Source organism: Dipteris shenzhenensis, chromosome 22, assembly GCF_047967505.1.
Source record: "Dipteris shenzhenensis isolate YYH24624 ecotype China chromosome 22, Dip_SZ_1.0, whole genome shotgun sequence".
NCBI classification, from domain to species: domain Eukaryota; kingdom Viridiplantae; phylum Streptophyta; class Polypodiopsida; order Gleicheniales; family Dipteridaceae; genus Dipteris; species Dipteris shenzhenensis.
Genome location: NC_141617.1, coordinates 3,155,571 through 3,227,659, shown reverse-complemented (window position 1 = coordinate 3,227,659; position 72,089 = coordinate 3,155,571). Strand labels below are relative to the sequence as shown.

The 72,089-nt window shown below is 42.1% G+C and overlaps 1 protein-coding gene across 1 annotated transcript; it reads right to left on the bottom strand.

Annotated features, from left to right (window-relative positions):
• Positions 1-23,786: 23,786 nt before the first annotated feature.
• LOC147887623 (omega-hydroxypalmitate O-feruloyl transferase-like) lies at positions 23,787-62,849 on the bottom strand. Its single transcript, XM_087393069.1, has 4 exons — positions 62,541-62,849; positions 61,719-62,434; positions 24,294-24,381; positions 23,787-24,137 (listed from the first exon to the last, which is right to left on the bottom strand). The coding sequence occupies exons 1-4, from the start codon at positions 62,847-62,849 to the stop codon at positions 23,787-23,789; spliced, it is 1,464 nt and encodes a 487-aa protein (XP_087249195.1).
• Between the last annotated feature and the right edge of the window lie 9,240 nt (positions 62,850-72,089).

Sequence of the window (72,089 nt, the reverse complement as noted above, 5' to 3'; positions counted from 1 at the left end):
AGCAATTTTGCAAGACTTCATACATGAAAATGCTTTGCCTCAACCCCATATATCTACCAAACTCCCTAACGGTGACGCGATCACTGAAATGCACCTTCCAATGGGCTTGACAAAGCTCGAAGTATTTGACTCTATTGCAGAAAAGCAAAGGCAAAGAGGGGATGCCGTAGCTTCTTCTCATACTTTGTATACTCTTTGGAAGAAGAACTTTGGATATGTTAAAATCCCAAGGAGGCAAAAAATGTCAAAGTGCAATGTCTGTGATGATTTAAAGCGAGCGATTGAGAGTGCAACATGTCCAAATCAAAGGGAATTATACAAAAAAAACCGAAAATCTCATCATGACCTTATTCGACATTCCAGACAAAAATATGCATTTTGGAAGGAGCAAGCTATTTCGCATCCTGATGACTACATGTGCCTTATTATAGATGGCATGGATCAGAATACAACAACATTGCCTCATTTTGTTGCCACTCCACCTAAATTACAAGGAAAGCACTTTCTAAAGACACATCTATGTGGAGTGTTAGTGCATGGAATTAAGTTCTTTGCAGATATATGGATTGATTCCTTGCATCTACATGATAGCAATCAAGTTGTAACATCTATTATGAAGGCAATTCGCAATGTACATGCAGAAAAAGGTCGCCTGCCACCGACTTTGAGAATACAAGCTGATAATTGCTGGCGAGAAAATAAGAATGTACTCATGTTTGCCTTCTGCTCCATGCTAGTTGCTCATCGAATCTTCAATGAGGTCGAATGTGGATTTTTGTATGTTGGGCATACACATGAGGATATCGATCAGGTTTTTAGCACAGTCTCAAGGGAGCTTAAATGCAAGGATGTGGAGACAATAAATGACTTGGTAAGAAGATGTGGCAGGAAAGTTGGTGGTCGTAAGGAAAGTATAGTATGTGAGAGGCTCGAAAGAATGTATGATTGGAAGAGCTTCATTCTACCTTTCATACAAACGGGTGGTGATGCATTGACAGGTCATACCAATCCACACTACTTTCGTTTTTTTTTTAAAGATGAAAAACCCGTAATGCAATGGCAACAATATTCTCATGATACAAAATGGGAACCTGAAGAACCTTACAGTCTCTTAACTTCAATTCCCAGCAAGGAAAGGTATCCAACATGGGCTCCTATACAAGAATTTAATGAGAGGTCTAATTGTGAAATAGATGGATTAAAAGCATTTATTACATACAAAGAGGAAATGCTCCGGAGATATCCTGATTCAAAGCCTACTTGGAGAGAACACACTACCACTGTAATTAACAAGACACGAAATTTAATAAAGGACCTTGAGAGAATGCGAGGCTCAAAGGATGTCAAGGAAGAATGCAATATGTTTTGGCCAAATGTTCATAACGATTTGCACCCAGCTCCAGTCTTTGAAAATGATTTTGTATCATTACTCCCACGTCCATATTGTGGACCGAAGAAGAGAGAGTTTATGCCACAAGTAGATATAGAGGTTGATTGTTTTGTTGTGGTTCGGCCATCGGATGATGAATATGAGAATGTGAAGTTTTGGGTTGCAAAAGTAGTTGATGTGCAAAGAGATGACCAAGGGAGAGCTACAACATTTACAGCGGTATGGTATGAGCCAAAGGGCAGGAAGGAGAATATGGATAACAACACATTATATACTAATTGTATAATGAAGGAGTGGGTCCCAAATGATGAAGCAATCTCTCAAGTTTCGACGGAGACAATCATAGTGTCTTGGCATTCAAGGGCAAAGAAATCAAAGAAGCACATGGGATATGAGGTAGAAGGAAAAATAAAAATACCACAGCAAACTATTTTGCATATACACGAATTTTTAAGGATGCTCGCCATGGAGGAAGTAGAAGGAGATAGCGCAAATGAAGAATGTCCATGATTAAAGCTTTGTATTGAAGTCCATTGATTCAGAAGGATTTTATTTGGGTACTAGGCAAGGAGCCAATCCAAGACAATTATAATCAGAGTCATCACCTCGTATGTCAAATGAGAGTCAAAATATGCACTGGATGTCACCCAAGGGTCAAGGCTTGCCAAGACAATAGGGAGTTAATGCAGATGGCACCTGGCAAGCGACTATCACATTGAGCAATAAGACAATGGGGAGTCAATGCACCCAAGGGGCAAGGCTTGGCAAGATAACTTGTGGGAGTTAATGTAGATGGCACCTGTATTTTGCACTGGATGTCACCCAAGGGTCAAGGCTTGGCAAGACAACAGGGAGTTAATGCAGATGGCACCTGGCAAGGGACTATCGCATTGAGCAATAAGACAATGGGGAGTCAATGCACCCAAGGGGCAAGGCTTGGCAAGACAAGCCTAGGTCAAATTATGCAGATGGCAACTGGCAAGGGACTGTCGTGACATTGAGCAATAAGACAATGGGGTGTCAAATTATGCAGATGGCATGAATTGAGGCTCTTTAAGAGCAACAATTTAAATTGTAAACATATGTTCAATCTATATCATTTTGGATATAAAGACTCTAGCTAAGAGCAACGTCTCTCAATGTAATCATATACATAAAGCTACAATTGCTATTATCCCTCTTTGGTCTTATGGCATCATGTCTTCTTTCTATTTATTAAAAGTTTTGTTAAATTTTGTGCATATTGCCGAGTGACAATGTTATTTTCATGAAATATTTAAGTCTCCTTTCATGGATTTATAAATTTATCACGTCAATGAAAAACGTCAAGGAAAAATATTTAAAATAATTAAATTAACAAATAACTTAGATATAGCTAGAATTTCTAATATAGGATTATTTCAAATTCTTGCATGTTGGTGCAAAAGTATAGATTGAAAAAACAATATTTGTATGTGAATATGATAGAGCCACAAAGTGAACTTTTGATTTGGGAAGGAAAAACGTCAAGGAAAAATATTAAAAATAATTAAATTAACAAATAACTTAGATATAGCTAGAATTTCTAATATAGGATTATTTCAAATTCTTGCATGTTGGTGCAAAAGTATAGATTGAAAAAATAATATTTTTATGTGAATATGACAGTGCCACAAAGTGAACTTTTGATTTGGGAAGAAACTTTTTAGAAAGTAAAATTTTGATTTGGAAAGGATATTTTCATAAAGTAAAGTTTTCATTTGGGAAGGATTTTTGGGCTCGGGGGGGTCACTATGTATAAACCCTCTATACCACGTGCATTCAAGGCATATTTCTAAAATCCCTTATCTGTAAATTTTTCATTAATAAAATGTACCCCTTTTCTATACAAATCTGTAAATTTTTTCCAAAACTATTTGAAATAGTCCCTTATGTATATTTATTTTTGTAAATTTTAGAAATAAAAAATATCCTTCTGTTGAACTCACGTGATAGGGTTACATATGATGAGTGACCCCCCCGAGTTTTTGGGCTTCATCCAAAAACAACACAAAAAGTCCAAAATTAATGAAATAGGTGTTAACAATGAATAGCTCCCTCTCTCCTCCCTCTTAAGGAATCAAAGTGTGCCATCTCTGAATAACTTTATATTCACGCAAGGTTTTTAGGATAGTGGCACAACATACAGCACAGTGGGAGCCTTCAACAACGTTTTTTGCACACTATGGGTCCTTATAATATTGATGGCCTTCCCACAGTTCCTCCTACAATCGATCCATCTTCCAAATGAGAATCTTGGGTTGACATTATGGGAACACTAAGTTTCTCCTCTAAGCAATCACTCTCATTTACAACAAACCTTGGGTCACCGAGGGACCCATTGCAAAATGGCTTCATCTTCCATAGGACAATATGCTAAAGAAATGTCATTGCTATCATGGCTTTCCATCTTTGTTCCTTTGCTATTCCTTCACTAGTTCTATTGAAGATCATGTAACTTTCAAGGAGCTTTGTACAACATCACTTTGAGAGCACTTTGATCACTTTGGAAATATTTTTAATGTTGGATTTATATAGACATATATATATATGTAGATATTCAGAATCTTCATCTGACATTACTTTCCTTGGCCTATCAAAGGACACGAGCATTCTCTTGCTGCACTAAGTCTGCTGTCATCATAGTGACATCTCTTCCTCTCTCATTAGCATTATCCAACTACTTTAATTCAAATCTTCAACTCATTAGATTCGAAATATTTCGTCTCACATTATGGTTCTTGGCATATCAAAGGACACTATCTAGTCACATAGCTGAGAAAACATCACTTCAATCACTTTGGAAACATTTAAATATTGGATATATATATATATATATATACACACACACACATATGTTATTATATGTATATATATATATATACATATGTTATTATATGTATATATATATATATATATGTATGTATATATATCTTAACAATTGCACTTACATTGAGAAATATTTTACAATGCCAATCCTCTCTACACAGCTAGCTGGTGGATACTAGTTCAAAACTATGTATACAAAATTTTCACCAAATTCCATTTCAAAATTAAATGGAGTAGGAGGTGGTATCCACACTCGTGGAGGAGGGGTACCCAATCAGGAGGAGGGGCATTGTCTAGGCGAGTCTAGATTTTGTTGATATCATCAACACATTGTTCTCTGAACAAAGTTCCACATTTAGGTCAGAGTAGCCGTTTAATCATGGAAGCTACATGAAATGCAAAATACAAAGTAAGAGCCTATAGAATAAGAAATGAAAGTTATTACATCATTAAAACACTTCATATATATATTTTCCGATGGCAAACTAAAATTGTGTGTAATAAAAATTCAGCATTCAGGGCTGAGTCTCTAGCCACTGCAACTGTAGCCATCTTGTTGAAGTGGACTAAAATCGAAAAAATGGGTCAAATACACGTTTTTTCCTATTTAAAACGGAGCACCTGTAGGCACATCTTGTCTGCCACGTCAGTAGGGTCGGCCCTACTAACACTACACCAAACACATCATCTGGCCACATCTGTAGCACCGAGTCCCCACAGTGCCACATCACTTAATCTGCCACATTAGCTATCAATTTGCCACATCATCAGGTTGACTAGTCAAAGTGACACATGGTAGCTCCCTGCACATCATGCACATACACATGTTGAATTAAAAATACAGGAACCTATTGGTTGTTTGACATGTATCCCTCTACCTCTATGAACCTCTGCAATAAGTTTTGTGCTAATGTCTTATGTCTCAAGTCTTAGAGCTCTGGTTGCAAATACATATTTCTAGCAATCCGAGAATGAAGAAACAACATATTTTGCACAAACTTGGTTGGGCATAGCTTCACGACTTCTCAGAGTCTCCCATCATTTTCTCATTATCGAAGGGGCCCATAGAAAACACTCCTAGGCTCTTCTTTCTCTCTACTCTCGCAATATAGCTTGTGCCTCCTCGTGATTCAGCTGCTCACCTAGGTCTGCCTCTTCATGCCCAAAACCTACCGAGACATCTAGGGGGGGTTTGGCACGTTGAGGTGGGGGTTCTCATCCATGAAAATAGGGTATCCCTCGGCGCTCATTATGTAGCCTAAAAATATGTGACTTAGGATGTAAACCTAGGATGTAATACAAGTAAGCATTTGAGATGGAAACATATTAATACAAATTTTAAACATACTAAAATTTAAAATGCAAACACATTGATTAACAAATGGAATCATAAACATTAAGATTACATCAAAGAGTTCACAAGTTCTTTCAATCGTAAATAATTGCATTAAATCATAAAGTTGCATCAAATTGTAAATGGTGCAGTATATTGTAGACTTGCATTAAACCGTAAACACTTGAATCCCTAGTTCATGTTTGCTTTAAATCATAAATCACATGATAGTTTCACGTTTGAAAGAAATATAAATGCTCATTACATAGTCATCTTGAAAAAAACTAAAGTTACAAATATATGTAAATAGAGTCATGTTTGAAACTTGTACATGGCCGCAATGTGATGGTATACAACAAATATTTATTTGTTCATAGGCCTAAGTCTTGCATTTGGCATGAGAGCCAATACCAACCTTAGGTAAAAAATAAACATTAAAATCAAAGCGAAGACTACAACACACAACTCTCGTAAACATGCACACATGAATAGTGAAACCAAGATTGAACACACAACTCTCATAAGAGGTATGAGTGCTAATCTCGAACATGGAAGATAAGTTTAGCTATGCGAGAGCAAAACTGGTGCACTGGTAGGGAGGTGGGGCACTAGTAGGAAGGTAGGCAAGAAGCAAATGATGGAGTATTCATCTGAATACATGTTACAATTGAAGGTATATATAATCTTGGGATGGAAGTGGTAGAAGGATAACTTTGGCTGACATGGCATTCACCAAGTTATTGATGATATGGCAAGGGATTAGGTGCCATGTGTTGAATCTGCATGGAGACACATCTATCAAAATCTATAAGATTCTATTTCGATGCGATGGAATCTGGAGAGATGCCTTGAAATTTGAAGATATGCCCCGAAATCTTTGAAAGATTTTGTTATCTTCTTATGTGTGTGTCGATCGTCATCGTAGGAGGCACGAGAAGGCTCGTTTGGCTGTGGTGGTCGTTGAAGCCATCATGGGCTCCTACTCGTGCTGTCTGGTGGGCTGAGCACCGTGCAAGCATGGGAGCCATGTGAGAATCTCTGTGAGCTATGGCAAGGTTCTGGCCATCTCGATCATAGAGTCACAGTCATGGATAGAGACATGCACTCACTCCGCATCCTTAGTTACAGATTTGACAAAACTTGTGACCCTATGGCTTTACTGGATCTGAAGATGCAAGGTATACTCACGCTACCTCCTGTGAGGCGTATCCAAGTTATAATCACTTAACTACCTCCAGACATTGTGCATTCTCAAGAAACACAGTTTAAGGCACCAAGGATGGTAGTTTAGGAGTCAACCAAAAGGCCACCAGGGGATCTTGAAGTTGAGATGGAAGTCAAAGCAGAGATGAAACGAAGCAGAGATGAAAGCCACAAGAAGAGCTACTGAGCAAGCCAGTACAGCTAACCTCTCGGCAAGAAGATTTGAGTGGCTGTGCATAATTCAAAAGAAAGACACCATAAGGGAAATGCGGCAATCAAATAAGTATGCTTTATCCTTTCTTACTCGTTCTTTCAATGTACATATAAGGTTAAGAGGCAGGCCATATTAATTTCCATTTAGTGAGGATGACATTCAAGTTCTTTCAAATGTACATAGAGACATTCAAGATACAGTCATCAACCCTTTGCTTAGGTTTGTTTCATCATTATTTTTCCTTCCAATTGCTTCTTTCTTACCAAAATAAACAAAATAAATGATGTGATGCAATTTTCATATGTAGTATAGTAGTGTCAAGACTTCCAAAGGAGATTCAAGAGTGGGTTTATGTTTTGGACTCTCTTATTTCCCAGTTGCTATCTTGAGATGATACTACATTCCTTGATGTTGCTCCATGGCTCGAGCAACTGAACTATGACTTGGATGTCCTTAGAATAATTTTTTTGGCCTACCAGGAGGAGTAAGTATTGTGACATATCATTACTATATGCATATAAAGTGTTTTCCAATTCACATAATCAAAGATTGTTTTTGTAGTGGGCAGTGAAGTTTGCTCGCATTGGATATTGAAAGTAGACATTATTACCTAGCAAATTCAGCTCAAGGTGACCATGGCCACATAAGAGAGTAAGTCCAAATAATGTATGAGAGAGAGAGAGAGAGAGAGAGATAATGAAACTTATAAGTGCTTTAGAGTGTGTCACCCAAAAGACAGATAATATTTTTTAGAACACCATGACAATCAAAGTAAAAAATTGAATGAATTAATGCAACTTAAATCTTGCTATGAGTATGATGTTTTGTATGGAAAGATGAGCTACATGGGATCCTTGAATAATATTTGATCTACTAGGAGAGATTAAAGAATTAATAGGAGGTAAGTGTTTAAAACCCTTAATGCAAAATTTGAAAGGTCTTGGCATTGAGATGGTTGTTGAGCCCTAAATGCTCCAGTGAAAGTGTCAGAGGATAGGTTCATTGTTGTTTGGTTTGTCTATTGGGGTTTGCCGTGTAGTATTTGAGATGGAATTTAATTTTAAGAAAATTATATTTGTAATATTTGAAGTGGGTTTTAGCTTTAAGGTACTTATGTTTGGTCACTGCTCTTAATGTGTAGCTTGCTTTTCTTTTCTATCTCCATTTAAAGGAGATGTTGGAAAGAGGAAACAATTTTGTGTCCAAGGTCCTTTTCTTAGAGAGGTGAGAGATAGGTCTCTTAAATGTATGACAAGAGATCCACTCTGGATTACAAGGGTCTCCACTCCTCATGATTTTGTACACCTTCAAGTCCCATGTTCTACTAGTTTCCCTTTTCTCACTCTTTCCGCATCTCTCACTTTTCACTTTGCCTCTTTTCCACATCACTCTCTTTTTCTTATTTTCCCTCTTTCCATATATCCACACTTGATCCTCACTAGCCAATTATTTCTACTCACTATAGTGCTCCCTTGCTTGCTATTTCTTCCTTATGGGACTTTGGTCTTGTATTCCCCTCTAAGAATTTTTTATATATAGCACTTACGTCATTATATTGTATCCCTCTTTAAAGGCATCTTTGTAATACATGATGATTATGGTTTTGTAGCATTCTAATTGGGTGCACTCCATTCCCCACAAGATCTTTTGATATATACACAATGTTGGTACTAGGTGACGTGTATACCAACATTAACTTTGCTAGAAACAGCGTCGATGGCAATGTTGCCATATTATTTACAATTCTTTTACTCATGTATATGCCAATGGTTTTACACTTTTTTAAAATTCAAATTATTCACAAATTCTCTCAAAATATGTGAAAAAAATGGGCAATATCATTGCCTTATCGCTACATTGTTTACATTACCTTCCTTTGATTAAAAGATTTCTAGATGATCACATGTTGGTACCACTCTACAAATATATGTAGCTATTTTCCTAGCAATCAACCTGATCTCCTTTATTGATTTGCTCCCTTATATAAAGTCACACTTTGTCTCCTCACATAAGTAGAAAATCACATTTAGCAAAAGCTGAAAACATTCACTAGTTGCAAAAAGTCTTAGTAGCCACTGCTTATCCAAATAAATTTTGTTGATCCAAAAGTGCATTCCTGTACAAATAAGGTCCTAGATATTCCACTTGATCTCCACTTGACTTCTACATTGTCCGTTATTGACAATGTATATATATGCACCACCATTAAGAAGGAGACTATCATACACATGGTAATGTCCTACAAGGAGCTCTCCTGAACAATCCCTCACCCTTGCAGGCCTTGCTCTTATGCTTGCATCATGTAGGCCTCGCGCTCATCCTCATTAATACATGGGGGTAAAAAAGAAAAAACTTCTTAAGTAGGCTAACATTTTTCAATATGAAAGTAGCTTGGTTAGGAAGCAATGGTTGGAAGAATTACCTCATGCATTTCTTCCCAATTAAGTGGTATTCCCTTTTACTCTAGCTTTCCTAAAAGGCTTTGCATGTGTTATAAGACCATACTATATGCTCCTCCTTGGTTGGAAAATGGCCAACACATGATGCTAGAATCAAGAAAGGTTATTCATCATATATTGTCATACTAAGAATTAAAAAAATAAGACCAAATGCATAGATTGATTTTTTATAATAATAAAGACACTTACAATGTGGGATGTGAAGGGACTTTTAATGCCACCACTTCCAATGTGAGGAGTATAGAAAATTAGAGGGAAATTTCTTGCTAAAGTCCAACTTCCCAGAGCAAAAGAATTAGCTAAGAATCACATGTCACGTGTATGAAACACAACTCAACTCTATGTCTTGGATAGACAAAGGACTCGACCGTGTGCCCAAGAGCCTTTTGGGGAATTTGGATCATGCACGATCACCCCTAAATGAATCAAAACATGATGGGTTGCAAGATTTTTGATGCTCATGCTATAATACCATACCATGCAACATCTTTTCAATCACGCTCGTGAATGTAGATGCCAAACTAACAAACAATGCATCCCATGGGGCATTTGTGATAAACATGACAAATCTTGCTCTCGATTGCCATGCCATAGGACTCTTAATCAAAGTTCATATAAGATCCTGACAGTGAAATATCATGTAGTTCATCAAAGAAGAATGCACAAGGGTTCTCCCAAGATTCACTACCCATTGCCATCAATCTTTAAGTATTGCCTCCCTTGACAATAACATAGTTTTAATTATCCTCTGACAAACCAATATTGGAAAACAATGAGAAATACTTGTTAAGGACTTGAAGATGCATTTTGTTTTTGAAATTTATATCTGCATACATAATCTTTATGTAGACAGACATCTTTGCTCAAACATCCTTTGTTGGTGCCACCACATCACTATCCCACGATTCCATCAACTACATGGCCCAATTCTTGTCAACCATTTTTCCTAGCTCCTACATGCTTTTAAGCTTGCCCACCTGATACTCTTAATCCACCAACATTTCATCTGGCTAAAGCAAAAAATTTAATGTCCCATATGGCGCTTCAACCTTTACTACATGTTTGACCATTTCTTCAATGCTTCCCCACTTGTTCTTCTTACTAGAAAAGCATTCATCATTTAATAACTTTTGGAAAGCCACCTTTACTATCTTATCAGTCCAGTATCTCAGTGACCTCCACCAGTTAATTGACATGACCCTTATGACTTTCTTTTGCTTACTTACCTTGTGTTTAGGTGACTCAAACAATACCATACCAAATTTTTGTGCAATGCATACATCTACAATACATCGAAAGTCTGGTTCAGCACAAAAGACGATGGATGTGTAATCCCTATATTTCATAATGGATCCTTTTAGATCTTGAAGCCTTAGCTGAACATCATTTATGACAACTATTAAGCACCTACAAATCTCTTCTGCCTTCCTAAGAACTTTGTAGTGCATCTCCTACCCTTTGCAAGTTGTGGCTTCCTACACCTAAACCATAATTCCCTTGCTTTAGTGAGAACCTTAGAAGATTTGACTTCTTCTTCTGTTGAAAAGGTTCATCATTGAGCGTGATGGATTCCAATATATACTTCAAGCCATCTTTAAAGAAACAAAGATAAGCTATGACTCTTGCAAACTTTTGCATATACTCATTTGATTGGTAAGTTTCCTCTTTTGGTTTCCTGGCATGTGAAAGCATGCTTCACAGAAGTGTTGCCCATCAGTGGGCTCAAACCTGCACCTTTCAAGGAATTTATTTCTAGAGACCATGTAGTTCTTTTTATTGTTGTCCTTGTATCTACTCTCATAAGGTGCCACTTCACAGATAATGTCAATCCGTCTATTAAACTCTTCAAATGTTGTGAAGAAGTTTGCACGCTTTCAAAAAGTCACATCACCCAATGTTGGATCATCACTTACAAATCGACATTGGACATAGGGTAATACTACTGGTGGGAACTAGTGTTTTGGCTTGCTTGGTGTCCTCGTATAACATTTTTGTCAAGCTTTCTTTGATTGGTAAACAAAGGAGTATGCACATTTTTAGAAAGTCACATCGCACAATGCTAGATCATCACTTACAAGCCTCCTACATGACATTGGTCATTCAGTTATACTACTGGGAGCTAGTGTTTTGGCTCACCTTGCATCCTCGTATAACCTTTGGGCAAACTCGTCATCAAGATTTCTTTGATTGGTAAACAAAGAAGCTCGATTGATATGTAATGACTACACTGAATACTGAGCAGTTTCCCATATCTACCCCTCATCAATTTTAGAGTGTAGATCTGTGGCTATAAATGTATCTGCCTAAAGTGATTTTGTAGGCTTGTCTTTTGCAGCTTCTTCATCTTCACTATTATTTCATCATCATTCAAACCCTCTCACCTTGTTGTAATTGGGTTAATTTTTTATGAGCTCTTTCAACTTAAGGTCTTTTTTCTCCTCTTCAAGGTACAATTGTAGCTTCCACACAAGCATCAAACTTAGATGGCATCTTTCTCTTTTCCTTGCTCATTGCAATTTGCATCTGTAGTTGGACAATTGGGGCCAAAGTTGAAGGTTGTACAAAACATTCAGAAGATCCAAGTGCACCACCATCCTAAATATCTAGAAATGCATCCCATATAGCCTTCAAAGAACACAAGGCATCACCTATATAATAATACTTTGCGGAATTTGTCAGCCCTGCCACAAGCAATACTTCTTGGAATTTGTCCACAACTTTATTACACATTGGCCCTTCATGTTATCATTATATATGGCTACCATGTAGTCCCCATGTGGAAGTAAATCCAACCTCAAGACTTCCAACTATTTGGGTAGGAAATTTTGGACTTGTCACTTTTCTCGAAATGATAACGAGGTGACAACTCTTCGGCTTCTCCATCATATACCAAGCATGATCAATGTATATCTCATGAATGGGCACGGCCATTGCAAAGTCATGAAATTGTAAAAAGTATTACGTAAGGGACCTTAAGCTTTTGTAGACTCCTCTTCTTAATTGAAACATATAATTAATAAAAGGCCATTACAAATAGCATATCTAATAAATACTCAAATTTAGATTTATAAAATCATATCAAACTACCGAGACATTGCATAGTGTAAACTCTTTTACTTCTACAAGGTGTTCTCTATAATATTTGTAACACTAACGAGGGATTTTCTATGATATTTCAAATTAGATAATATACTAATTATTAAATTTACTTTAAATATACTTATCATTTACACCTTAGGTTTTTAAATGATATAACTTATTAATGTAGCTCTAATATAATTTATATCAATTTAATATATTTTAGATTTACTTATATATATTATTTTAATTTAAATAAATATGTACTTTATGTTTTTTTCAGAAAAAAGTCTTCTATTAAGAATGAACAAACCTGTGAGAGCAAAACCTATATACTTTATATTTTTTTTCAAAACAAATACTTCTATTAAGTATGAACAAACCCTGTAAGAGCAAAGGCTCAACCTATAAACTTTATATTTTATTTCAAAACAAATACTTGTATTACGTATGAACAAAACCCATGAGAGCAAAGGCCCAATGTGGAAATATCTCATGTAGTGCAAGAAAAAACACTCCTTAGAAGGAGTTAGAAAACAACCAAGGTTGAGACTGAAAATGTCATCTCAACCCTGTAGTAGTCTCAGAGAAGAAAGGGGAGCCCCTTCATTCTCTAAAACACATAGTTCTCCTAGTAGAAGCTACACGTGATGACCCCTTCATGGTCACCCAAACGGCCATCCGTGTATGTATAGTATCCATTCGTATATTGGCCAAGGTATGAGAGGGGTGGACCTAGGATCCATCCAATGCCTCTGTGCATCTAGCTCTCCAAATATGTCACCTTGCAATACTCGCCAATATCTCCCAAGAAAAGTCAACAGATGCATGTACAGCTCTAAAGGATGAAGGAGGAACATCACCCAGAGAGCATGGCTCAAGTAAGTGGCATTGAATCATAAAGTGCAAGAAGAGTCATGTTTCTCATAGAAGACCTGGGGCCCCAAGAGAGGGAGGCAAGAAACTAAACCCCAAGTCATGAAGAAGCAATAAAGGTCCTAAAAGTCCTTTCTATCCCCTTCCAAATAATCATGGCCTATCTACAATCCCATAGGCAATGCTGAACTGACTCCATAGCACAAAGGAAGTTGAAGAGGACAAGTATGGTGAGCCCCAAGCCTACTGGATCTCCCTAGGTTCACTACAGTCTTGCCATGAATAGAAAGCCAAAAGGATAGAGTGATTTTTCTATTCTTGTGAGATTTCCACACTCTCCCTCCAAAAGTTCTTTTGTTTGTCGATTCAAATCTCATAACTCTCCCAATGGCATGCTCTAGAGGGCTTCCAAGATCTATAGCTCAACTAGACTCTTAGCAGTACTAACAATATATTTTAAATTAATATACCCTATATTAATTTAAATCTAACTTATAAATGTATTAATATTAGGTTAGCACACCAAATTATAATAAACAAAAAAGTTTTTATTTAAATATATATAAGTGATATACCTTATATTAATTTATTACACTTTAGATTTACTTACATATCTTGTATTAATTTAAATAAATATTGTAGAATTGTATTTTCAATTAATATAGTATTAATTTTAATCTAGTTTATAAATAAAATATCTTAAATTAATTTTATATTAATGATATTTTAAATTAATATAACTTAAATAAATTTAAATCTAATTTATAAATATGTAATATTCATTAAATACAAATGTATTATAAAAATAAAAAAACATATGCTTCTATATAGCTTTAAATAATAAAAATTTAAATATTTATACATTTTTACAGATATATTTATAAAACAAACTACCTAAGTAACCTAATTTAAAATCAATCTTACTAACCCCTAACCTAACCTAAGCCCTATAACCACGACATGTGCCGCACGCAGACCCCTACATGCCACATCTAGCCTTGGCAACATGTGGCACTCACCACATGTGGGTTCTTGTCCTCGTCACATCATCGTGGCCCCCAACCACCACCTCCACACCATGCCCAACTGCCACCTTGCTAATCACCCACAACCCCCTCTTGTAACATTGGGCCACCACCAGTCCTCCTCCCCCCTCGGTCCCACCTCTAATGGCCACACCTCTGGGCTCCTCTACTAGCCCTACCCTCGCTACGCCAACCCTAGCATTCTACTCAACTTTCCACCACCTCCACAACAAGACAAAGCACCTACAGACGTGCACACAGACGCGTTTACTCAACTAAGAAAAAAACTTACGGGCGTGTCTATTTGCATGTCTATTTGCACGTCTACAGACCCGTGTCTAAAGGTGCATCTATATAGCAAACAGACGTGCCTATAGATGCGCATATAAATGCGTAAATAGATGCTCTGGTAGAAAATTTTAAAAATAGACAAATGCGTTTATAGACGCATTTATAGATGCATTTATAGACGCGTTTTTAAACGCGTTTATAGACGTGCCTATAAATGCTTGTCGAACAAACAGACGCATATGCATTATAGATGCCTTGATAGATGCGCTACATAATATTTTTACATTTTGTGTGCTTGAATAGAATGATGTGTATGTTGTGTATGCTATGTAGTTACAGGAATCCCATTTCCACATTGTGTAATTCAATTCTTACAGCCAATCGCATTTTAATTAGCATTCTTACAAGCACGTCTATAGCCGACAATTACAATTCCAAATAAAACATTACAACTCCAAAACGTTTAGTTCACAAGGCATTAATTGATAGAACATTGCACAAGAAAATTAAAAGCCAAAAAAATAAAAAGAGTGTATATTAATGCATGGCTCAAAAAGTGCTTGTATGTACATATAGCACCAAGCTAAGCCACGTTCTGTGGCTTCAAGTACCAAAAATAAGAGGAGTGTATATACAAGAGGCACGAAGCCAAGCCAGTGGCTTTAAGTACAAAAAAGAGTAGCTAGCACTACTTCTACAACTAATCTAAGTTCTCCACGTCCTCACTCCCTTCTGTGCTCCCTTCTCTGCCTCCTTCTTCCTCGTCTTCTTCCTCATCTTCTTGTGTAAGGTCCTGTAAACAAGGGACAACATATATCAATGTATGAAAAATCAAATCTTTACTTATAATATTGACATTATTTAATTACTTTCAAATACCTCGGGGGGCGCTCGAGTAGCCTGGATATATTGCTCCTCAGTAATCAACCCGTCATTATAGAAGTGCCTCCATGTATCTCCTCTGTGATGGTGGCAGTGGTAGGCTGTCTCGACTGGAGTAGGGTACCTCCCCATGATATCAAGCTATAAGATGACACAATTTGTGGAGGGGTTAGTACAAAGAAACAACCTCCTAATAAACTACATAAATAATATAATTTGAGATTGATACTTACAAATTGGGCCTCCCATGATTCAACACCCCCTGCTCCAAAATGCACGCTTCCATATTGCTCCATTTGGATCCTTCGTGCCTCCACGTGCTGCAGACTGGGTTCCTCCTTCGTTGACTTCATTGCTTTCTTCCACTCACGCTTGTGAGCCATGTGGGGCAGGTTTCTTGGTGGTTGACCTCCCTCGAGCCTGGCAAGCTCCGCTAGTGCCTACCTCTTAAGCGAAGATCTTTTATTGCCAAGTATCGTAACATCTTTGACTTGGCCCATTTATCTATGAATTGAACATTGGGGGGGTTAGGATACCTAGAGCAAACAGCAGCGAGGATCTCATCAGCCAACCTCTTTGGATGGTCTTTGTAGTGAATAAAGCAATCTCTGTAATTGTTAGCAATTACAGAGTGCATGAAGGCCATGATGTCCTTCCCCCGTGCATCCATCAAGATGCCTCTTGTCTGAGTGATGTCATAGTAGATCGTACCGTCACCCAGAGGCATGTCTAAATCATCTGAATCATCCTCGTCCCCACCACCACCCCTCCCAAAGCACTGTTCCATGCATCCCCCACCGCTCTCCCTGCTACTACGCCTGCTACTGTGTTGTGTTGAACTAGTACGCTGGCCACTCGTAGCTGGAGAAGCGACTCTCGACTGCATGGGACTATGTGGACCACTTGTAGCTAGAGAATTGAGTCTCGACTGCATGGGAGTACGCCGATGGCTCTGCGAGGTAGAAGGACCTCTTGACGGCATGGGGGAAGGGACATAGGATGGCATGGGGGAAGGGACTCGGCTGTGTAGCTGGCTGGGTTGTGTTAACTCCACTGGGGTAACACAACAAGACAAAGCACCCATAGACATGTGCACATATGCGTTTCATGAACTAAATAAAAAGCTTATGGGCGCGTCTATTTGCGCGTCTATTTTCGCGTCTGGAGACCTGCGTCTAATTGCGCATCTATATTTCAGACACACACGCAATTAGACGCATAAATATATGTGCTTATAAACGCGTTTATAGATGCACATATAGACGCAAGTCGAACAGACAGACGCGTATATAAATGCGTTTTTAAACGCACTGATAGACGCGCTTTATTTTTATTTTTTTAATTTTACAGAATGCTGTGTATGTTGTGTATGCTATATAGTTACAAGAATCCCATATCCACATTGTGTAATTCAATTCTTATAGCCAACTGCATTTTAATTACAATTCCAAATAAAACATTACAACTCCAAAACGCAATAAAATTGAAAGCTCAAAAAGTGCTTGTATATACATATAGCACGAAGCTAAGCCATGTCATGTGGCTTCAAGTACAAAAAATAAGAGGAGTGTATATACAAGAGGCACAAAGCCAAGCCAGTGGCTTTAAGTACAAAAAAGAGTAGCTAGCACTACTTGTATGACTAATCTATGTTCTCCAGGTCCTCGCTTCCTTCCACGCTCCCTTCTGCGCTCCCTTCTACGCCTCCTTCCTCCTCTTCCTCGTCTTGTGCACGGGCCTGTAAACAAGGGACAACATATATCAATGTATGAAAAATCAAATCTTTACTTAAAATTTTGGCATTATTTAATTACTTTCAAATACCTGGGGGGCCGCTCCAGTAGCTCGGGTATACTGCTCCTTAGTAATCAACCCGTCATCATAGAAGTGCCTCCATGTATCTCCTCTGCGATGGTGGCAGTGGTAGGCTATCTCCACAGGAGTAGGGTATCTGCCCGCGATCTCAAGCTGCATGACCGCGACACACTTTGCGGAGGGATTAGTACAAAGAAACAACCTCCTAATAAACTACATAAGCAATATAATTTGAGATCGATACTTACAAATTGGGCCTCCCATGATTCAACACCCCCTGCTCCAAAATGCGTGCTTCCATATTCCTCCATCTGGATCCTCCGTGCCTCCACGTGCTGCAGACTGGGGTCCTCCCTCGCTGACTTCATTGCCTTCTTCCACTCATGCTTGTGAGCGGTGTGGGCCCCTTGGTGGTTGACCTGCCTCAAGCCTGGCAAGCTCCGCTAGTGCCTGCCTCTTAAGCGAAGATCTTTTATTGCTAAGTATCATAACAATCTTTGACTTCACCCATTTATCTGTGAACTGGCGATTGGGGGGGTTAGGATACCTAGAGCGAAGAGTAGCGAGGGTCTCATCAGCCAACCTCTTTGGGTGGTCTTTGTAGTGGATAAAGCAATCTCTGTAATTGTTAGCAATTACAGAGCGCATGAAGGCCATGATGTCCTTCCCCCGTGCATCCATCAAGATGCCTCCTATCTGAGTGATGTCATAATAAATCGTACCATCACCCAGAGGCAAGTCTAAATCATCGGAATCATCATCCTTCCCACCGCCACATGGCCCAAAGCATTGTGCCATGCATCCCCCACCGCTCTCCCTACTACTATGCCTGCTACCTTGTCGTGTCGAGCTCGTACGCTGGCCACTCATAGCTGGAGACTGCACGGGACTACGCTGACCACTCGTAGCTGGAGAATCGAGTCTCGATGGCATAGGAGTACGTCGACGGCTCTGCGAGACAGAAGGACCTCCTGACGGCATGGGGGAAGGGGCATAAGATGGTACGGGGGAAGGGGCATAAGAAGGGGCATAAGACGGCTGTGCTGACTCCGCTGGGGTGATCTCAGGCGGTGTGGGGTGGCTTGGAGTCTGTAGTGCCGACTCCTGGGGAGTGTTTAGAGTACCCGTCATATACCCATATAACTCCGCAGAACTAGGAGGGTGCCCTAAAAGGTTATATAAGTCCTTCCAAATAGATTCCCGGGGATCAGGTGAGCTGGAAGCGCTTCCTGGCCACATGTTGAACTAGAAAAAAGGAAAAAAATCTATTACTGTTGAGATGAGAAGAAAGGGGAAGAAAAGAGAGGCTTACTGTTAGAGCGCGTCTATAGACGCATCTGATTTGCGCGTCTATAGATGCGTCTAATAGAGCGTCTAACAGCTCGTCTAATAGGGCGTCTAACAGAGCGTTTAGCAGAGCGTCTAATAGAGCGTCTAACAGAGCATCTAACACAGCGTCTATCGATGCGTCTGTCTGTGTCTGCAAACAAGCCAGATGCACGTTTAGACACACCTGTAGATGCGCTTTTAGATGCGCTCTGAGACGCGCCTATAGACGCGCTCTACTAGATGGGATTTCTAAAAAGTAGAAAAGGACATTGCGCCCGACACAAAAACATGACACTGATACCCAGATCATGCGCTTCTTGGATACGAGAAAGTACAAATCTAGAGAGAGCAAACTTCCAAACAAGATCAACTGCAAAAAGACTTACTTGGATAGAGGTATGGAAGGTTCTTCTTTCTTTTTCAAAGTTGCTTCTCCTCCTTGTTCGTCCTCCTCTCCTTTAAGCTTAGAAGTAAGTGTGGGTGCCTTTCTCTTGAGTGTAAGCTTGGAAGTAAGTATGGGAGCCTTCCTCTTAAGTGTCGAAACTATGGATCTGCTAATAAGGAAGGAAGCAAGCCGCATAAAGTATAAGTAATGTGAAGAAAAGCAAAGCGAGCGGCGCGCTAAAAAGCCGGTTTAAAAGTCGCATCTATAGTCGCATCTATAGGCGCCTCTAAATACACAAAGTAGACGCGCTTTTAGACGCGCCTTTAGATGCGCCATAGAGTTTAAATTAAACATTTGAAGAAGAGCAAATTTGGTGGGTTGTTTGTTTGTAGGATGTCTTCATCTTCAACAAGTAGCTCCAGTGAGGATGAATCTCTCTGTATCCACCATCGCGAAATATGGTTGGAGCAAAAAATCAAATGTCTGTGTGATCGATGTCGAGGAAACATGTATCATGCACGCAGGATTACACTCAATCATATCTCAAAGTATGGAGAATGGGATGTGGCCGTAAACAGGGTAAGGGTTTGTAAGTTAAGGTTGATTGAGATACCTATGGGTATTCATATGTTTGAGTTATGATCCCATTTTAATTTGATACAGGATGCAGTGCCACACCCGCATATGTTACCCTATGCTCGTCGTGAGGAGGCGAAGCATCGGTGATATGAGGTGGGATCTTCAGGAGGGACCGTTACGGATGCATGGAGTGATGGTGATAGTAGCCCTCCACCATTACCTCATGAAGCCGTGGAGGAGGAGGTGTTTGATGATATGGTGCGGGATTTATATGTCCATCAAGGGAGGGATAATAGCATGGAGCAGGATGATCTTTTTACTGCAGCATCGACTCCACTGTTTGAGGGGTGCACATTCTCTGCTCTACATGCCTCCCTTGAGTTACTAAACTTGCAAACCATCTATGGATGGAGCAATGCAAGTTTGAATGCATTACTCAAGTAAGCTTTAAAGTCGATTTTGCAAACATGGTGAATTATGCTAGTGGGTCAATTACTCGAATGCTTTTCCTCATTTATGGTCTTCACGTGCAGGCTATTGTGTAAAATGCTTCCAAGGGAGAATAAACTACCGACCTCAAGAGATATGGCAAGGCAACATGTGACCTCTCTTGGAGGATTAGATTACAAGCGCATCCATGCATGTATCAACGATTGCGTTTTGTTTCGTGGACTACATAAGGATGCAAGAGAGTGTCCTACTTGTGGAGAGGCAAGATATAGAGCAGATCTCAAAACCTTGGACGTGCCTCGTAAGGTATTGCGACATTTTCCCATAATCCCTCGCATCCAACATATGTTCAAGTGCAAATCTATTGCAGAGCTCATGTCATGGCATTCCTCCCATCGATCAACCGATGGCAAGTGGAGAACTTCCGTGGACTCTCCTACGTGGAAGCATATTGAAGACACATGGCCAAGCTTCAAGGAAGAACCTAGGAGCTTGAGACTTGGATTGGGTATGGACGGTGTGAACCCATTTGGTCTCAAAAGCACGTCTTACAGTGTATGGCCAGTGGTATTGGTGAATTACAATCTTCCACCCTCTATGGCTATTAAGAAAGGACATGTCATGCTGTCCCTTCTAATTCTAGGGAAACATAAAGTCAAAAACCCTGATGTTTATTTGGAGCCTTTGATTTATGAGCTAGAGATACTTTGGAGAGGTATCGAGGTGCATGATGTGAGCAGGCCTCCCTCGTCACGAGACTTCAACTGCAAAGCAGTCTTGATGTGGACGATGCATGACTTCCCAGGCTATGGCGAGTGTTCAGGTAAGCATTGCATTTTTAATTATGAATAGGCAAAGGATGTGGCACCCTAAACCCACCTTCCACTCTTAATTGCATCTATTGTTCAGGTCTCACTACATCGGGTTACCATGCATGTCCTATTTGTGGTCCTTCACTAGTTGCCTCATGGGCAGACGCATTGAATAAGGTCATCTATGAGAATCACCATCGATTTCTCCCACCTGATCATCCTAGATATGTTGCCCCTTGGAATGAAGTCCTCCCACAATCACTCACCACGGGAGATTGGATGAGAATTTGGGACGGTTCCACGACTCCTCCACCACTTGGCATGAGTCGATAAGGGTTTGTAACTATTGGTTGGAAGTAAAGATTGCATGCTAACACTTTATTCTGTTTAGATACTCCATATTTTATCGTTTACCATATTGGTCCCACCTCAAGATCAATCACTTGCTTGATCCCATGCATATCTTCAAGAATGTGGCATCTACCATTTGGGAGCATTTGAATGGGACATGAGATTCGGCAAGCATAAGGGAGGATCTACGTACCACAGGGAGGATGCATGAAGCTTGGCCTCAAGAGAGACCAAATGGGTGTGTTTTTTTACCTCGTGCACCATGGATGTTATCAAAGCTAGAGATGGCGATGGTGAAGCGTGCTATTACTACAATTCGTACTCCCACTGGATGCATGAGGTGTTTGAAGGGAGCCTTTACAAGGAGCAAGAAAAGAGGTGTAGAGCAATCATATGGCTTGAAATCTCATGATTGGCACAAGATGCTCCAAGTAAGTATTTTATGTGCATATTATCTTTTTCCTTTCAAATTTGTGAGTGAATAGCTATAAGCAACTAATCAACCACCTCCTCGCGGGTTCAGTTCATACTACCTACTAGCATTTCACGTAGTGCATCGAAGGACGTGAAAGATTGTATTTACAAGATGGGCGAGCTTGTGAGGTATGTGAGCTCAAAGGAAATAGATCCCACCACGCTTGAGAATGCTCGAGTTATGTCAGTGGAGGCGGTTTGTTTAGTGGAGGAGACATTTCCACGTTCTATTCTCACAAGCCAACTACATCTCATAGTGCATTTGGTGGATGAGATTGCTATATGCGGTACTATACATGCACGATGGTTGTCCTTTCTGGAGCACTTCATGAAGACCTTGAAGGGCTTCATGAGACAAAATGCAAGACCCAAAGGTAGCATGGCCGAGGGTTGGTTGGTACAAGAGTCACTTGTATATATTTCTGAGTTTCTTGTTGATGTGGATAGCTCTCTCCCACGACTATGGAGAGATGATGAAGACCTAAGGATGACCTCTATTGTGCCTCAAGGGAAAGGACGGAACAAAGTAATAGACACGGAGTTGCATAATAGTATCAACCTCTTTTGCGTGCTTAATAGTGATGTGATGAAAAGATGGGTGACAAGATACGAGGATGCAAAGGCAAGAAGACAAGAAGAAAGGGCCCTCTTTCGTACACACCACGGATCTCATGTGCCATACCCTCAGTATCTAAGAGCACTTCCAAAGGATATTCATGTGGATTGGCTACTTGATGAAATGGAGAAAGCAGAGAAAGACGAGGGGATGCATATCACAATGGAAGAATGGGAGTATGCTAGGGGATGCATGAGCAAGGTCGATATATAGAATGTTATGCATAAGTTAGGAGCTTTCAATAATTTAGATTGCTTATTTAATTGATTTTTTCTTGGTGTAGTGCACTATGTTCAATGCTATATGGTGTGAGGGCAAGCATTTTCGAACACAACGGATTGATGATAAGAGAAACACACAAGATTGCGGCATCATTGCTAGCTTTGAGGGAGCCAATGGAGCCATGGATGATTTGGATGTAAAGTGGTTTAAGGATATGGTGAAAAGAGGCCCTAATGCAACAATCAAATGCCTTGCAAGTGGCTTTGTAACTATTGACTCCACAAAGTTTTGGCAAAGTAGGAAGGACACACTAGTACTACCGCAACAATGTGAACAGGTACTGTGCACACATCTAAAAATACTCACTTTTAAATATTTGATGCAAGAAAAGTAACATGATTGTATTTGTGTTTGAATTAGGTTGTCTATCAACCAATGGTGGATAATAATAGATGGTGGCATGTCATACCTATTATGCCACGTTCCAAAGTGATGTATAGTACATTTACTAATATGGAGCGTATGGAGGATGATCATGGCCATGGACGTGATGATGACTGTGATACAAGAGAGGAGGATGATCATGAGATAGGAGATACAAATATTGAGGCCATTACCCGGGAGGACAAGCCTACCATTCGAGATGCTGATTTCGATGAGCACATGAGTGGCACAAGTAGTAGTGGGTTGAATGTATTTGTAGATCTAAACACTTGTTTGGATTTTGAAGTAGATAGTTTGGCAAGGGTTGATCTCATTGAGGATGAGATTGAACCATAGCCCCATAATTGATATTGGCAAAACTATTTTACATATTGTCTCATTCTCCTCATCTCACTTAATTCTTGTATATGTGGGCTTGCAAAAAATTATGTGCTTTGGTAATCATGGGCAATGTTTGGAAAGCAATGATGTACACCAAAATCTCACTTTTTATATTCTCTGATTTGCATCTATTTACGCGTCTAAATGCACGTCTGATTCTCAGTGTAAACACGCAAATAAACACGCCCTGTGCTTGTGCACACAAGCCACATTTTGAATACATGTCGACTAAGGCGTTGCCAACAAAAGGATCTCTTTCCAACCCCTTTCTGGCAATCTGAGCAAGTATTTCTTGGCCCTTGTCAATGGATCCTAAGCAGCCCAAAGCCTTCAAGCTCTGCAAACAAACGTGAAAGCATCTGGAGACACCCCCTCCCGTTTCATCTGCGTGAAACAGTTCAGAGCTTTCTCACCAGGACCATGTTCAACATATCCTGTGATCAGTGCAGTCCACAATACTACATCTCGAATTAGAAGCTTGTTAAACACTTCCTGTGCCTTTGCAAGTGAACCACATTTGGCATACATATTAACCAAGGTATTGCCACGAGAAGGATCCCTTTCCAACCCTTTTCTAGCAATCTCTGTGTGTATTGCTTGGCCCTTGTCCATGGCTCCTAGGGTGCCGCAAGCCTTCAAGCTGCACACAAACGTGCTAGCATCTGGGGAGACACCTTCCAACTTCATTTGTTGGAAACAGCTCAGTGCTTCCTCACCAAGCCCATGTTCGACATATCCTGCAATCAGTGCAGTCCACGAGACTACATCTTAAATAGGAAGCTTGTCAAACACTTCCTGCGCTTTTGCAAGTGAGCCACATTTGGCATACATATCAACCAAGGCACTGCCAAGAAAAGCCTCTGTATCCAACCCCTTTCTAGCAATCTGTGCATGTATTTCTCGACCTCTTTTCCCATCTTTCAAACTAGCACAACCACAAACGTATACTTACTAGGATGTACACAATCCTCTTGCATTTTCTCGTATAGGTTGAGGGCATGCTGTAGTTTCCCACATTGAATATAACCTGTGATGAGAGCCCAAGCCAGCACATAAAATTGTAGGCCCGAGGGAAGGACATTAAGAGTGTGCAAAGAGGAAATGAGAGTGGCCCAAAAGTCATACAAGGGACCCCAAATCATCAATACTCTACAAGCGCACCGACCAAGAGAGTGTAAATAATAACAACAATATTATTTTTCCCATCTCAAAACCATAACCTTCACTGAGGCTACCTACGGCAAGCCAAAAAGAGAGCCAAATAAGGGGGCCTCGGGGGGTTCACTATGTATAAACCCTCCATATCACATGTGTTCAAGGACTATTTGTAAATTCCCTTATCTGTAAATTCTTCACTAATAAAATGTACCCTTTTTCTATACAAATCTATAAAATTTTTCCAAAATTATTTTAAAAACTCCCTTATGTATATTAATTTGTGTAAATCTTAGATATTAAAAATATCCTTTTGTTGAACTCACGTGATAGGGTTACATATGATGACTGACCCCCCGAGAAGGGGGCGAACCTCCATGATTTTGTAGAGGTGAAGGCAAGAGCCTTCGAGCAGTGATGCATTAGTGCATTGTCTGGCAGTTCTTGGAAGGATTGTAGATCGGGTCCCCACTAAACATCTTTGGGCAAGGAGGAGGGGGGTACTGGAGTAACATCGCCATCATCCAGCGGCCCAGTTGGCATTCTCAGGGTATTTCTAGGCTATTTTTGTAGGCCTTCTAGAAGGCCTTATGGGAGAGCTGGCAGCCGTGGTAGATTTCGTACTTCCTTTGGCTACTCGCCCACAAGGGTCTTCCAGTGGGGAGTTGGTTGCGGCAGATTGGTCAGGATGGACTCTGTCAGATTTGTCATGAGGACGAGGAGTCACCAAAGCACTGCTTGTGGAGCTGCACTCGCGCCTAGGACATGTGGAGGTGGGCCTTCGGGATCCTTACTCGCGCAGCTCTAGAGTTAGGTTTGATCACCTGGGGCGCGTTCTGCTGGTGCAGCACCACACCTGGCTATCATCAGTTGTTCGAGGCAGGCCCGCAGGACCCTATGTTCCTTATCACACAGGGAACTTGGGGGCCGCTTGAGGGCATCCCGTAGCACTTGGCAGAGGCGAACACAGGATCTCAGGTGAGGCAGCCAGTCTGGGAGATTATTGGCAGCATCGTCAGATGGCACATTTGGACTTCGCGCTGCACGCAGATCCTCGGTGGTACCTCTCTTTTGACTGCCCAGGTCATGGCCGACATCTGGAGCGAGATTATCCACACGCTCAGAGGCCAGTGGGACTAGATCCAGGGGGATTCCCGAGCTGGCCGGGAGAAGCAGAGATGCTTCCTCTGGGATTGGGATACGCAGGGCCTCTTCCCTCTCTCTCTCTCCCCACTCTCTCTCTCCCCCCCTCTCTCCCTCCCCACTCTCTCTCTCCCCCCCTCGCACTGCGCCTCCCCCCCCCTCTCTCTCTCTCCCCACTCTCTCTCTCCCTTCCCTCTCTCTCTCTCGCGCTGCCATGGTAGCGCCCCCACTCTCTCCCTCCCTCTCTCTCTCCCCCTCTCTCTCTCTCCTTCCCGTTGTGCCTCCCCCCTTCTCTCTCTCCCCCTCTCTCTCTCGCGGTCTCTCTCTCCCTCTCGGCACTCCTTTCTCTCTCTCTCTCTCTTTTCTCTCTCTCTCTCTTTTCTCTCTCTCTCTTGGCACTCCTTTCTCTCTCTTTCCCCCTCCCTCTCTCGCGCTCTCTCTCCTTTTCCTCTCTCCCTTTCTCTCTCTCGCCTCTCTCTCCCTCTCATCTCTCCCATCTCCTGCAGCCCTCTATCGCTCTCTCTCCCTCTATCTCTCTCACATCTCTCTCCTCTCGCGCGGTCTCTTTCTCTCTCTGTCTCGCGAATCTCTCCCTCTCTCTCTCTCTCTCTCTCCTCTCGCACGGCCCTCCCCTCTCTCTCTCTTTTACCTCTCACCCTCTCTCTCTCTAAACGTCTCTCCTCTCTCTTTCTCTCTCTCTCTAAAACTCTCTCCTCTCTCTCCCTCGCTCTCTCTTTTGCTGCCGAGGCAACAAGACTCTCTCTCTTATAATCTCTCTCTTAAAGTCTTTCCTTCACTTTTCTCTCTCTCTAGGTTCTCTCTCTATAATAAAATTTCAAAGAATACAAATTTAAAAAAAAGTACCTGGAAAAAAGTTGAGATCTATGCTTGTGCTTGCTTTTGCTCTTCCTCCTCTTTTTGCTTCTCCTCTTGCTCTTCCTTGTTGAAATGAGAGAAACAATGAGAGAAGGAGAGTATATATAAGAAAAACTAGGGTTTTAAGTGCTTCTCTCTCATTGGTCCTTCTATATCATTATCTCCTCTCCCATTGGCCTCTCCATTAGATTATCTTCTCTCCCTCTCCCACCCACTCCCATCCTCCCACCCCATTCCCACTCCCACCCCCATCCTCCCACCCCACCTCCCCCATTCCCACTCCCTCTCCCACTCCCACGCCCATGCCCATTCTTCCACCTTCCCCATTCCCACTCCCTCTCCCACTCCCATCCTCCCACCCCACCCCTCCCACTCACACTCCCATCCTCCCACCCTCACCCCACCCCCACCTCCCCCATTCCCACTCCCTCTCCCACTCCCACTCCCATTCTCCCACCCACTCCCATCCTCCCACCTCCACCTCTCACTCCCACTCCCATCCTCCCACCCCCACCTCTCCCCTCCCCATTCCCACTCCCATTCCCACTCCCACTCCCATTCTCCCACCCCTATCCTCCCACCCCACCCCTCCCACTCCCATCCTCCCACTCCCATGCCCATTTTCCCACCCCCACCTCCCCCATTCCCACTCCCTCTCCCATCCTCCCACCCCACCCCTCCCACTTCCACGCCCACCTCCCCCATTCCCACTCCCTCTCCCACTCCCATCCTCCCATCCCACCCCTCCCACTCCCACCCCCACCTCCCCCATTCCCACTCTCCCATCCTCCCACTCCCACTCCCCACTCCCCACCCCTCCCACTCGCACTCCCATCCTCCCACCCTCACCCCACCCCCACCTCCCCTATTCCCACTCCCACCCCCACCCCCACCTCCCCCATTCCAACTCCCTCTCCCACTCCCACTCCCATCTCCCACCCCCACCCCCACTGCCCCCATTCCCACTCCCTCTCCCACTCTCCCTTTCTCCCACTACCACCCTCCCACACTCCCTTTCTCCACACTCCCACTCTCCCTTTCTCCCACTACCACCCTCCCAACTCCCACTCCCATTCCCACATTCCTATGATCAATTCCACTACTACTTATGAATTCTAATTAAAACTATTACTTAAATAAATGATATTACTAAAAACACTCATAGGATTTAAGGTTTAGGATTTGGTGGTTTGGGTTTAGGGTTTGGGGTTTGGTGAGTTAGGGTTTAGGGTTTAGGGTTTGTGAGTTAGGAATTAGGGTTTGTGAGTTACGGTTAGGGTTTAGGGTTTGGTGGTTTGGATTTAGGGTTTGGGGGGTAGGGTCTAGGGTTTAGGGTTTAAGGTTTGGGAGTTAGGGTTTAGGGTTCAAGGTTTGAGGGTTAGGGTTTAGGGTTTAGGGTCTGGGGGTTAGGGTTTAGGTTTTGGTGGTTTGCGTTTAGGGTTTAGGGTTTGGGGGTTAGGGTTTGGGATTTAGGGTTTAGGGTTTAGGGTTTGGAAGTTAAGGTTTAGGGTTTAGGGTTTAGGGTTTGGGGGTTAAGGTTTAGGGTTTAGGGTTTGGGGGTTAGGGTTTAGGGTTTGGGAGATAGGGTTTAGGGTTTGGGGGTTAGGGTTTAGGGTTTAGGGTTTGGGAGTTAGGGTTTAGGGTTTAGGGTTTGGGAGTTAGGGTTTAGGGTTTAGGGTTTTTATTGGTTAGGGTTGAGGGTTTAGAGAGTCAAGATTAACATTTAATATTTATGGATTAGGGATTATGAGTTAGGGTTTAGGGATTAGGGTTTATGAGTTTAGGTTTAGGGTTTAAGGGTTAGGGTTTAGGAATTAGAGTTTTGGGATTAGGATTTTAGGATTAGGGATTAGGGGTTAGGGTTTACGGATTAGGATTTAGGGGTTTAGGATTTAGGTTTAGGAGTTAGGGTTTAGGATCTAGGGCTTAGGGTTTAAGGATTTAAGAATTAGGGATTAGGGTATAAACTTTAGGGTTTAGAAATTAGGGGTTAGGGTTTAGGGTTTAGGAATTAGGGTTTATGGTTTCAAGGGTCGCATTAGGGTTTAGGGTTTGGGGGTTAGGATTTTGGGTTTAGGGTTTGATTAAATTTTTAAACAAGATCTAGATTTTTAAATCATTAATAAAGTAGATTATTGAGAAGAGACTAATGTTCTTTATAATGGCTGTTACAGCTTGTTTGCAAAGGAAACTCACAAAGGAGATGGCTACAAAATTTATTCCGGGGATGGAGGTGATTCTATGTTGCAAAAAAGAAGTAGTTGCATTTGCTACAATCCATGAAAGTGATCCAAATTCTATTTGTCACTTTAGAAGACTTGGCGAAGATAAGGTGGCGATTATCGTATCAAGGATTCTTAGTGCACATGTTGAGCTAAAGCATAAGTGTGGGGATATGGAAATCCTTGGAGATGTTATGCCCTATAATACTTCCAACAAAGCATTTATTGCATGGGACAGAGATGAGACTTATCCAACACATGTCATCAGGAATACAAAGTGCATATCTTTGGATTTTAGAGTGGGAGATATTTTACAAATGTTATCATTTGCAAATAAGAATGTAGCAGAATGTCAAGTCTTGGGATTTGAACAAGTGGAACACTGGACATTTGCGCAGATGAGAATTTAAAAAGTTACTGATGATGGTATGGATGATAACTCAATGTCATTGGATGGTCCCTACTATGAGGTAGGTAAGGATTTGAGATGGAGCATGCAAACTTTAAAGATTGGAAAGACTCAGCATGTGGTTTTTAATGATAAACATAATGCATACTACAACATCAAAGAATTGAAAGAATATGCCAATGTACCAAGCTCTATTCCTTCAGAGATGGAGGATTCCAATGCACTCAACTATAGCACTGACGTCTTATCAGAAGTCGATGAGTTCATTGGTACTGAGAAAGAAAAATATTTCACAAGTGCTGCCTTATCCGGGGTGGATGAGTTCATGCACATTGAGAACTTGGGCAAAGATGTCAAAAGTGATATATTTTCAAGCATGGATGGCTTCATGGATACTGATAAAGTTCTTGGAGTCAAACCAAGTAACTATGGAATTATGGAAATCATGCACGATAGTATAATGAGTGATGTTCTCTCTGAAGTAGAGGAGTTTCAAAACTATGGAGTTATGAAATCCATAGAAAGTGCATCAATGAGTGATGTTCTCTCAAGAATAGATGAGTTTGAAGATCATTCTGGACACTCTATCACCACTGAGTATGGAGTTATGAAATCCATAGAAAGTGCATCAATGAGTGATGTTCTCTCAGGAATAGATGAGTTTGAAGATCATTCGGGACACTCTAATGCCATTGTGATAAGTGGTTCTACAATTGTTTCAAAAGTAGGGATGAGATTAACAAAGGACTATTCGGTATTTGACTTTGATTGTGAAATAGTTAATGTTACAAATGGTTTGGCGAATGTATCAGAAGCAAGGATGACATCAACAAAGGAATATTCAGTATTTAACTGTCAGAGTGATAAGATCAAGGATGCAACATCTCATGAAAACAACGTGACAAATAAATCTTACAAGGAGAACTACACAAATCCAAATAAGAATGTACAGAAGGTCCCAAAACGGACATACAGATGCATGAAAAGACAATGAGATCCAGAAAAGCAACCAAAGAGAATAAGAGTAATGAATGAAGATGTTATGCTAAAAGCAATGCGATCTACATGTTGTAAGCGTACATGTATGCGATCCATTAACTTACATGACATTAAGGGTTGTAGAGAACATGTCTGGCAAAGGAAAGGAAGCAGAAGAAATGAATACCTACTCATGAGATTGTCTTTCTTTCTTGTAAATGATAAGAGAAGGCGAAGTTCAGGACAGCAGATAAGGCCTCTTATAAATGGAAAAAGTATTTGCAATAATGCATATCGCATTATTACAGGATTATCACATGGCACATATTGGAATTTGGCTAATAAAGCAAAGTATGGAGTTAAATTTAACATTCATGGAAACATAGGAAGGCCCAAAACAAGAGCCTCAACGGTTGCGGCAACAGCAATTTTGAAAGATTACATTTATGAAAATGCTTTACCGCAACCCCACCTGTCAGAAATGCATCTTCTGATAGGTTTGACCAAAAAATAAGTATTTAACTCTATTGGAGAAACACAGAGGCAAAGAGGGCATGCACTGGCATCTTTTCATACTTTGTATACTCTTTGGAAAAAAAGCTTTGGACATGTTAAAATCCCAAAGAGGCAAAAAATGTCAAAGTGCAACGACTGTGATGATCTAAAGTGAGCACTTGAGAGTGCAACATCTCCAGAACAAAAAGAAGCTTACAAAAAAAAGAGAGAATTTCATCATGGACTTGTTCGACATTCTAGAATAAAATATGCATTTTGGAAGGAGCAAGCTATTTCTCACCCAAATGAGTACATGTGCGTTATTGTAGATGGTATGGATCAAAATACAACAACATTACCTCGATTCGTTAACACTCCACTTAAGCTACAAGGCAAATACTTTTTAAAGACACATCTATGTGGAGTGTTAGTGCACGGATTTAAGTTTTTTGCAGACATATGGATTGATTCCTTGCATCTACATGATAGCAATCAAGTTGTAACATCTGTTATGAAGGCAATTCACAATGTACATGCAGAAAAAGGTCGCCTACCAACAACTTTGAGAGTACAAGCAGACAATTGTAGACGAGAGAATAAGAATGTACTCTTCTTTGCATTTCGCTCAATGCTAATCACTCATAGAGTCTTCAATGAGATTGAAGTTGGGTTTTTGTTGGTTGGGCACACACATGAGGATATCGATCAGGTATTTAGCACAGTTTCAAGAGAACTAAAACACAAGGACATGGAGACGATGGATGACTTGATAAGAAAATTTGGGAGGCAAGTTGGTGGCCATAAGGAAGGAACAATATGCTCAATGGTTGAGAGGATGTATGATTGGAAGAGCTTTATTCTACCTTTCATACAAAAAGGTGGTGATGCCCTGATAGGACATAGCGCTCCACACTATTTTCGCTTTTTCTTAAAGGATGAAAAACCAGTGGCAACACTATTCTCTTGATACAAAATGGGAACCTGAAGAACCTTACTCTCTCTTAACTTCAATCCCGAGCAAAGAAATGCATCCAACATGGGCTCCTATAAAAGAATTCAGCGAGAAATCCAAAGGTGAAATAGAAGGCTTAAAAGCTTTTATTACATACAAAGAGGAAATGCTCTGGAGATTTCCTGATTGGAAGCCCTCTTGGAAGGAACACACTACTATTGTAATAAGCAAGACCTACCAATTGATAAAGGACCTTGCAAAAATGTGAGAAGATGATATTAAGGCAGAACGGCCTTTATTTTGGCCAAATGTTGGTAATGACTTGCATCCAGCATGTGGTCTCTTTGAAAATGAGTTTAAATCATTGCTCCCACATCCATATTGTGGACCCAAGAAGAGAGAGTTTATGCCACAAATAGACATAGATGTCCATTGTTTTGTCGCAATTCGACCATCGGATGATGAAAATGAGAACGTGAAGTTTTGGGTTGCGAAAGTAGTTGATGTGAGCATGGATGACCGGGGGAGAGCTACAACATTTACAGCGGTATGGTATGAGCCAAGGGGTAGGAAGGAGAACCAAGATAACAGTACATTGTATAGTAGTTGTTTGAAAAAGGAATGGGTCCCAAACCATGATGCAATTTCAAGACTTTCCACTGAGACAGTCATAGTATCCTGGAAATCAAGGTCAAAGAAAACAAAGAAGCACATGGGGTATGATGTAGAAGACAAAATAAAATTACCGCAACCAATTATTACGCACATTACAGAGTTCACAAAGATGCTCGCCCAAGAGGAAGTAGAAGGAGATAGCGCAAATGAAGAATGCCCATGATTACACCATTCAAATATCGAGAAAGAGTGAAGGTGGTGGTGGTTGTCAGATGAGAGTGAATGAAGATGGCACCCAAGCGACAAGTGACGACAGAAAGGACATTCTGAACAAGCAAATGTTTGGATCGCTCATTTCTGTGATCATGATAGAAAAGGACATTCAAACAAGCAAATGTTTGGATCGCCCATTTGAACTAAACTCATTGTAAAGGAAAAATTAAATTATTGAAAAGGCCACAGGAGATCCTTTGTACAAAGACTCATCCAGAGCAATATTTGTTGTAAAACTTATGACATGATAATGTAAAATTGCAAGCATAGCTATTGCTATTTTTTGGAGTACAAAAGAGGCTTCCATCATGTCTCATGTGTATATAAACCTTTTAATTTCTTGAATATTCAAGAGTGTTATAGTTTTCTGCATTGAAAGTAAAAAGAGTCTTACAGGTCTCTTATGTATACATTTTTAAAATGTTGTGAATCCTCAATAGCATGGTTTTTCATGGATTTAAACTAATAACTCGGATTTTTTATTTTAAGAATATGATTCTTATAAACAAGAAATACAAATTTAGGATTTAATAGTAGTTTTTGCATTATTTGTACAACATTGTAGAGAGATATTTTGAAATGTCTTATGTGAAAATGATAGTGCCAGAAAGTAAACTTTTGATTCTCGAATGACAGTTTCATAAAGTAAACTTTTCAGTTGGGAAGGATTTTAACGAATAGTCCAAAAGTAGACATATGAGTCCAAAATTAACGAAATAAGTGTTTCTTGTGTCTTCCACAACACCAGAAATGCATTGGATGAGTGGATCCCTTGCACCTACAGCTTAAATCACTGGATAGTGATGAAAGGATCAGCCAAAGGTCCACATAAGCTTCCCAAGAGCAAGAGAGGTGACATCTTGCATGAGTGGAAGGGGCGTATCTTGAAGTTCAAGTTTGGGAAGAAAGGATGGCTCGCAAAAGTGCAACATGTTTACATGGGAAAAGATATGCAGCTTCCTCCATCATTCAATCAATCTAGGATACCATCACACTGTGAGCCTTTCTATCTATGTACCTTTTTCACCTATAAGTGTAATGAGTCCATTTGGAAATTTTGTGTTTGGTTTCTAAGAGCTCTTATTCATGGTGGCAGATGTCTTCCCTTCGGACCTCAAGGAGTGGGAACCAGTTGAATCATTCATAGATAAGTTCACTGTGATTCATGAGGATTTAGGTAAGCAAATGCATGCTGGGGAGAAGTTGGCCTCCTAGCGAATGAAGAATGTGTATTAGTACAATGCAACCAAGCTAATGCAACCAAGCTATGGCCATCTGCAAACCATTGCACCACCACAACTTCAAGACATGGATTACAGTAATGTGGACTCGAGGACATTGCAATCGTACAAGGACAAGATTGTAAAGAATGTGGGCATGGCCATGAAGTTTACATTTGTATCCAAATGGGCAAGGTTATCTTGGTTTATGCCTCTGCACATTTTTGCTTCTTTATTTCAGAATATACATATGCATAGAACAAAAACTATGTGGTCGTACAAGCGTGTAGATGAAAATGCTCTTGAAGATTTACTTGGGATGAATTGGGGAACCAGGCCAGGTGACCAAAAGGGTGATGTGTTTCCATGTCATGCATGTAAAGACAATGTGGTTATTAGATACCATTTGTCATGCCAAATTTTGTATTTAGCTTTTCAATACAAGTGCTGGAAGAAAACAAATGGCCGATGGCTTCCCCTAGACTCTAATGATGAAGACAATACAGGGGTAAGTTTGTCTATTGATGTTGAAGAGGGAGATGTCAAGAATGTGAATGTCACATCGCAATGGACTCTCAGGGATGTGCGAGAACACCTATTGGTCATGGAGGATGGCATGTCAGAGTCCTTCTACTTTACGTTAAAAGGTGGTAAGATCAGTCGCCGTGTGGAGAAGTGCATGCATAGTGCCAATTTCATTCCTCCTGCAACTTTGAAGATTGCTAACAATGTGTTTGACTAGTGCAGCATTTAATTTTTTGTCTGTCAAATCCTAGTTATTGCTTCAAAAGATGATGGACAATTAAATTAAAATGTTATTTCTTTTAATGTTTTCTCCTTTCAGTTCATGGTGGTAAATGTTTTTCAAAAAGTTTGGGGATTTTATGATTAATTTTAATTTTTAGGGTTTTGATATATATTAAGGGGTAAGAGCCCTTTTTACATCACATTCTCACTTTCACATTTAGAGAGCCATAGAGACTCCCCGTCCTCAGAAGTTACTTTCCCCATCAACTGCTATTTGCCATGGATTCAGCTAGAACTGCGTTCCATGACTTCATCTCACAAACTACATTTGCAGATTGTGAGGAAGAGCTATTTTTAGTGCTTGATAGGACTTTAGATGTCCTAGGCACATATATGCAAGCCAAGGATGACTTCTCAGATCTCAACCTTTACATGCAAGATAATTTCTCAAATTTTGCCTATACACTTGACCTCACTTCAAAGAGATGGGTTCCCATAGATTACATAAAGTATCTATTCATAGAGGAACCCAAGATTGTAAGCGCTTGGCCCGCTTTTGTGATCACCTTACAGACTAAGGGTTTAGGACAGTTGAAGCTCAAGACATCCTAGATGCAGGGATCACATGAAATACAGGCACCAAATTCCTTTCATGGGAGATGACTTTCATCTTCCTTCTCCAAGAAGGAAATTTAGAGGAAGAAGCCTCATCGTCTAGCACCCCCTCTATTAGAACTGTTGATCTGGTCGTCCCTAGACTAGACTCAGATATCTACATGGAAGAGAGTCTCGACGATCCAATAGAGGAGATGGAAGCAGCTCAAGCATTGAGCCTACTTTAAGAGCCCCCAGTAGAGCAAGAATCTGCATCGGAGACCGTTGACCCAGACTCAGAATTATGGTCCTTTTCCCCCCTCATCATCGATAGAGAAGAGTACGTATTCCTCCATGACATAGAGATTCTTTTTGGACTATGAGAGGATGAGGCACTCGGAGTCCTATCGGGTTCGATGTTGACACGTGTCAAAGATCCTAGGGTTTTAGGTACTGAAGACCAGACAATGGAAGACTTTCTCTTGACAACACTGGTTTCAATGAGGGATGTAGTCATGTCCGTATATGATGCACAACCCTCTCATGCAGAAGCTTCCACCTCCAACACAGGTCAGGAGAAAGCGTCCACCTCCCAAATGGAACATCACACAGCACCTGGTTTCATCAACATTGCAAATGAGGAAGGGATAGAAGCTGACGACACTGCAATGGAAAGTTCAAACAATATTTTTTATTTTGATGTTCTTTTAATATAATTTGTTTTGTCGGTCTTCTCATGTTTGTTGAATTATTGCAGGATGTGTTTGAGCTTGATGAATTCTCATCTCGACCGGGTAATGTTTGCAGCACATTTGGGCGAGATCATTCTTTGGCCCATTACCTTGGCAAAGTCGCAGAGCATATCGTGGTCTTTCACGGCAAATTTTATCCTCGAGGTCCTTCGGAGCTGCTAAAGTGCAAGGCATTGTCGCGTGCAATCGGATACTCCAACATTACTCGGAATGCCGAAAAAGTCATTTTGGTACACCGCCTGGCCGCTATCAATGCCTTTGGATCCTCGGGGGGGTCACTATGTATAAACCCTCTATACCACGTGCGTTCAAGGCCTATTTCTAAAATCCCTTATCTGTAAATTTTTCATTAATAAAATGTACCCCTTTTCTATACAAATCTGTAAATTTTTCCCAAAACTATTTTAAATAGTCCCTTATGTATATTTATTTTTGTAAATTTTAGAAATAAAAAATATCCTTCTGTTGAACTCACGTGATAGGGTTACATATGATGAGTGACCCCCCCGAGTTTGGATCGAACATTCATGGCAAGGCATTGACGACAATGGCTATGTCTTTGGCAGCAAGAGAGGAGGATGTTACTGCTATTGCGGCTAGATTTATATCTAGGAATCCACTAGGGGATTCAAAGACCCCTATTCTCAATGTACTCAAACTAGTCAAGAAGAAACATAGCCTATGAGGCCTTTTGTATATATAAACATATATTTAAATAAATATTTCAATGGATACATGACTACATGTCTTTATATTTTTTTAAAGTTATCATTGCTCCTCATGAATTCCATTGTATTTTGTTTAAGTCGTTGATGATATATTTTCTCCATCATTTTAATTGTGTTAATTTAATAAATTTCTAGCCAATTTAGTATCATTTTCACCAATTCTGGGTATCAAGAGTTCATTTCTGTCAAATCTTGAAGGAATTTCACCGTCGCACAGAAGGGAAGAGTGTCTGGCATGTCGCCATGCCAGAATGCCCAAATTCGTGTCATGGTGGGTTTTGGGCTTTCTGGGGTCCTGGCGACGTGCCAGACACTTTTCCCTTCTGCGCGACGGTGAAATTCCTTCAGGATTTGACCGAATTCAAAACTTAACTTAAAATGATCATTTACTACAAGCATTGAAATGGAAAATATATAACAATGCGATAGTGTAGAGAATGTTGATATATTTTATTTAAAAAAATCGACCCTTGGGCCTTAGATATAAGATAGTGCCTTCAAGGGTAGGGGGTGGTCTAAGTCCTAAGAGTGGGTTGCAAGAGAATCTAGGGCTTCAAACTTGGGTCACTCCATAGCCACTTTGCCAGAGCCATGTCCTTGTCCATGACCATGATGCACTTTGCATGGATGGCACACAAGTTGGCGTCCTCGAACAAAGCGGTGGTCACTTGCTCTGCAGCCTCCTGGAGTTTCCCCATAGCTCCTGTGATGAAGCGCATGTCATCCTTGTATCCCTGTGCGATCTCTTGTACCACATGTTGGAAGGGAGCATGCTAGATCAAGTTGGCGGTGGTCTTCTGCATTTGCCTGATCTCCCTCAAGGCCCGCGCTCCTGGTTTTGCTCAGTACGGCTTCCTAACTCTTGGTGGGGGCCTTACAGGTACCCAAACACCTTCCCACAACCTCCTGTCTGCCATGAACTTCTTCTGCTGCTCCTGTTTGCGTTGGTCCTCCTCCAAATCCTCCTCTCGTCGACGTCTGGTGCTTTGGCCTTCTTTGGGATGGGGCTTCCTCGGAGTCTGCTTTACCCTCCTCATGGGCATAGGGGTCATCTCTGCCATGGGCTGTATCTCCGGGAGAGGGAAGATGGTGCTCTTCCTGGCAGTCTGTTGACCCTCAAGAAGCCTCTCTATCTTGGGGGGGTCACTATGTATAAACCCTCTATATCACGTGCGTTCAAGGCCTATATTTAAAGTCCCTTATCTGTAAAAAATTTCATTAATAAAATGTACCCCTTTTCTATACAAATCTGTAAATTTTTTCCAAAACTATTTTAAATAGTCCCTTATGTATATTTATTTCTGTAAATTTTAGAAATAAAAAAAATCCTTCTGTTGAACTTACGTGATAGGGTTACATATGATGAGTGACCCCCCCGAGCTCTCTATATCTGGGAGGTTATCAAACACATTTTGTTCGATTGGGAGAGGGATCTCATGGGGAGGGGAAGGCTGAGGGGAAGGCTGAGGGGAAAGCTGAGGGGAAGACTGAGGGTCAAGTTGAGGTGCCTGAGGCTGAGGGGAAGGCTGAGGGAAGGTTGAGGGTCATGCTAAGGCTGAGGCTGAGGAGAAGGCTGGGGAGAAGGTTGAGGGGAAGGCTCATGCTCTTGGGGCTAGGGAGTGGGCTCATGGGACTTGGAAGGAGAAGAAGGCTCAGGAGACTGGCGAGTGGGCTCATGGGACTTGGAGGAGTTGGGGGAGGGCTCACGAGAGTCAGGGGAGGTGCCACTGCGGAGCCGCATAGGTTCATGTGCACAGATGCCATGGAGGTGGTGGAGCTAGAGGAGGAAGGGTGGAGGCGGCGTCCAGTGGGTCTAGTAGTGTTCTTCACTCTTGCCATTAAATAATGAGAGTTAGGGTTCTTTTAAACTTTTTATAAGGGCCCATCATGTTTTGACATCCCTTTTAAACACTTATTTCATTAATTTTGGACTCATATGTCTACTTTTGGACTATTCCTTAAAATCCTTCCCAAATGAAAAGTTTACTTTATGATACTGTCATTCAAGAATCAAAAGTTTACTTTCTGGCACTATCATTTTCACATAATACATTTCAAAATATCTCTCTACAATGTTGTACAAATAATGCAAAAACTACTATTAAATCCTAAATTTGTATTTCTTGTTTATAAGAATCATATTCTTAAAATAAAAAATCCGAGTTATTAGTTTAAATCCATGAAAAACCATGCTATTGAGGGTTTACAACATTTTAAAAATGTATACATAAGAGACCTGTAAGACTCTTTTTACTTTCAATGCAGAAAACTATAACACTCTTGAATATTCAAGAAATTAAAAGGTTTATATAGACATGAGACATGATGGAAGCCTCTTTTGTACTCCAAAAGTGCATGATTTCCATAATTCCATAGTTACCTGCTTTGACTCCAAGAACTTTATCAGTATCCATGAAGCCATCCATGCTTGAAGATATAACACCTTTCACATCTTTGCCCAAGTTCTCAATGTGCATGAACTCATCCACCCCGGATAAGGCATCACTTGTGAAATATTTTTCTTTCTCGGTACCAATGAACTCATCGACTTCTGATAAGACGTCAGTGCTATAGTTGAGTGCATTGGAATCATCCATCTCTGAAGGAATAGAGCTTGGTACATTGGCATATTCTTTCAATTCTTTGATGTTGTAGTATACATTATGTTTATCATTAAAAACCACATGCCGAGTCTTTCCAATCTTTAAAAATTGCATGCTCCATCTCAAATCCTTACCTACCTCATAGTAGGGACCATCCAATGACATTGAGTTATCATCCATACCATCATCAGTAACTTTTTGAATTCTCATCTGCGCAAATGTCCAGTGTTCAACTTGTTCAAATCCCAAGACTTGACCTTCTGCTACATACTTATTTGTAAATGATAACATTTGTAAAATATCTCCCACTCTAAAATCCAAAGATATGCACTTTGTATTCCTGATGACATGTGTTGGATAAGTCCCATCTCTGTCCCATGCAATAAATGCTTTGTTGGAAGTATTATAGGGCATAACATCTCCAAGGATTTCCATATCCCCACACTTATGCTTTAGCTCAACATGTGCACTAAGAATCCTTGATACGATAACCGCTACCTTATCTTCGCCAAGTCTTCTAAAGTGACAAATAGAATTTGGATCACTTTCATGGATTCTAGCAAATGCAACTACTTCTCTTTTGCAACATAAAATCACCTCCATCCCCGGAATAAATTTTGTAGCCATCTCCTTTGTGAGTTTCCTTTGCAAACAAGCTGTAACAACCATTATAAAGAACATTAGTCTCTTCTCAATAATCTACTTTATTAATGATTTAAAAATCCAGAACGTGTTTGAAAATTTAATTAGACACTAACCAATAACAACCGTAAACCAATAACAACCCTAAACCCTAAACCCTAAACCGTAAACCAAAACAACCCTAAACCCTAAACCCTAAACCCTAAATCCCAAACCCTAAACCCTAACCCCCAAACCCTAAACCCTAAACCCTAACCCCCAAACCCTAAACCCTAACTCCCAAACCCCAAACCCTAAACTCTAAACCCTAACTCCTAAACCCTAGATCCTAAACCCTAAACCCTTAACCCTAACCCCCAAACCCTAAACTCTAAACCCTAACCCCCAAACCCTAAACCCTATCTCCTAAACCCTAAATCCTAAACCCTAAACCCTAACTCCCAAACCTTAAACCCTAAACCCTAAATCCCAAACCCTAATCCCGAAACCTTAAACTCTAACTCCCAAACCCTAAACCCTAACCCCCAAACCCTAAACCCTAAACCCTAAACCCTAACTCCTAAACCCTAAACCCTAAACCCTAACTCCCAAACCTTAACCCTAAACCCTAACTCCCAAACCCCAAACCCTAAACCCTAAACCCTAAACCCTAAACCTTAAACTCTAACTCCCAAACCCTAAACCCTAACCCCAAACCCTAAACCCTAACCCCCAAACCCTAAACCCTAAACCCTAAACCCTAAATCCTAAACCCTAACCCCCAAACCCTAAACCCTAAACCACCAAACTCTAAACCCTAACCCCCAAACCCTAAACCCTAACTCACCAAACCCCAAATCCTAAACCCAAACCACGAAATCCTAAACCTTAAATCCTATGAGTGTTTTCAAGTAATATCATTTATTTAAGTAATAGTTTTAATTAGAATTCATAAGTAATAGTGGAATTGATAGTTGGGAGGGTGGTAGTGGGAGAAAGGGAGAGTGGGAAAGTGGAGAAAGGGAGTGTGGGAGGGTGGTAGTGGGAGAAAGGGAGAGTGGGAGAGGGAGTGGGAATGGGGGCGGTGGGGGTGGGGGTGGGAGGATGGGAGTGGGAGTGGGAGAGGGAGTGGGAATGGGGGAGGTGGGGGTGGGAGTGGGAGAATGGGAGTGGGAGTGGGAGAGGGAGTGGGAATGGGGGAGGTGGGGGTGGGAGAATGGGGAGTGGGAGTGGGAGAGGGAGTGGGAATGGGGGAGGTGGGGGTGGGGTGAGGGTGGGAGGATGGGAGGATGGGAGTGGGAGTGGGAGGGGTGGGGAGTGGGAGTGGGAGGATGGGAGTGGGAGAGGGAGTGGGAATGGGGGAGGTGGGGGTGGAAGTGGGAGGGGTGAGGTGGGAGGATGGGAGTGGGAATGGGGGAGGTGGGGGTGGAAGTGGGAGGGGTGGGGTGGGAGGATGGGGGGAGGGAGTGGGAGTGGGGGAGGTGGGGGGGGAGGGAAAATGGGAGTGGGAGTGGGAATGGGGAGGTGGGGGGGTGGGAACATGGGAGTGGGAGTGGGGGAGGATGGGAGTGGGAGGGGTGAGGTGGGAGGATAAGGGTGGGAGAATGGAGTGGGAGTGGGAATGAGGGGGGAGGGGTGGGGGTGGGAGGATGGGAGTGGGAGTGAGAGGTGTAGGTGGGAGGATGGGAGTGGGTGGGAGAATGGGAGTGGGAGTGGGAGTGGGAATGGGGGAGGTGGGGGTGGGGTGAGGGTGGGAGTGGGAGGGGTGAGGGGTGGGAGGTGGGAGTGGGAGTGGGAATGGGAGGTGGGAGGGGGGTGGGGGGGGTGGGTGAGGGGGTGGGAGGGGTGGGGGGGAGGATGGGAGTGGGAGGGAGTGGAGATGGGGAAGGTGAAAGAATGGGCGTGGGCGTGGGAGTGAGAATGGGGAGGTGGGGTGGAGGATGGGGGTGGGAGTGGGAGTGGGATGGGTGGGAGTGGGAATGGGTGGGGAGTGGGAGTGGGGGGAGAGAGAGAGAAGATAATCTAATAGAGAGGCCAATGGGAGAGGAGATAATGTTATAGAAGGACCAATGGAGAGAAAGCACTTAAAACCCTAGTTTTTCTTATATATACTCTCCTTCTCTCATTGTTCTCTCATTTCAACAAGGCAGAGCAAGAGGAGAAGCAAAAGAGGAGGAAGAGCAAAAGCAAGCACAAGCAAGCACAAGCATCGATTTCAACTTTTTCCAGGTACTTTTTTTAAAATTTGTATTCTTTGAAATTTTATTATAGAGAGAGAAAAGTGAAGGAAAGATTTCTAGAGAGAGAAAAGAAGAGAGAGAGTCTTGCTGCCTCGGCAGCAAAAGAGAGAGAAAGAGAGAGGGAGAGAGAGGAGAGGAGAGGGGGGGGAAAGAGAGGGGAGAGAAGGGAGGGGGGAGAGAAGGGGGTGGGGGGGAAGAGAGGGGAAGGAGAGAGGGGGGAAGCCGCGAGGGGGGGGAGAGAGAGAGGGGAGGGGGAGGCCGCTGCCGCGGCAGCGCAGAGGGGGGGAGGGAGGGGAGGGAGAAGGGAGGGGAGAGGGAGGGGGGGCGGCGAGAGAGGGAGGGGGGGCGGGGAGAGAGAGGGGGAGAGGGAGGGGAGGCGAGGGGGGAGAGGGAGGGGAGGGGGCCGCTGTCGCTACCGCGGCAGCGAGAGAGGGGGAGGGGGGGGAGAGGGAAGGGGGGGGGCGGGGGCAAGGGGGGGGAGAGAGAAGGGGGGGCGGTGAGAGGGAGAGGGGAGAGGGAGGGAGGGGGCCGCGGCGAGAGAGGGAGGGGGGGCGGTGAGAGGGAGGGGGAGAGGGAGGGGAGGGGGCCGCTGCCGCGGCAGCGGCAGCGAGAGAGGGGGAGGGGGGGGAGAGGGGGCATGCGTCGACAATAGATAATTCAATAAGCTGATCTAGTCTACCTTAGAAACTTGTAAGTTCTCTACTCCATACAATGGGGAGGGGAGGGGGGAGAGGGAGGGGAGGGGGCCGCTGCCGCTGCCGCGGCAGCGAGAGAGGGGGAGGGGGGGGAGAGGGAAGGGGGGGGGGCAGGGGCAAGGGGGGGGGGGAGAGAGAGAAGGGGGGGCGGTGAGAGGGAGGGGGGAGAGGGAGGGGAGGGGGCCGCGGCGAGAGAGGGAGGTGGGGCAGTGAGAGGGAGGGGGAGAGGGAGGGGAGGGGCCACTGCCGCGGCAGCGATAGCGAGAGAGGGGGAGGGGGGAGAGGGAAGGGGGGGGGCAGGGGCAGTGAGAGGGAAGGGGGGGAGAGAGAGAGAGGGGGGGGCCGCTGCCGCGGCAGCGACAGCGAGAGAGGGAGGGGAGGGGAGAGAGAAGGGGGGGCGGTGAGAGAGAGGGGGGAAAGGGAGGGGAGGGGAGGGGGAGAGAGAGAGAAGGGGGGGGCCGCGGCCGCTACCGCGGCAGCGAGAGATGGGGAGGGGGGGAGAGGGAAGGGGGGAGAGAGAGGGAGAGGGAGGGGGGAGCGAGAGAGGGGGAGGGGGGAGAGGGAAGGGGGGGGCGGGGGCAGCGAGAGAGAGGGGAGGGGGAGAGAGAGAAGGGGGGGCCGTTGTCGCTACTGCGACAGCGAGAGAGAGGGGAGGGGGAGAGAGAGAAGGGGGGCCGCTGCCGTTGCCGCGGCAGCGAGAGAGGGGGAGGGGGGGAGAGGGAAGGGGGGAGGGGGCGGGGGCAGCGAGAGAGAGGGGAGGGGGAGAGAGAGAGAAGGGGGGCCGCGGCCGCTGCCGCGGCAGCGAGAGAGGAAGGGGGGGGAGAGAGAGAAGGGGGGGCAGCGAGAGAGAGGGGGGAGAGGGAGGGGAGGGGAGGGGGAGAGAGAGAAGGGGGGGGGCCGCGGCCGCTACCGCGGCAGCGAGAGAGGGGGAGGGGGGGGAGAGGGAAGGGGGGGGCGGGGGCAGCGAGAGAGAGGGGAGGGGGAGAGAGAGAAGGGGGGGGGGCCGCGGCAGCGAGAGAGGGGGAGGGGGGGAGAGGGAAGGGGGGAGGGGGCGGGGGCAGCGAGAGAGAGGGGAGTGGGAGAGAGAGAGAAGGGGGGGCCGCGGCCACTGCCACGGCAGCGAGAGAGGGGAGGGGGGAGAGAGAGAGAAGAGGGGGGGGCCGCGGCAGCGAGAGAGGGAGGGGGAGGAGAGAGAGAAGGGGGGCAGCGAGAGAGAGGGAGGGAGAGAGAGAGGGGGAGGGGGGGGGAGAGGGAAGGGGTGGGGAGAGGGAAGAGAGAGGGGGGGCCATTGCCGCGGCAGCGAGAGAGGAGAGGGGGTAGAGAGAGAAGGGGGGAGATGCGAGAGCGAGAGAGAGGGGGAGGGAGAGAGAGAGAGGAGGGGGGGGCCGCTGCCACGGCAGTGAAAGAGAGGGAGGGGTGGAGAGAGAGAGAGAGAGGGGGGGGAGAGAGAGAGAGGGGGGAGGCCACTGCCGCGGCAGCGAGAGGGAGAGAGGGGGGAGAGAGAGAGAGAGAGGGGAGGGGGGGGGAGGTCGCGGCAAGTGAGAGAGAGAGGGGAGCGCAAGTGAGAGAGAGGGAAAAGGTGAGGAGAAAGGGAGAGAGAGAGAGAGAGGGGAAAATGAAGAGGAGGGGAGAGAGTAGACTAAGATGAGAGGAAACGTAGACTAGAGCGGAGAGGAAAGAGAGAGAGAGAAGAGTGAGAGAGATGAAAATTTAGAGAGGGAGGACACGAGAAAGTACGATCGAGATAGAAAATCTTACCAATGAAGAGGAGAAATGAGTGGGTGACGATCGAGACAAGATGAAGGAGCTACGATCAATGAGGCATATGAGAGGAGATTGGTATGTGATTTAGTCGAAACTTAAACAAACAAAACTATAAACCTTGGTGTTTGATGAAAATTTAGAGAGGAAGGGCACAAGAGAAAGTACGATCGAGATAAAAAATCTTACCAATGAGGAGAAAAAATGAGTGGGCGACGATCAAGAAGAGATAAAGGAGAGATGTTTTGATGGAAGAATTTAGGAGCTACGATCAATGAGGCATATTAGAGGAGATTGGTGTGTGATTTAGTCGAAACTTAAACAAACAAAACTATAAACCTTGGTGTTTGAAAAGAGAAACGTGTGGAAACTAGAATTTCAAATTTCCCGCCTTTTTTTAAACTATGAATCCTTGTGTTTGAAAAGATAAACGTGTGAAAACTTGAAAATTGTGATAAAAGACAACCTTGTGTTTCAAAAGACAAACGCGTGGATGTGAAAATTGTGATAAAAGACAACCTTGTGTTTCAAAAGACAAACGCGTGGATGTGAAAAGACAAATGTATGCTAAAAGCAAAACTTGTAGAAACTTGAATTTTAAATTTTTCTTTGTTTTTGAATTTAAAATGAGTTTCACTTTCATTTTTAATTTACTAGTTTAATTTAGACTATAATGCATTTTGTTTTGGAATATAAAAAGTATAATTTTAATTTTATTACATTTTAAATTAAAATTTTAAAAGTAGTTTAACTTACATTTGTTATTATTACTTTAATTTATTTCTTTTTAGGGAGAATTAATATATTCTTCTAGGTAAATATTAAATTTTTAATTTTAAGTCTTGTTTTCTTTATTTTACGTTATTTTTTCATAAACTTTAAGTTAAACTACTTTATAGTTTTTATTATTTAAATTCAAATTTATTAAGATTTTAACTTCTTATTAATGTGAATGTAGGTAAATATTAAATTTTTAATTTTAAGTCTTGTTTTCTTTATTTTACGTTATTTTTTCATAAACTTTAAGTTAAACTACTTTATAGTTTTTATTATTTAAATTCAAATTTATTAAGATTTTAACTTCCTATTAATGTGAATGTTCAATTCTTATGAGTTGTAAGTAAATTAGTTTTTGAAGATATAAATTTTATCTTTTTTAAAATGAGAAGGGGAAGGGAGAGAGAGAGAAGGGGGGGGGCCGCTGCTGCGGCAACGAGAGAGAATGGGGGGGGAGAGAGAGAGAAAGGGGTGGGAGGATGGGAGTGGGAGAGGGAGTGGGAATGGGGAAGGTGAAAGAATGGACGTGGGCGTGGGAGTGAGAATGGGGAAGGTGGGGTGGGAGGATGGGGGCAGCAGCGAGAGAGAAGGGGGGGGAGAGAAGGGGGGGAGAGAGAGAGAAAGGGGTGTGAGTTTAAAAAAGATAAAATATAAATTTTATCTTTTTTAAACTCACAACCTTAGTGTATTAAAAAGAATAATGGAAAATAGATTATTTTTTGCTTTTAATTCGCAACCTAAGGATATTAAAAAGAACAATGGAAAAGAAATTATTTCTTGCTTTTCTTCGCTTCGACGGTTGGTGTAGTGTAGATTAGCATAGATTAGTTTGTCCTTAGAGGAGAGAACTCCAAAAAAACCAATCAAAGCCATGCTCAAAATTTCCCGACTAGTTCCTAGTCAGTCCATTCGTTCACATTCGGTTTCACAGTCACAACAACCCTACCATTTAAGCAACGATTAAGGTTTTTAAACTTTCAATATGATTGAAAGTTGTATTAGTGGACATGACAGATTACAGTTGTGGAAGTTGACAGAGCATTTTACACTTATATCAGTTGCGGGAGTTGACAGAGCATTTTGTACTTATATATGACAGACTTCAAATTTGTATTAAGAGATCATTGTAAATCCTTATTTTTTTTCACATTTATGCTCTAAGCCTTGTAAAGCCTTTTAGGCTATTCCCAAAGCATTTATGCTCTAAGCCTTGTAAAGCCTTTTAGGCTATTCCCAAAGCATGAAATTGATACTTATATGATTGGGAAGAATAAAAACTTGAGGTGTATTAATGGGACTCATTGTACTTTTGATTTTTCAAAGTAATTGTAGTTTGTCAAAGTACTTAAAATTTGTGTTGTGCTTGAATACAGGATGGATCTTGAGGCTACAGCATTTGTCAATGGTATGACACTGAAATACAATGGAAGAATTTATGCCCCAAAGGACTTCACAAACTGGACAATTGTTGACACAACAAAGAAAGCATGGTTCTTGGTCTTAAGTAAAGGAAATCTCATTCTAGTGATGACAAAGAGAGAGTTGGAGAAAGATGAGTGCGCATCAAATGTATCTTTCTCAAAGAGCAATTTGATTCAAGGGGGCACCTTAGTAGGAATAAAAATTGAAAAAGATAGCAGTACAATGATGATTTACACAAAGTCAAGAATGAGCAACAGATCGTTTCTTCTTTCTAAGAAAGATGCAATGCACTTTGTGATGCCGCTGCCAAAAGCACCTAGATTTCCTGAATTGGTTCCTGCATTGGAGATCCTTCAACATGTCTGGGAGGAATTTCCCATTGAGGAAGCAAGAAAAATGCAGTCAAAGATTATCCTTGAATACTTTCAGGGTGTCATCCAACAAGGTTCAACTTCATTGGAGGGACCTAAGGTGCAAGAATCCACACATGAGAAAGGAAGTGATGAGACACGCCATGTAGATTTGGTTCATGGTAATACAAATGAGAGAGGAAGTGGAGTGGATGAGACAGAACACATTGTAGCAATGGATGAGGGTCTTGTACACGTGGATGCTTACAAGGGATCTACATCTGAGACAGAAATTGAATTGGTGGAGACCGGACATGCACATGCATCTCAGACAGAAATTGAATTGAGTGAGACATGACATGCATCAGATAAGACAGGACATGCACACACATCTCTTATTCATGGTATTACTCACTTAGATGGTGTAACTCATGAAGTTGATGGAATAACAGAACAAGTGGAGCCCTTAAGTATACCTGAAGTTGAGGCAATAGAAGAAGAAGTAGGGCGATCTAAAGCAGTTCACATTGAGCCCCTAAAAAATAAACCTCGACGTCAAATGCAAAAGGCAAGTACTTCACGAGCTACAGTTCCAAGTCCTATAATTGGAAAAAGAGGTCGTTCATATACAAAGAAAGGGCAAAGAAGAGAAGAGGAAGAACATGAAGAGGATGCGGAGGGTCTTGAAATGGAGTCAGATCTAGAAGCAGAAATGTTATCAATGAAGAACCTAAATCTTCGCTTAAATGAGGCTGTGACAGATGAGGATCCAGGATATATATGGGGCCAGAAGACTCAAGTTATACATGCTTCAACAGTGGTCAAAGCAAGTGTCTTCACCAACAGCAGGACCTTAGATACAGCCTATGCTGAAAAGATTTTTCAGGCTTTGATTGATGGAAAAAAACCAGTTGTTTCTAATTTGGTACTCCGTCCAAGAACATTTTGGCCAGTCATGGGAGATTATAGTCAATCCATCAATTTCTCTCAGCCTATAGATTTTGAGATGCAATTCACTAAGTTCCTTGGAAAACAAGTTCCCTCACTTCAAGAAGGACAGAGTTCAGTGAATGATCCAGAACGACATATAAGGGATGCCAAGAGAAATTTCTTAGCTCATTGTACATTTGAGGCAATAGATGGTCAGCACTATGCCTATGCTTGTAATGAGTGCTCTAGAGATGCATACAAGAAAGGAGAAATTACTTATCAAACCTTCGCGAGTGTGCCTCAATTTCACTACTATTCTGCATGCATCTGTATCTTCAAGAACGAGAAAAATTATTTGATTGAGTCGGAAAGACTTAATCATGACATTTATGCACTACGAAAAATCACCTCCACTTCAGAGATGTTGCTTAAAGCTAGGACCATATGGAAAACTTTTAATTCTCCTTTGACCACTCTCAAAAGAACTGCAACTAAAGTGGAAGCGGATAATCTTGTTGACTTCTACACATGCTTGAGTGCCATTGTACCAAGGGGAAAGCAAGAAAGAGCTGAGGTGATTACAAGCTTCAAGACAGTAAGGGATAGGTATCAAGACTACACAAGCATACTTTTCCGTAGTGATGAAGTTTTTCATCAGATCAAAGACGTGTGTCTTGCATGTGAGAAAGGAGATGTTACATATGAGGCTCCATCATTGATTAAAGAGAAGGCAAAGAAGATTGAGAAAAAAGAGATGACAGCTCGGATGTGGAGGCCTTTAAGAAACCTACCAGACAAATACGCAAGTCTTGCTACAGAGAAATTAATGTCCAAAGAATGGTTTTTTGGCAAAAAGGATAAAGATCATTGCATGGAAGATAACATCATCCAACAGGTCAAGCGTGATGCAGTAAAGAGTGCAATTGAATATTTATTGGGAGAAAAAAATATTCCAATCAGCCAATGTAAAATTGATCATAACATTGTGAGGCAGATGGCATCAGCTTTACCGTCAGCTAAACAGAAGGCTTGGGCGCATAAATGGGTGAAGGTAGAAGATGATGGATTTGAAATTACTCCCTCTATGAGAAGTGACATTCCGGAAAATGTGTATGCATATGCACAAAAAGTCATCAATAACCACACTCTCAGAAAAGAAAAAACTTTGAACAAGGGCTTTTATTTCATACATGAAATCATTTTAGAGTCTAGAAAGAGTGTTGAGTGCAAGGGAGTTTCATTGAGTGATTTTTTGTCCGACGACACTGCTTGGGAGAGACCTCAGCTTTTCTTTGTCTATGAAATATCACCGGATGACATCCGTCCACTCCTTGACAGAATATTACATACCACCATTGGTAGAGTGGGACAATGTAATATAGTCATATTTGCTGATAAAGATGACAAGAAACAAATGTCTGCTATCCTAGAAAAACAATATGGCAATGAGCTCAAGATTTACAATGGGATATACTCAAGAAAAAGGGACAAGAGAGAATGCGGTCTCAAGATACAGAGTCTAGAAACCTTTTTCTTGTGCATGAAGAGCCCTTACAATGATCACTCCTTACAAAACAATATAAGAGGGAATGCAAAGAGATTGCAACTACTGCTGGAAGAGCATGAAGCTCCAAGTCCCCTCCATCGCAACGCAAATCACTATGAAAGGCCAGCAAAAAGTGCTGATCTTTTAATTAGTATGATGGAATTTTTGCTACCGTCCGGATGGGAAGTCACATTGTGCCGAATGGGACATCTGTTTGAAGCTCTTATCAGAAAAGGACACAATGTAAATATTATTGAGAGCCCTGCTTGCTTGGAATACCTTGATACCGTGGCTTCTCTTACAATAAAGTTTGATAAGAAAGGTCCGATCTCACATGAAGAGGATGACATAGAGCAGATCATGTATGATAAGAGCAAGAAAGATGATGAAAATGATCAAAGCTCTGGATATAATAGTGAGGACACCAGCGATAGCAAGGAAGTAGAAGAAGATGGATATGACACTGACCTTGCCTCTGAAGGTTACATAAAAAGACCACGAAGATATGTAGAGGTATGAAGACTTATGTTTAATTTTCTTTATTCATTTAAAGGTCTTTTTAAATTTATAATTAATTTAAAATTTTGAATCTCATAATTATTTTATCCTTTTATAGGAGAAGGGAGAGGAGGAGGATGAGGAGGACATAGTTGGAGTAGAGAATATAGAAAGCTTATCTCAAGAAAGCAAAGCTGCTCTGGCTATCCATCGGATGACTCTAGAAAATAATCATACATTGCAGCAAATGGAGAAGTCATTTCAAGTTAGGTTTCAAGTTCGAGAACAACCTCTTACTTTTATATTCGATGAAGAGGACATTTCAATCCTCATAAACTTCAAGAAAGAGGTCAATGACAAGGTTATAATAGCCATCCTCAGGTTTGACACAAACTTTTTACTGACTTTATGCTTTTGTATTTCCATTGGATCAAATGAACTAATATTCTTTTCTTTTTATTGCAGTATGGTTTTACAACAGCTTCCGCTATATATACAAAGATGTGCATATATGGTCGATCCTCTTGTTTCTAGTGTACTTAGCAATAAACAGAAGACCATAGATGACGTTTTTAAGTGGTTGCAACCTATTGATTTGACTGCAGCGCGAGTTATCTTTACCGCATATCACGAGGAGTGAGTATCAATCCCTACCTAGCTTATCTCTTACATTGTGGAGGATTATATCAAATAATAATTATTCTTAATTGATAATGCAACTTGCATTGGAGCTTGGTAATTGTGGACATCTTAGCCAAGCAATGCTTCTTTGTCAATTCAATAGCATCTATCCATGGCAGTGTGTCAGAGTAAGTATAACCTACTTGTGTCATAATTATGTCAATGAGATGCATCCTATGCAATGCGCACATTCATTTATATTTTCTATTTTGATGTGTAGATCTGCTCGAAAGTTGGTAAGTGCTATAGATGCACTTATGCAAATGGAGGGTGACTTGGAAGATCAAATAGAGTATGTAACATGCCCTACAGCGAAGCAGAATGATGACCACAGTTGTGGGTGGAGAGTTGGATATAACTGCTTCTTGCTCCTTGCTCAAATTTTTAATTTGAGAGGCGGTGAAACCTCATTGTCCACATATACAGACTTGCATCTATATGCATTTATGTCATCTATCATTAAGGCATTTATTGATAATGTGGTGAGGCATCCAAAGGAAACATTGGTTGCTACACCCACATAAGTTGTCCTGATGTAACTGCTGTATTAGACGAAATGGGGAGCTCTTCTGAGGTTAAGGTCATCATTAGCAAGCAACCTCGTGTTTTGACTTTTGGTAGCGAGGAAGTTACAATCCTCTCCGACCCTTTGAAAGAGGCTAATGACAAAGTCATGATGGCCATCCTTAGGTTTGATATGAACATCTCTTGACTTGATACTTCAATCATTTGATTCAATTTGCTTCTAACATTTGTTTATTTATTGTTGTAGTACGGTTATATCTCATTTTCCTAGATCAGTACAGAATCGCGTCTGTATGCTCGATTCTCTTCTTTCAGCTGTACTTAGTGATACCAAGAAGACAGTAGATGATGTTTGTTTAATTCTACAACCTTTAGACTTGGATGGCATACTACTTGTCTTTATGCCATACTATGAGAAGTAAGTATGGTCTCAATCTTTCTTTTACTCTCTTATTTATAATATTGTGTCAATTAATACTTAATATTGTGATAAATCTTATCGCTCTTTATTGGTGATGTAGTTCACATTGGAGCCTGATAGTATGGGACCTTGATGACAACCATTGTTGGTCTATCAACTCAATTACAGGCTTTCACAGGGTGTTCAAGTAAGTGTTCTTTTATCATATCATTATGAACATGCATCTTACTATTTACTACACAAATTCACTTTGTCATATGTCATGATGGACAGGTCTGCAAACAAGTTAGTTTTTGCGATTATGAAAATCAGGGAGCATCAAGACCAACCAAATTTCCAGACATGCCTCGCAGTGGAGCAAAAAGACATGTTTAGTAGTGGGTGGAGAATTGCCTACAACTTCATGTTGTATCTCAATGAAATTTTTGAACATGTCTCCATAGAAGCATATACCAAGCTCGAGCTACAAGATTTTGTGGCTAAGACTGTTCACTATCTAACTGCTATCATTGGGAAACAACATGATGGACTCAATGAAGAACCTGAGGGAGCCAAAGAAAAAGAAGAGACACTTCAGTCTCCTTCTGTATCACAGCCTCAAGTAGAAGCATTACAGTCTACACTTGAATTAGAGACTCAATGCATTCTTCCTACACAAGAAGTGGAGACTCAATGTGCATCTACAACATCACATCTTGTAAAGGAGGAAGAGATTAAGTCTATCCCGATTGCACCAGAAGTAGAATCTCAATGTACACCATCCACACAAGTAGAGACTCAATGTACTCTTAGAGAATCACAGCCTCAAGAGGACTCATCAGACTCTATTCAGTTGTAAAACATGTAGAAAGAAACATGAGTCCTTGAAGATTTTAATCTTGTTTGTATTGATTAATGATAGTGTTTTTAAAACTTATGTTAAATGTTGCAATACATTAGGATATTTTATGATATTTATTCATTACAATACATTAGGTTTTACTTTTTTGAAAGTCTAATTTATTATGTACAATAAATATCTTATGATGAGAATCTAATAATTATATCATTCTTATGTTCCATCACTTTATTTTATAGATTTCAATGTACTCCAAATCTATCATTTATTATGTATAGCAAGTCTAACTTATATTATATTAAAAGAATATCTCATGATGAGATTCTAATAATTACTAACTTATATTATATTAAAAGAATATCTCACGATGAGATTCTATTAATTATATCATTCTTGTGTTCCATCATTTTACTTTATAGATTTCAATGTACTATCACTATCTTATATGTCTCAAATGTCTCCCATTACGGTCTTGCATCCCATCATTTTATTTTATAATGTCTCGCATTACGATCTTGCATCTAGTCATCTCGCATTACGGTCTTGCATCTGTAGTTCTATAAATTCCCTAGTAGTCGTTCATCTTCTATATCTCACTTGTAGCAGACACTTCTTCCACTTTGCTCTTCTTACCTTACTCCTCTCCTCAAGCTTGCTCCTTCCTCTCCTCAAGCTTGCTCCTTCCATCTTGCCCGCAGCCTTGCCTCCTCTTCTCAAGCATACTCCTTTCATCTTGCCTTATCTCCTCTAGTTACCTTCCTCACTCTCGTTACCTTCCTCACCTCGTTCGTCTTCTATATCTTTCCTCACTCGCGTTACCTTCCTCACCTCGTTCGTCTTCTATATCTCACCCGCAGCAAAAACTTCTTCCACTTTACTCTTCTTACCTTACTCCTCTCCACACTTCTTCCACTTTACTCTTCTTACCTCACTCCTCTCCTCAAGCTTGCTCCTTCCATCTTGCCCGCAGCCTTACCTCCTCTTCTCAAGCATACTCCTTTCATCTTACAGCCATTATGGATCTTTTTAAGGTAATCGATTCTGTCGAGCAAGCCATTAGCAGCCTCAAAGAATGGATTGCCGAGAACCAAGGAAAGAGAGAGGAGAGAAAGCAAAATCCAGCTCCATTAACCCAGTACGAGAAGGATGACTTTGCTTGTCAGAAGGGCTTAGAGAAGGAAGAGGAAAGAAAAATAAGTATGGCTACTACTAAAATAGATAAATTGCAGTCATATAGGAGAGAGTTGATAGACTTTCAAAGTGAGATATCTTCGCGTGTGGCTCGTTATGGAAGATTTTCCCTCGAGGAAGCGCAAGCCATTCGGAACAAACAAAGTGTTATGCAGGAGAAAATTCATCAATCCTTACTTCTCTTCTATAATTTTAACTACATCGATGAGGAAGAGATGAGCTCAGCTCTTGAATGGGTTGAATTGAGGCTAAGGACTTGAAAATAGAAAATTCATCAAATTGAATGGCTGTAGTCTTGAAAATCTCAGGCTTAACTTTTGAAGGTGTTTATTAACACCATTAAATATTAAGAGAGTTTACAACAACCATTTTTTCATGTAACTTATGTAGTCTTGAAAATCTCAGGCTTAACTTTTGAAGGTGTTTATTAACACCATTAAATATTAAGAGAGTTTACAACAACCGAATCTTATTTTTTCATGTAACTTATGTAGGCTGCGTTAAATTTTATAATTTTAGTTTCATGTCCTTAAAAAATATATAAAAAAATGCTTGTTTTTATGTTTTTATATGTGCTTTGAAGATTGGGTTTTTCTTAAATTTTATCTGAAAACTAGTCCAAAAGTATATGTAAAAATGAATTTGTACATTGACAAGTCCAAAATTAATGAAATAAGTGTTAAGAGGTCACAGCATTGCGTGGTCTTGTAGCCTTTCTCCTCACCATGCTTGCAGAGGTTGCAACAATAAGAATGGGACTCCTACACAAGGCAATGCATCTCCAACAGAGGCACAAAAGAGGGAGAAGGAGAGGGACAGAGCAACAGCAATAGAGGCATAGGAGAGGGAGAAGGAGAGGGATAGAGCAGCAGCAATAGAAGCAGAGGAGAGGGAGAAGGAGAGGGACAGAGCAACAGCAACAAAGGCACATGAGAGGGAGAAGAAGAGGGACAGAGCAGCTCCAACAGAGGCACAGGAGAGAGAGGGGAGATAGAGAGAGAGAGAGGAGCTGCAGCAAGAAGGCCTGAGCAGGAGGGAGCAAAGAAAGAGGGGGAAGAGGGAAAATGCATGGGATTTGGTTCAAATATGAGTGATTTGGCAAGCTGGACTAGAACAGTGGGGGGTAGAGGCCCTAGAAAGAGGGAGGGGAGAAGAAAAATTCGCCACAAGGGCCCTACCATCCCACTGAAAGCAGTTTTGGGCTCATGTGGGGGAGGTGCACCTGGTAGGAGGGTCAAACATGGGTTAAGAGGGGGGGGGATGGTTTGGGTGGTCCCTAGTGTAAGGGGAGCAACCAATAGGGGCTCTCTACAGGCCTGCCCACCCTCCAACCCAACATACCATTGCCCCACACCTTCTAGCACTCTCATTGGTACACCTCAAATCACTCTCTAATCCCTTGAAATTAGGAAAAACTAATTGGAGTATACAAAGTGAAGTACGATCCAGATGGAAGCATTCAAAGATACAAAGCCAAACTAGTTGCAAAAGGATTTGCACAGCAATATGGTCAAGACTATGATGAGACTTATGCTCCAGTAGCAAAGATAGATTCCATACGGTTCTTGATATCACTAGCAACACTCAGTAGATGAAATGTGTAATAGCTCGATGTCAAGAATGCATTTCTCAATGGTTACTTAGACGAGGAAGTCTGCATGCAATAACTAGCAGCTTATGTTGAATGAGAAAAAGAGAATTAGGTTTGCCATCTCTAGAAGAGCCTCTACGGCTTAAAGCAAGCACCTAGAAGTTGGTACAGTAGAATCGACAAGTATTTTGCTGATCTGGGATACATGAAGTTCAATGCAAATCATACTCTACTACAAAGTTCAAGGGGAAGACATTACTATTGCACTTTTGTACGTAGATCATCTGATTGTAACCGGAACTTCATCAAAAAGCTAAAACAAGACTTATCTATAGAGTTTGACATGAAAGATCTTGGACTTATGCACTATTGTCTTGGAATTAAGTTCTGGAGAGATTCAGACAACACTTTTATGAGTCAAATGAAATATGTTGACAGTCTTGCAAGATTGCAACCACTCCCATGGAACAGAGTTTAAAACTTACTAAAGATTCGGAAAAGCCTACGGTCAATGACATGTACTACAGGCAGGTCATCGGATCTCTTATATATCTGACTATCACACGGCCAGATATTTGTTATGCAGTAAGTTCACTTGCACAATTTATGGCAAATCCAAAACAGTCTCAATGGAATGCAGACAAAAGAGCCTTGAGATACATTAGAGGTACAAGACAGTTTGGGATAGAATACAGAGGAAGTCATCCAAGGTTTCATGCATACTGTGATAGTGAATATGCCAGAGACCATGAGACCAGGAGATCAACATAGGGATATGTATTTTTCCTCAGTCAAGGTGCTATATCATGGTTGTCAAAATAACAACCAATTGTTTCTTTGTCTTTGACTGAAGCAGAATATAGAGCACTCACTACAGGTGCATGTGAGGCTACATGGCTCTGAAGACTATTGTCAGAAACATACTTATTTGATGAATCAAAGCCAATGAAAATATACTGTGATAATCAATCAGCTCAAGCATTGGCCAAGAATCCAGTATATCACTCCAGGACAAAGCACATTGGTGTCAGAGAGCACTTCATCAGAGAAAAAGTGTTACTTGGTGACATCACACTACATCATTGTGATAGCAAGAGAATGTTGTAGACATCTTTACCAAACCACTCGGTAAAGATCTAGAAACATTGACAAGCTCCTGGTTTGACTCAGAGGAAGGACATTCCCATTAAAGGGGTGTGATGGAATGTAATGCTCAGTCCTTCTTGAGGGAAGGCCTACTTCATGATGTTGATCTTGAGGGAAGGTGTTGAGAGAACATGCTCAACATTATGTTATTACATGTGCATAGCACCAACACATATAGAGTGCTATAAAGGAAAGGGCTAGATGCCCTAACCCTAGCCCTAACCATAACCCTAAATAAGTTTGTATATATTCTACATTTTCAACTAAATCTAGTTTACAGTTAGTCATTTGTGGTGTGCTCTCTAGCTATGCCCTCTCTGCTCATCTCCACTCTTCTCCTCTCCCCTCTTTATATTTTGTCAAAAACTCTGGTTGATTTGGTTTCTCAGTGTGAGAATCTTGGAAGTGTTCTTGGACTCATAAAGAGCTGTGAACATATCCCATGCTTCTTTTGATGTCTTTGCTGTGTTGAGCTGTCCTAGCATGACATCTTGCACATTCTCCTTGATCAAATTATATGCATATTTGTCTTTCTTGTCCCATTCTGCCTATGCTTGGGCAATGGCAGGATCTACTACATGTGCGGACACTAGTGGTGCAGATGTAGATCCTGCTGGTGCTACAACAACAGGGGGAGTGGAGCTACTGCTGGTTGTCCAATGGTCTAGGTGTAGATCCATCGACACGATCTCATTTGTCTTGAAGGATAAGAATGGTCTCCATTCCTTATTTCCATGTGTCACAATTGGAATTGTTTAGCTTGGTAGATGCTTCCAAATTGAGGTTGCTAGTCATAGATGTGGTGCAAGAGATGTACTCAAAGTGCTTGTGAAATCACTGTCTAAATCAATTGCAATACATTGAGTGTATCAAGTGAAATATGAATTGTTGGTGAATATAGAACTACAATATTTAATCCAATATGTTACAAGGCTTGTGTGGCAAATGATGTCGAGAATAGCCAACAGGCTTTATAAGGCTTAAATGATGTGCAAAATGCCAAAAAATAGAAAAAATTTAAATCATGTGCTATCTGCCCTCTGATTAATCGATCAATGACTCTGAACACTTTGAAGTTTGCTCATTGAACTATGGAATGTCAAGTTTTAGGAAATGAGATGATGTGAAACCACATGTGAGGGAAGGGACTGATTTCGAGTAGGAACTATATATGAATTTTTGGGCATGGCTTTGATTGGCTTTTGTGGATTATCTCCTATAAGGATGATCTAATCTACTCTGATCTAGATCTAGCGCACGTCGAGCGATGAAGGTGCTGGGTAAGATGCGTTGATGTAGAGGCTGATGTGTGTGCTAGAAGTGGATTTGTCATCGAGGCTCAAAAGTTTGTAATGCTTGCTACAAAATGTGTGTGTGATGTGACGAGTGCATAGAGCACAGAAATTCGAGCGTTTTTCCTTTTTGGAGCACCCTTAAATTCTTCCTAGATTAAGAGATACAGCTTGATCTAGGTGGAGGGGCAAAAAGGGTGCAAATGATGATGTGGCACTTAGAGTCACATGCAGAATGTGTGCTTGCCAAGGGGTGTGCCAGTGGAACATTGATGAGGTATCACCTGTGTACACATGGAAGGTGCCAAGTGTGCCTATGGAGAGGTAGCATGCTTAGCAAGGGGTTAGTGCCATGTGAGAGTGATGATGTGGTAGATGACATGGCAGACGGCTACCATGCATCACTTTGATTGGTCAATTGATGACATGGCACTTTGACTAGTCAACTTGATGATGTGCCAAATTGATAGTTGATGTGGCAGATCAAGAGATGTGGCACTATGGGGACTCGGTGCTGCTGATGTGTGGTAGTAGATGTGGCCAGATGATGTGTCTGGTGAAGTGTCAACAAGGCCGACCCTACTCACGTGGCAAATAAGATGTGCCTACATGGCAGATAAGCTTGGATAGAACTGCCAAGTGGTAGAAGGATAACTCTGGTTGACATGACATTCACTGAGTTATTAATGATGTGGTAAGGGATCAAGTTCCACGTGTTGAATCTGCGTGGAGACTCCTAGATACCGAAATTTGTAAGATTCTATTTCGATGCGATGGAATCTAGAGAGATGCCCCAAGATCTTTGAAAGATTTTGTTATCTTCTTGTGTGTGTGCCGGTCGTCATCGTAGGAGGCATGAGAAGGCTAGTTTGGCCATGGTGGTCATTGAAGCCATCTTGGGCTTCTACGCATGCTGAGTGTTGTGCAAGCATAGGAGCCATGTGAGAAGCTCCGTGAGCTATGGTGAGGTTTTGGCCGTCTCGGTGGAAGTCTAGCCATGTTGCAAGAGTCGGTGTGGAAGGCTAGCTCTGCTTTGGAGTCATGGCTGGAGAAGCTCAGGCTTCGTGGGTCGATGTAGAAGGCAAGCTTATAGGTGTTGCTTTGTAGCATGATGTTTGCTCTTTGTGGTTGGGAGGTTGTAGACCTGTGTGTTGGCATCGCTGGTGTGAAGGCTTCGGAGAAGGACGGCTAGAGTACATTGCATGCAATCGGTTGGAGGTCGTGGATGCACCTTCCTTGTAGATGGTCATTGTGCAGACATGGCCTCATTACACCAGGCTTTGAGGTTGCTCTGGGACTTCTCGGTGTTGCAAGAGCTAGGTTGAATGCTGGCGCCTTAGCTGCTAGTTGTTGTAGAATAAGTCAGTCGTGATGAAGGTTGTAGACTGAGGTCGTAGATGGTTGAAGCCAGGTGCCTTATGCGCTATAGAGAGCTGGGAGTTAGATCTTTGTTGCAGTTTTGTTAATCTCGTTGGAGCTCAGTTGGCCGAGGAGCTGTAGCAACGATGGAGTTTGTTGAAGCGTGGATTTCTTGCTTTGGTTGTTGGCATCGTTGAAGAAGGAGTCGGCCTTCTTCATTGATATGGCCTGCTTTGTTGAATCGAGTTGTAGAGAGCCTAGCTATAGCTCCAAATACTTATTATGGCTCTGAATAAATTTGCTGAGGATCCCTTGTAGCCGAGAGCTTGTAGATGGATGCACCTTTGGTAGCTGTTGCTTAGCTCTAGGTTTGCAACTCAAAGGCTTGTAGATAGACTAAGGTCTCAACAATCTCTCCACTAACGTCTCAGCAATCTCTTTTAAAGTCGGCAAAAGGAAAATCTCTCTTTCTTAATGGATCTCTCACAAGAACTCACAACAAGAGAACTAAGTCTCTTTCTCACAAGATTCAAGAGTGAAATCTCATCATGAACAATGAACAAAATTATGGACAAAAATCTATAAAGGAATGAACAAAAATTTTATCTCAAAGAATGGTTGAAGATCTCTCACCAGAAGTGGACTCTCACGGAGAACACTCAATAGAACTCTCAATCTCTCAATCACTCTCACACTCTCAAGGATCAGAATGCCTCAACGGAAGGCAAAGAAGCTCTAATACCATGACAAAATATGAAGAGAGGAGAGGAAGAGAGTGGAGATGAGGAGAGAGGGCACAGCTAGAGAGCACACCATAAATGACTAATTGTACTTTAGATTTAATTGTGAAAATGTAGAATATATAGAAACCCTTTTAGGGTTAGGACATCTAACCCTTTCCTTTATAGCACTCTATGTGTTACTACTATGCACAATATTAAACACATGATGTTGAGATGGTTCCTCAACATGGTGCTCTGTGTTGGTTAGCACAGGCTTGATTCATGCCTACCTCTAAATTTAATGTGCGCAACTGCAAGGATGAGAGCTTCTAGTGTCCGATCTAGCAAGAAGTTCTAGCTAATATTTAGGGCTAGGTAGATTAGTTTTACAAGCCCTTTTATCGAGTTTTAAGTGGGGTTTGAACAAGTCCCATCATGCCTAAAGGGGTTAGAGTCAAGGCATATATGTATTTAATGCCCATTTTATATCAATACTATTGACAGATTTTTTTAATGATAATCCAAAAATTTAAAAATTTATTGTAATTTACATTACAAAAATTTTAAAAACATTGTGAATTTGAGCGGTGGCATTTTCATATATGATATCTGTGTGTGCACGCACATGTGCATATTATATTGTATGTAGGCATGTGCGCACTTCAACACATACATATGTACAAGTGAATAATGTACTTCAAAGCAATTACACTTGCAAGGTGGGTGCCCGAAAATATGTAACCATACAAAGTGGCTTAATAGGGGCTTTTTAATCCAATAAGTGCACCAAAATTCAAAGTTCTATAAAGGGCAAGACATGTATTGCCCATATTATCCCTTGAACTCATGTTGTATGTGGAGTTTTCTAGTAGTGCACCCCTCTAGCACTTACAAATTCATCAAAAGTAGGATTTTATTTGGAAATTTTCTACTACACTACATCATACAAGGGGTTCAATAGTTGACTTTTTGGAAATGTGCTATGGATTAGGACATACAACCTTTGTAAAAACGGCTATTTTTATTGGCTTGTTCAATGTCTAGAGTTGTTGAATAATAAACCCACTGTGTATGTGTGCGTGTTTTTTACAAGTCATACAGGTAGCCAATTTCTTAAACTTCCATCATCATATAGTCAATCATTACACCTTGAGCGCCTTCTTTTTTTGTAGTTTTTTTCCCACACTCATGCACACAACCTTTCATAGAATCCGATTGGGTTTCCCACGAGAGGTTGCTCATCAGTCTACATGCTCCCATTAGGAAATCGAATGCGTTCAGCTACCTATCTCACCCAGGTAGAGCCTTCATTTCTTAGACAATAACAAAAAAAGTAATAAAAAATGCGAAACTAAATGTAGGACAACGCGGTTGCGCGTTCATACCGGGGTCATAAGAAGAGCTAAACACGATCCTGGGGTGGAAGGTTGCTGCTATGGTTGTTGAAAATACTATGAATATGAACGAAAAGTGCTGATGCATTTGATCAATAGCTTCTGGAATATAGCTTAGGTTGAAGCTAATTATTACCTGGCGTAGAGGATTAAGCAGGTAAAGAATTGGCTGCAGGTGAAGGATTGGTCGGTCGAAGCTGCTGCATAGCTTTAATTTTTGAAAGATTTGAGAACTGCGTGTTGGCAATTCCGGGTCCTACGAATGACGATTGGGTTGAAGCCAAAGAAAGTATTTCTGCTCCATGTTGCTCACGAGCAGTTTCTGTTACGATAGGTGATGGGAGGTGCAGTCGAAGTTGCTGTTAACGAGCTGCTGCATAGCGTTGGGTTGGAGCTTGATACACACATCTACGCTGCCACCCCCCTCTCGTCCAGGGAACATACAGATCTCTCTCTCTCTCCCAACCCTCCCAGGACGCACTGATTTCGGCTTCCCCCACCCGAAATCTACATCGTAAGCTGGAAATCTGGGTGAGCCCGACACCACCATGCCATACGTTCCCCAAACTTTGGACGGCTGAAAGGGGTTGTTCCTGGCCTCCAGCCACTGCATCATGTCTCGCACCGATTTGTCGCTGATGCGCTGAATTGCTTCGTGCACTCGTACAGCAGTGGCTCCCAAACTCTCTTGCATCAGCTCTCCTGCCGTGGCCATCGCTATCGTCAACTGAAGAACGTTGCCGAAATAGGAATCGGGCAATGGCGGTATCAGTCGTGCCCTGCAGTCCGCTGGTAACAGAGTATGTACTTCTTCTTCTGGCCTCAGTGCACTCACTTGGATGACATTCTTCCAGCAGTATGCGACAAGCGCCTCGAAAGATGTGCAGGAGTTATTTGCTTCCTTGCTTGCCTTCCTTTTCAGCCGCTTGATCGTCTCTCCACTGAAATGGAACACCCTTTCTTCAAGCTGCTTCTTAGGCTTCACTACCAGGTTCGCCAATCTGTCGGGCTCACGTATAAACATGAGCCGCCCTCTCTTCTCCGGTAGATTCTCGATCTTTAAAGCCTCCCTTTTGTGACAAGGAGGTTGGGAAATGGGCAAGCCTCTCCCACATTCTGCCCAACATGCCATGAAGTGCCAAAAGGAGCGTCCGTCGGCAATTACATGATTCTCAGAGACTCCAATGACGATTCCCCCACCCAGAAATTTCGTAACCTGCAGGGCTTAAGAGGATTACTTTCGATAGAGGACACAGTTGAACAGAAGGGGATTCAAAATTGTGGAATGCCTAAAGAAATAAGAAACTATTAAGGCAGCTCACCTGAACAGCTAAGAAAGGAACGTCAGTGGCGTCGGAGCGCTTCAATTCGGAATATCTCGATAGGTCAGCAAAAAATGGCTGCATTTGAAAGTCCGGACCGAGATCGCAGTAGCGAATGTTGATAGAAGCCTCCACAAAATCGACCCCAGCGTCGTTACAGTCCACCCAAATCCTTTCGTCCTCTCCTCTTGAAAGCCTGCCGGCCCAGGGAAAGAACTGCACCAGCGCTACAGACAAACTGTCCTTCAATTTGGAAATTACGGCAGGGTAATCCTCCTCGGCAGTGTCGTAGAAGAGGAGCCCCAACATGTAAGGCACGTGACGCAAGAAGAGGTCGAGGCTGGAGAGGAAGAGGCGGTGGAGGGGGGTGGGGAGGGAGGGGAAGACGGTGGAGGAGGAGAGGATGGAAACGGAAGCTGTGTTGGCCATGGGGGAGGGGAAATATTTCATGCTGGATGAGGATGGAGATGAGCAAGGAGGGGGATAAATACTGTGGATGGAAGCGAGAGAGGACGCGGCAATGGGAGGGGAGAGTCTGGGGGAAGCGCGGGATGTAGGAGATGAGGAAGATCAACATGGAGAAGTGCCAGGAAGGTGAGGGAGGAAGCGCGCTGTTAGTTAAAGATGGACGCGCACGAGAGTAGAAAGGAGCAGCTCTACAGCTCTATTGTCGTAGAAGTTGTTTTTGAAAGATTTGTTCAAGTCTACGTAAAGAGCCCCTCCCTTCGGCCTTTTGTCAACCCTTTGCCACCCTTTCCCACCTGCCCTCCCCCACCCCCTCCCTTGGTGGACCTCGTGCTTGTTTTTGGCCCCGGGACCTTGGGCCGACTACGCAACACTGGCGCCTCTCGATAGACTCTCAAAGGGTGGGTACACGAGAGCATGGTGAGTAGTGTGACCTTTTCTTTTCTTTTTTACCAGTCGTGGCACAGATTCGATTCCCTCAAGAAGCTGGGCCCCCTGCTAGCCCCGTAGATGGCCATGTATGTGTGTCATAGATATGTGACCGGAAACACAAACATTTTGATCCCCACCGTTGCCTCCAGATCCTCTAATCCCTCATCCAGAATTCAATCTACCCCAAATTTTACAGATGCCATCCCTAATGTCATTCTACAGCCCTGTAGCCTTTCTTGTCAATGTCCATGCACTTCACCCAATGTCATTGCTTGTTATGCTACCTCTCCAAGCACTTGACAGTGGTAAAAGGGAGGGAGTCCACCTCTATCCCTTGTAAAATGTCTCACAGGCTAATGCATGCTCACCATATTTATGAGGTAGAGAGGTGTCCTCCCCCCCCTTTCCCCTTAATACACACATTTGGGGCTTTCTAGCTTCCCAAATTCCCTACAAAAACGTTGCACCTCTTACTCCTACCGAAAAATTTCTTGGTTCTCCATATCAAAATCAACCACGTGTACATGGAGCCACATAGATGAATGCGAACATCAATTTACATTAAAAAGTGCAAATTGAAAGTGATTCAATTCTTGAAATGAGGAAAAATAACTCTTCGAAATTTTGCCTAGCATCTATTTGAGTTGCTAAAATTCAGGCAATTTTCACATAGATGAGATTACACTTACTTTCACAAATAAAACATTTTACATTTTCCTCCATTTATTGTTGCGAGACTTATGCAAATCTCATAGAGTTTCCCCCTTGACTACAACCCCCAACCTAAATAGATATTTCATAGCCTTATATAACTATACATATCCCTTTACTTTACCCGTGTGGTCAACATCATCTAGCATGAATGGGCCATCATTTCAAATGTTTCGCTCTTACACCATGCTTTTTGGCTGATGGACTCCATAGGCAAGCAAGAGACGTAATTTTTTTTAATGAAGTCATTATCTACAAAACTTGGACCTACAATGACGACAAAGGTATTATCATGAGCTAAGTTATTACTTGTGAATTGCCTAGGACTAGAATTTTAGAAAATGGGTTTTCTAGTCACATGAATGTTAGACTATGCAATTTTTGTTAAAGATCTACATATTGCATGTAAAATTGAAAATGCCAAACATGGACTTGTGGCATAGGTTAGAACTACAAAAGGAAAAAGACTGAAAAGAAAATGGTAGAACAATACCTAAACATGACAATGACTACAAAGGTATTATCATGAGCTAAGTTATCAGTTGTGAATTGCCTAGGACTAGAATTTGGAAAATGGGTCTCTAGTCACATGAATGTTAGACTGTGCAATCTTTCTTCAAGATCTAAATATTGCATATAAAATTGAAGATGCCAAACATGGACTTGTGACATAGTTTAGAACTACGAAAAGAATAAACTGAAAAGAAAATGGGGAAGTAGCAACCTAAGGGTGTCCACTTTTTGTTCACTCCCCAATCCTTAGGAGGTGGAAAAACAAGCTTTTTAGCACACAAGAATGCAAATCTCACCTACTTCCCTATGGATCTAGTCTTTGAAGTCTTCAGACACAACATCACACATGGTATTGTGCACACAATGGTATAGTCTGATTGAAAATTCGATGCACACACAAAAAATTTCTTTGTGTCACACGGCATGGTTCCAAGGTGGTCACACCTTTGTCACGAACAGAGAGTGTCATATTAAATTCTGAATTTCTCACTCATTTTAGATTAAATGTTATTGAAAGTTTGTAGGTGGTCTCTTTACATTATGTAGAGCTTAACTTGATTTATTAGTAATTATTTGAATGATTTATCTAATTATAAATAATTATTTATAATAAATAAAGTCATAAAATACATGCATTTTAATAGCACACCACATTTTTTTAGTATTTTGAATAATTAAGCAAATGCAATTCGGTGGAAGGTTAGTAGGCACATAAGGGTGTGTGGTTCAATTAGCAAATCCCAAATCCAACCATTAGATTTAGGGAGATTGAAGTTTAATTTTTATTTTTACTCCTTAGAGGATCAATAAAGAATATTAAAAATAAATCTTGTAATCCTCAAACATGACCAAACATTTCAAAAATGTCAATATTTTTAGTCCTCTGCATGATGAATAAGAGGAAAAAATTTTGGTTAAATTTGAGTAAGGGAAAGGTACAATATGGCCTCCACGAGTGAAATCTCCCTTTTGTGGGGGAAAAAGGGCCACCCAAGCCTAATACCAAGACAAGGTAGGCTTGGTATTAGGCTTGGTGAGGTAGGCTAGGAGCATCACCGACCCTAGTGGCAAGCCTTTGGAGTGTGCATGCTGCCCATTTGGAAGGCTGAGTCATCTATTTTTGCCTTACGTTGTTAGACCGCATGGTGCCATGTCATCAAGGAGATGTGACATCACTCATTGCCATGTCACCTTAGATTGCCACACGTGCTGCCACATCAGCCACATGTGCCACCTCATCATTCCACATCATAGGAACTCTTGGAACCATGTCATCACACCTTGCCACCTTGGCATACCTCGTCAACATTACCACGTCACCAATCCCTCCACCTCAATTTGCCATGTCAATCTACCACCTCATGAAATCTCATCCTCAATGAGATCAACCCTTGCCAAACTATCTACTTCAAAATCCAAACAAGTGTTTAGATCTACAAATACATTCAACCCACTACTACTTGTGCCACTCATGTGCTCATCGAAATCAAGATCTCCAATGGTAGGCTCGTCCTCACGGGTAATGCCGGCCTCAATATCTATATCTCCTATCTCATGATCATCCTCCTCTCTTGTATCACGGTCATCATCACGTCCATGGCCATGATCATCCTCCATACGCTCCATATTAGTAAATGTACTATACATCACTTTGGAATGTGGCATTATAGGTATGACATGCCACCACCTGTTATTATCCACCATTGGTTGATAGACAACCTAATTCAAACACAAATACAATCATGTTACTTTCCTTGCATCAAATATTTAAAAGCGAGTATTTTTATGTGTGTGCACAGTACCTGTTCACATTGTTGCGGTAGTATTAGTGTGTCCTTCCTACTTTGCCAAAACTTTGTGGAGTCAATAGTTACAAAGCCACTTGCATGGCGTTTGATTGTTGCATTAGGGCCTCTTTCCACCACGTCCTTAAACCACTTTACATCCAAAACATACACAAAGAAGCATCGAAAGTCAAGCATAATGATATCTTGGATTATGCCACAATAATCATCCATGACTCCATTGGCTCCCTTAAAGCTAGCAATGACGCCACAATCTTGTGTGTTTCTCTTATCATCAATCCGTTGTGTTCGAAAATGCTTGCCCTCACACCATATAGCATTGAACATAGTGCACTACACCAAGAAAAAATCAATTAAATAAGCAATCTAAATTATAAAAACCTCCTAACTAATGCATAACATTCTATATACCGACCTTGCTCATGCATCCCCTAGCATACTCCCATTCTTCCATTGTGATATGCATCCCCTCGTCTTTCTCTGCTTTCTCCATTTCATCAAGTAGCCAATCCACATGAATATCCTTTGGAAGTGCTCTTAGACGCTGAGGGTATGGCATACGAGATCCGTGGTGTGTACGAAAGAGGGCCCTTTCTTCTTGTCTTCTTGCCTTTGCATCCTCATATCTTGTCACCCATCTTTTCATCACATCACTATTAAGCACGCAAAAGAGGTTGATACTATTACGCAACTCCGTGTCTATTACTTTGTTGCGTCCTTTTCCTTGAGGCACAATAGAGGTCATCCTTAGGTCTTCATCATCTCTCCATAGTCGTGGGAGAGAGCTATCCACATCAACAAGAAGCTCAGAAATATATACAAGTGACTCTTGTACCAACCAACCCTCGGCCATGCTACCTTCGGGTCTTGCATTTTGTCTCACGAAGCCCTTCAAGGTCTTCATGAAGTGCTTGAGGAAGAACAACCATCGTGCATGTATAGTACCGCATATAGCAATCTCATCCACCAAATGCACTATGAGATGTAGTTGGCTTGTGAGAATAGAACGTGGAAATGTCTCCTCCACTAAACAAACCGCCTCTACTGACATAACTCGAGCATTCTCAAGCATGGTGGGATCTATTTCCTTTGAGCTCACATACCTCACAAGCTCGCCCATCTTGTAAATACAATGCGCAATTAGACGCGGGTCTCCTGACGCGCAAATAGATGTGCAAATAGACGCGCCCGTAAGTTTTTTATTTAGTTCATGAAACGCGTCTGTGTGTGCGTCTATGGGTGTTTTGTCTTGTTGTGAAGCGGAAGGCTCGCGAGTGCAAGAGAGCCTCTAGAGCTAGAGCTCACGCTGCCACCACCAATCCACCTCCATCTCTACATCCCACCCCCACGTCCACCCCCACCCCCACCCCCACCCCCACCTCCATTGTCCCCCCCTCCACATCCTCATCCGCTCCCCTACCTCCAGCCTGTGCCCTTCCCCTAGCGACCTACATTTTGCCCTCCATCTCTACCTCTTCCCCCTCCACCCTTCCCCCTTCCCCTCCCCCTCCCCCTCCCACCCTTCCCCTTCCCCTTCCCCTTGGCGCCTCCCTTCCCCCCTCCACCCTACCATCTCCCATTGATCCCCTTGCCCCACCTTGCAGCAGTAGTGTTGCTTCACGACGCGACTTGCCAAAGTCCACTATCCATCATCGTACTAGCAAGATTGTGTAGCCTTTTTTTAGTGACCTTACACCAGCTTCGCAGTCTGCTCTTCTCATGTCCCTCATTGATCACCCTGACTTGGTAGAGTGTAGGAGGCTTGCTGGTCTTGGTGCACGTAGAGATAGGGTTGTATGTAGCGAGCTCCTTAGTAGTGTTCGCCTATGCTTCTATTAATCATAGGAAGTCCAGTGATGCCTTGGCATCACGTTGTGCTATTGTGGCTACCATTAATAGACCTCATATGACAGTCCATGTGCATACCGCTTCATGTCTTCTTCAGATTGCACTGCACACATTGTGAGCAGGCATGATTAGGAGGCGGAGTCTAGAGGATAGTGAGACTGATGCTCTTTGGGCTTTGAGAGGTCATGCACTTCGCTGCGATCGATTGTTGGATAATTCCACTAGGTCCTTCATACAACAGTTTTGGGAGGAGCATTGTAGAGCATCCCCGGTGTTCAAGAAGGCATTGCAGAAGAGGGTGTCATGCGATGTGTACATTGAGCATGGTACATGTTTTTTGAAGTGTACTCAGACTGAGTTGTACACTCAATTTGTAGAGGCACACCCAGAGTGCAGGATTGGGCAGAGGTCATTTGAGCAATGCAAGCCATGGTTTGTGCCATGCTCTCAGGAGCATGACACGTGTTGTTGTCGCTACCATGTGGATTTTGGATTGATGTATGACATATTCCATTCCCTTGGTGGTCATAGGGGAGTGGTTTCTACTAGCCCTCGTGACTTCATTCATTCCATATTATGTATGTACATGAGATGGCGATGCTTTATTCCACTCCCTTGATTGTGTGGAAGGTAGGTGTACTTTGTGCGGTGACTTTGCTAGAGTGCCACGAGTTGCACTAGATACTTGTGACATGCAAATGGTTCGTTGGTAGTAGTATGAGTACAGTACCCTGACATTAAATGGTGGTGAACAGTCGAGGAGGTTGCAGCTTGTGGGGAAAGAGACACCACGTGTTGTATTCATTGACAGTTTTCGAGGGAAGTTGTACCACTACATACGCCACTCGCACACTGCGAAGTGGGAGGATCGTCAATTCCATGCATGTTTGAGGACATTTCCTATAGGGGTGGTTGTCTCAGTGGTGGACTTTGCGAAGAATTATACCTTTGCACCATAGCGTGAGATCCAATGGAAGTATTATTTCTCCAAACAGGTGACGTGTGATTAAGTTATTGGTTCTTTTATGGCCTCATTATATTGAATTATTTCAATAGTCATATTTTTTTTCAATGCCAGATTGCAGGTTGCTATATTTGTGCACATTAGCTATCGTCATCCATAGGCTCATGTGGATGGCATTGATAGCACCATGGACTCATGCATCATTGTGCGAGAGTATCACTTCTACATAGTGATGATCGATCGCATGATGCCCATTTTGTGTAGCATTGCTTCACTTTGCATGATAGTTTCTTGAGGGATCATGGTGTCACACGGCAGCGGCACTGGATCTGGTTAGATGGCTATGGTGGTCAGTTCAAATCTACTAGACAGTTTTATTGGTTTTGCAGATGGCACCGTGAGACAAGCATTCCGATCACATGGAGCTACTTTGAGACAGGGCACGGTAAGGGAGAGCATGATGGTGCAGGTGCTTGCATGAAGCGTGCTTTGCATCGATAGCAGTTGTGTCACAGTGCCGATCGCTTCAAGGATACACATGATGTGGTGCGGTGGTGCAGCCAGCACTTATCCACTAGTGCTATCTCCTCGTTTCAGTCGCGTGACGATAGGGTGGTGAGCCAGTATTTTTTATGCATGGACATTGGGAGTCTTGATCGGTCTAGGCCTTTTGATTGTCATTCAGTGTCTGGCACTCTTGATTTCCATTCCATCAGGAGCATAGATGAGTCTCACCCTGCGATTTTTTCTTGACGGTTTGCATGTTTTTGCTCTGCATGCATTGATGATGATTGGGGAGGGTGCTCCATGATACCATGGGCACGACAAGTGCTTTCTCCCTTCCAGCCTTGGGAGGAGATACATGATGATCAGGATGCAGGATTTAGTTCCTCTAGAGATTATGACCAGCTTACAAATATGTTGCGTATTGGTGATATCTTCGCGGTCATTGCTTCAGAGGACAATGAGGAGGGTGTGGATTATTACTTTTTGCGATGCTCTATGGTGAAGAGCGCGCTAAATGAGGATATAGTGGATGGGCATGGGATGCACTTCGATGCTCATAGCATGATCGTAGGTGGCCACTATTTTTAGCAAATACAGAGGCGTGGTCACTATATTGAGTTCCAGGAGTACATGGTGGATTAGGAGGCATACATGTATTCTCATCTTGTTGTTGCGATCAAGATTACTTTGAGTCATGTTCGCACTCGCAAGGTGACGTCCACTCCATGATGGCACCTTGCAGTGGAGGATCACGAGAGCATACTTGCAACTATTGGCATGAGAGCCGATCCTGAGGAGTAGCACATTACATATCATAGTTTTGGGAGTCACTAGTAGCGAGTGCTTGCAAAAATGTACGCATTATACCTTCCATGTGGCACATACCAAATCATCTGAAAACCAAATCTTGCATGGATGTAGGTCTAGGGTAGCCTAAGTGCCATGCAGAGTTTCATCCCCAACAGATAAGTCCACATGCATATTTGGTTAGTATGTGCACAAATTTTCTTAGTCACATTTTTAAAATGTCCTAAAGCACAAAACACAATTACAACATAACTACTAATAAAAAAAATTTTGTTTTATAGAAACAACAAATCCCATTAAGAAGACAATGGACATCATGTATAAAATAGAATCTAATACAATGATGTGTATGAACGTGTATAAAACCATCATAGTGAAATACAAAATATGAGTCCATGAAAATTACAATCGTATGGTCACACAGTGAGCCTATACATATCGAATACAAAAATATGTAATCAACTAGTGATACCCAATAAAAATCTATCTTATGAAAGTGACTACGTATGGAAAATGGTGCACGTACTAACCAAATACGCATGTGGACTTATTTGTGAGAGTGCTCTTAACGGAAGCAGAATAAAAGAGGGAAAGAGAGAAACAGAGAGCCACACAAGTTTTTGGTGGGTGCAGAACACCCAAATCTTCTTTTTCATTCATTTATATATGTGTTTGAGTATTGTACATAACCCGGGTAAAGGCACAATGACCTTTAACCCCCACAACCTCCCACTTAAAGGACAATGTGCCTTTAAGGGAGAGCAACTAGTGAGCATACTATCCAATGCCCATAAATACATGACAATACTCAAACCGTTGACTAGGTAGACTCTTCATCAACATATTTGCAGGGTTATCATCTGTATGGACCTTGACAAGCTCTATGCGCTTGTCCTCAAGTACCTCCCCGATGAAATGGTACCTAATCTCAATGTGTTTGGTCTTTGCATGAAAGACCGGATTTCATGCTAGCTGAATAGCACTCATGGAATCCCTATGCAATGTCAGTACACCTATATGAATCCCCAAATCTCCCACTAGTCGATCAAGCCATATAGCCTCCTTGCTCGCCTCCTTGCAACCCTCTATGGCTACAACATACTTAGCCTCTGTGGTAGACATAGCAACACTGTGCGCGAGACATCCACGACACTATACCACCTACAAAGGTGAACACATAACTAGAAGTGGATCTCCTACTATCCACATGCCCCGCATAGTCTAAATCTGTGTACCCAAGTACACGCATGTCTCCTCTACCAAAGCAGATGCACATCTCCTTGGTACCCTTCATGTACCTCATGATGCACTTAACTGCCTCCCAATGCCTCTTTCCTGGATTAGCCATATACCAGCTAACAACTCCCATTGCAAATGCAATGTCTAGTCTAGTAGCTATCATAGCATACATAAGACTACCAACCGTTGATGCATAAGGAACCTTGGCCTGCATCATGGCCCTCTCCTCTTCTGATTTGGGACTATCTGTATGACTCA

What these genes read in the sequence shown, in the direction of transcription:
- LOC147887623 (XM_087393069.1), bottom strand. Translation starts at nt 62,849, where the DNA reads ATGTTGGGGCTCCTCTTCTACGACACTGCCGAGGAGGATTACCCTGCC. An exon ending in TTCCTTTCTTAGCTGTTCAG is followed by an intron (nt 62,435 to 62,540) that starts GTGAGCTGCCTT and finishes TAAGCCCTGCAG; the next exon opens with GTTACGAAATTTCTGGGTGG. An exon ending in GCTTACGATGTAGATTTCGG is followed by an intron (nt 24,382 to 61,718) that starts GTGGGGGAAGCC and finishes TGGTTGTGCTAG; the next exon opens with TTTGAAAGATGGGAAAAGAG.